Source organism: Bos indicus, chromosome 16, assembly GCF_029378745.1.
Source record: "Bos indicus isolate NIAB-ARS_2022 breed Sahiwal x Tharparkar chromosome 16, NIAB-ARS_B.indTharparkar_mat_pri_1.0, whole genome shotgun sequence".
NCBI classification, from domain to species: Eukaryota; Metazoa; Chordata; class Mammalia; order Artiodactyla; family Bovidae; genus Bos; species Bos indicus.
In genome coordinates, this window is record NC_091775.1 from 54,923,441 (window position 1) to 54,995,080 (window position 71,640).

Genomic DNA, 71,640 nt, shown 5'->3' on the forward strand with positions numbered 1-71,640 from the left:
TTTATATGCACTGTCTCTCCAAACACTTTCCAGCTCCCGTTCCAAACCAATATTTCCCCACGTGGCCTTCACATCAGCTGTGAAAGGGGAGAGGGAAGGTATTTTCTCTCTAGTTTCAAGAGGAGGCAGTCAAGGCCAAGAGTGTCATTTCTCAGCATTCTCCTTACCGAGGACCCTTTTATTATCTTACCACTGCACATCCCCGTTTTGCAGGCCCTTGCTAAAGGCTCTGCATTTATTAGGTAGAAATTCACCTGTTTCCATTAATCAAAGTCACCAGTTTCTGCTCAGTGCAAAAGAACTAGGGCTATCACTGACTTCATTGCCAAGAACTGTGGCATTTGCTCTGGGTGACCTCCTCATACATAAAGCCTCAATTCTCACCAGAGTTTTTGAAATTCTGCAGAGTTGATCTTCAGGCATCCCAGGCTGGGTAGTATTTCCCCAGAGAGATCGAGCAGCCTGTGGAAAGTTCTATAGCCAGTAGTGGGGCCAGGACCAAGTCCAGGAGCTTGACACTCAGGCCAGGGCTCCAGCCAACCAGATCAACTGGCAGGGAAGGTTGATACACACTCAGACACACAGGCACATGCAAAATGGCAGCCCAGTCAAATGCAGGTGCCCTGTAGCAGTGATGTTAGGGGCTCAAACCAGTAAGAAATAGGTTCCCCTCTATGCTGGAGTGAGGAATCAGAGCTGAGCTTGAGGTTCGAGGAGTGGAGGGTGTAGCAGATGCTTCCAGAGTGGTCCTGGATTGTTGCAATGGGGGGGACCTGTTTGTTCTGTCACTGGCCTTTGCTTTGACACTGCAATAACGCATCATTAACACCGCCAGAGACCAGAGTCGGGGCTGAGCTCTTGCAGCTGGGGACGACAAAGACAAGAGACCCCAAGAGAGTGGGGACAGACAGGAAACTCAGGAGGTCTGGCATGGAGGCTGGGGGTGTAAACAGGACCCCAAGTCCCTCAAAGCTTCCCCCAGGGCTCTGTACCCCTTCTCTCCCAGGGTTCCTGCAAACACTCATTCTCTGTTGAGCCCTTGGCTCAGTCCCAGAGGCTCAGGGTTTTGATCCATGGGAAAGCATCAGGCCTCACATACCTTTGGGAAAAGGCCGAGGGCTTAGCTTTGCAGCTTCAGAATTCAAGCCTCCACCAATCTGCTTGGGGCCAGGGGCCAGGGCCCAGGGCAGGGTATTGGGGGCCTGCTGCCCGACAGCTGTTGCTAGGTTATTTTGGTCCAGTGGGAGCTTATCAATTACAGGACATTTGGACCAAAATAGCCAACAGCAGAACCATCTCTTGGTGGCTCTGTGAGGACTTCTCCTTAGAAGAGTTTCTAAAATGGGGCTGGAGAGGGAAGGGAGTTTGATTTGAGGGGTGGGTGAAGTGATGAGGGCTAAACTCACATACTACTTGCTGTCCTCTCTGACCACCTACCTTGGGGACCAAAGCTGGGGTTTTGCTGGGGAGAGGGTAGAAATTAGCAGGGAAGAGCTCATGCTTAAACTCTTTCTCTTGACTCTGTCTTCCTCCCCACAAGCTGAAGTCATACATATTACTGTCTCCCATTTGACAGACGGGGTGCACGGGGTCCAGAGAGGAGGAAGCACAGGTACCCGGGCCACACAACTGGAAACCCGGGCCTCTGAGCCCAGGCCAGGCGGCCTCTCGGTTAGGCCTTGGTTAGACCAGCAGAGGATCTGCGCCCGGTGGCTGCCAGGTCCCCTACACACTCGGGCCAGCGTGGAAACTGCTGACTGGTCCTGGCTTTCCTTCGGGCCACGGCGGGAGCCCTGGCAGCGCCCGCCTTGGTTGACCCCGCCAGCCTCCGTGAGAGGGGTTAAGTGCCAGAGGAAACGAGGTAGGAAGGTCAGCCACCCTGAAGCTCCCTGGAGCCCGCTGGAGCCCCGCCCAATGCCGGCTCGGCAGACTCGGGCACGGCGCCCCCCCCTCCCCCCGAGAGCCTGCCAGAATTGCACCGGGCGCAGAGCCAGAGGGACACAGGTCGCGCTCCCGTTTGCAGCAGGGGTGGCGCGCGGGGAGCGAGCTTTGGCACCTGGCGGGCGGGGGGCAGGGGGGGCACGCCCCCGACACGCCCTCAGAAATCCACTGGGGTTGGGGGCTCGTGGGAATTGAACTTGGTCGTCGAGTGTCCCGCGCCAAGTCTGCGCGACAGGTCTTATCGCCCGGTGACGGAAAGAAGCTGCCCGGGCGGGGCCGCGTTTGGCGATGGCCACTCCGCTACCCTTACCGCTCCCGCCTCTCCTCCGGGATTTTCCAGCGGGTTAATTTCCTGTTCGGGTAAATCCTTCGCGAGTCCGTCGCCCCTCCCTCCGTGGTCCCCAGTTCCCCCACCTCCGCCCCGGCCGCTCGGGCTCCCGGGGTAGGTCCGCGCTGCGCTCCATCGCCCCCGCTCTCCCGGGCGCACGCCCTCCCGGCGCCCGGCCTCTGGGGTCCCGCGAGCCGCCCCGCGCCAGGGCTCAACCCGAGTCGCGTCCGCGTCGCCGCCGTTCGCGCGGGCCCAGGCCATGCGCCCCCGCGCCGCCCCCCGCGCCCCCACCGGCGCCGCCGCCGCGGCGCTGGGGCTCTTTAGCTTCCTGCTGCTGCTCCAGCCCGGACACGCGTGCCCCGCGGGCTGCGCCTGCACCGACCCGCACACCGTGGACTGCCGCGACCGCGGACTGCCCAGCGTGCCTGATCCCTTCCCCCTGGACGTGCGCAAACTGCTGGTGGCTGGTAACCGCATCCAGCACATCCCCGAGGACTTCTTCATCTTCTACGGCGACCTGGTCTACCTGGACTTCAGGAACAACTCGCTGCGCTCGCTGGAGGAGGGTACGTTCAGCGGCTCGGCCAAGCTCGCCTTCCTCGACCTCAGCTACAACAACCTGACCCAGCTGGGCGCCGGCGCCTTCCGCTCGGCCGGGCGGCTGGTCAAGCTAAGCCTGGCCAACAACAACCTGGCTGGTGTGCACGAGGCCGCCTTCGAGACCCTGGAGTCGCTGCAGGTGCTGGAGCTCAACGACAACAACCTGCGCAGCCTCAACGTGGCCGCCCTAACCGCGCTCCCTGCGCTGCGCACCCTGCGCCTCGACGGGAACCCCTGGCTCTGCGACTGCGACTTCGCCCACCTCTTCTCCTGGATCCAGGAGAACGTGTCCAAGCTGCCCAAAGGTGAGTCTGCGCGGGGGAGTGGTGGCGGGGGGGCGGGGGGAGGGGGACAGAGGGACAGCCCAGGGAGAGGCTGCGACAGCCGGATAGCCTCGGGGCAGCCCTCTGGGGCAGAGACCTGGTCGCTCATGGCCACTGCCCTGAATGAGAGCTGCTCCAGGTGTAATCCTCGCACGTTCCCAGCCTGAACTTTTCCTGGGACTCTCCTAGGGAAGGAGAGTGGGGAGGGACACATTTGGAATTCTCCGGAATTTCTGGGCCTTGTTGCTATGCTTTTCCCTTTGTTTACCTCCAACAATGTTTGGAACCTGGGTTTCCCAGATCGTCTCATGGGGCTTGGGCCCCTGGCACTGGTGGAGGTAGAGATTTCTAGGTGGCTCAGTGGTAAAGAATCCGAGTTTGATCTCTGGGTGGGAAAGATCCCCTGGAGAAGAAAATGGCAACCCACTCCAGTATTCTTTTCTGGGAAATCCCATGAACAGAGGAGTCCGTGGGGTCGCAAAAGAGTTGGACGGGACCAAACAACAATATCAATGATGGATGTGCCTTATTTCTGGGCCCCTCCTAAGTGGGAAACTCCCTACTGTGTGAGCAGCGACTCAGCACTGTTCTCAGTACCCTGAACATGGAGAGAGAGTGCACCAGTTCTAAGAGCTCTCTAATAGCTTCTGGAGCTCAGTGGTTTTGATTTCTCAGCTGCCAATTTGCTCTTCTGTCTAAAAGGGGTAAGGAATATTCCTGGTGAGGAATAAGAGCAGCCTGCAAAGAGCCAGTGATGCAGTAAAGATTTGCAGTAGCTTTTCAGTCCAGATGTGAAATTGCTGAACAAAAATCTCCTGGGCTGGGACACCTTTTGCTTGCCTGGTGCACTTTTTCTGTTGGTGACATAGACATACGTGCCCAGCTGGCAGACAGGAACATAAGGGCACAGTAGGTAAGGGGCCCTGTGAAGGCCAGGAGGAAGGAGGCAAAGGCAGAACTGGAAAGAGGGGACCCCAGCATCCATAAGGATGAGCCCTGAGCAGGTGGACTGTCCTTACCTTCAGTGGATTCCAGGCTTCCACTGGTGAGCATATGAGCGTGGTCCCAGCAGTGAGCCCTCAGAGCCAGACTCCGTCTCCCACCTTGCCCCTGGGGCTTGGCAGAATAGGAAGCAGAGCTGTAAGACCCACAGTAAAAAAGGTGACATTGATGTGGATTTATCTTTGAGAAATATATATATATATATATATGTATATATATATATATATATGTATTTCCATTTATTGAGAATTCAAGGATGCTGCTCATCTATGTCCTGAATTCCTGTGCTCACTTATTCATTCTGAACTGTCACTAAACACACATCCCAGGCAATCATTTCTCTCCTGAGCTGGCACTTTCAGCCCAGGCTGGCTCTCCCACTCCAGCAAGTTCTAAAAAGACCTGACGTGCAGGGTGCAGAGTCCCCCAGCTTTACACTTTGCCTTCATTTGCTGTCTGGCTCCCCAGACCCTCCCCACCAGAAGACTGTCCCGGAGACAGGAAGGTCCAGGTGCAGACCTCATTGTGGAATGGGGGTTCACCCTGGGTTTGACAGCTTCTGCCTTTGCTTCTCGGTGGTGTTGGCATCATGAACCCCCATTGTCAGTTGAGGGAGTATAATTGGTTCCCACTGTTATTCACATGAGGACTTGGTGTTATGGGTCAGGAGCTGTGAATTTCAGTCTCAGTTCTGCCATGGATGGCTGTGACCTTGACCAGGACATGTGTCATGTCTGGGTCTCAGTTTTTTTGTTTCTAAAGTACTTTAATTGACCTCTGAGGTCTCTATAGAGCCCTGGATTTGGAAGGCATAGATTGGAGTTCTGGCTTAAAAACTGAGTGACTCTAGGCAGGTCACTTAAGTTCTCTGAGCCTCCCCGCTCTTTCTTCTGTGTGAAATTGGGACACAGGAATGCTGACCAATATGTCCGACTGGTGATTGTCAGTATCAGAGTCATTTAATGTGGGTAAATGAATGAGCAGTAAAAATAGAAAGGGCTTTCCAGGTGGCTCAGAGGTAGAGAATCTGCTTGCCAATGCAGGCTATATGGGAGAGGTGGGTTCGATCCCTGGGTAGGGAAGATCCCCTGGAGTAGGAAATGGCAACCCCCTCTACTATTCTTGCCTGGAAAATTCCATGGACAGAGGAGCCTGGAGGGCTGAAGTCCATGGGGTTGCACAGAGTCATACGCGGCGAGGCAACTAAGCACCCATGAGCACGCAAGAATAGCAAACGTTATTCTTCCTCTTGTCCATAATATAGGAAAGCAAAGAGCCACCAGATGGAGACGTGGGGGTTAAGGATGGACAGGTCCAGACCAAGGAAGAGTGTCCAGGCCCTGGTAGAGGGTTGGTCTCATTCAGGAAGGGAAGATGGAGGCAGCAGGAGGTCAGCTTGGGGGCTCCCGGCGTCTCATGGGGTGAAGTACTGAGAACATCTGTGACCTCACTGCCCATGGCCTGTGGCCAGAGCAGGGTCTTAAGCTCTGTGAACCAGAGCGGGGCAGTGGGTGGGGTGGGGTGGGTGAGTGTGGATCACCTAGTCTAGGCCTTGAGGCTAGAGAGCTGGGTTCTGATGTAGACTCAGATTGTGACCCTAGGCAAGTCCCAGACCTCTCTGTGCCTCCGTTTCCCTGCCCTAACTTCAGACTGAAGAACAGAATCCGATAGCAGGTTTGTGGCCAGGGTTATGTGAGGTCCTCTCTGTCAAAGGCACAGTGATTTTAGCAGAGTAGGTGATGGGCAGGCATTAATCACTCCTTTCCCTTCTCCTCGTGCATTCGGGCCTGTCCTGTTTCACAGAGGCGTCTGGCAAGGGGCTGAGAGCGCAGGCTCCAGCCCAGACCTGCTTGGTTCAGATGCTGTCTCCCCCTCTCACTGGTTGTGTGTGCTTCTGCCTTCCAGTTTCCTCTCCTGTAAAATGTGAATCCTGCTAGTACCCACCTCACAGGGCTGTGGGGAGGATTAGAAGGGTAGCCTCTATAACAGGGTCCCCAGCCTCTGGGATCTAATGCCTGATGATCTGAGGTGGAACTGATGTCATAATAATAGAAAAAGTGCACAATAAATGTAAATGCACTTGAATCATCCCCAAACCATCCTATCCCCTGCCCTCTGTCTGTTGATAAATTGTCTTCCGTGAAACCAGTCCCTGGTGTCAAAAAGATTGGGAACCATGGATCTACAAGGTACTTAGAACAGTGCCTGATACACGGGAACTACCAATAAGCATTAATGCTGTTATTACCCTGTTTTGTCCAGAAGGCCTGGAGAGCTGATGGGAGTGACTTGCCCAAGGTCATACAGAGAGTTAAATACAGTTGAAGGAGGGGTGCATCAGGACCTCTTGGCTCCTGACCTCCTGGAAGTTGGAGGCCATCCACTTCCTGCCAAGGAAACTAGGCGCCTTGGGGCACAGGCTCTAGGGCTTTCTAGGCAGGGCCTAAGTAGGAGAATTCAGAGGAAAGAGCAGAGACCTGCCACCCTCCCAGCAAAGCCCTTGCCATCACCTCCTCTGCCCCTTCCTCCTCCAGAAAAGCAAACCAGGCTGAACCAGTGACCTTGACGAGCTCTGACAGCACAAAAACACGATGCCTGCCAGGTGAGCCTCTGCGCGGATGGGAGCGCTTGGTCACTGGTGGAACACCACGGGGTTGGCCGGTCCCCTCTGTGCAGACTCCTGCAGGGCTCTGCTTTCGGGGGCAGAGGGGTCTGGGGGAGCCAGCCTGCCAGGGCTGGATCTGAAGGAAGGCTCACCAGCCAACTTGGCAACAACAAGCAAGCAAACAAACCCCAAGCAAGAAAACAAACAAAATCCCAGGATGGTAATTCACTCTGAATTTCAGGTAAACAAATGCATAACATTTTAGTATAAGTATGTCCTGTGCAACGTTTGGGATATTCACACACATAGAATTATTTGTTGTTTTTGAAATTCACATCACTGGCCATCCTGTGTTTTATCAAGTGGCTTCCCTGATAGCTCAGCTAGTAAAGAATCCACCAGCAGTGCAGGAGACCCCGGTTCAATTCCTGGGTTGGGAAGATCCGCTGGAGAAGGGATAGGCTACCCACTCCAGTGTTCTGGCCTGGAGAATCCTATGGACTGTATAGTCCGTGGGGTGGCAAAGAGACAGACACGGCTGAGCAACTTTCACTTTCACTACCTTCTGGTGGCAGTTTGTGGTTTACCAGGGCTGTCTTTTTTAATAAAAATACCCATGCCTGGCAAGTTACCTTTACCCACAACTGGCCACTGGGTGTGAGGTGCAAAGAAAAGAAGTGGTTTGCACAAGTTCACGTTGTTAGTGGCTGAGATGAGCATGCACTCAGGGGTGTCTGACTCCACTCCTGATTCTTTGTGATGGCCTAGAGCAGGAGGGCGGGAATAGCCCCTGCTCTGTTCTACCGTCCCTGACTCCCCTGGGGGACAGCTGGCTGCCCTTCCAGCCCCAGAGTCTGCTCCTGCTGTGGTGGTTCTCCCAGGAGCCAGTAGCTTCTGGGCCAGGTAGGACACTGTGCCCTCAAGGGAACAGTGACCATCCTTCTTTGAGTCCACCTGCAGACTCAAAGGAGCTCCAGACCTGGAAGATACAGACATGGGAATTCGCTCAGGTGACAGTGGGGTAGAGAGGGAGAGAAGGGGAGGGTCTGGAAGACAGGGAAGTGGCAGGACAGCACCCTTCTTGGAAGATGGTGATCTTTAAAGCCCTCCAGTCCCTCCCGTTGTCTTCTGTTCACAGCAGCCCAACGAGGTGGTCAGAAATGAAAACACACAGGTGGTGAGGAGTCTCTGTGTGCTGATCCCTGGGGAGTTTGTTTGACGTGCAGATTCCTGGGCCCCCAGACCCACTGAATGTTGGCCTGGTGGATGAGGCCTGGGCATCTGCATTTTAGGTGCTGCCACCTCCTGGAGGGCTTCCCAGGTGGTTCAGTGGTAAAGAATCAGCCTGCAGTGTGGGAGAACTGGGTTTGATCACAGGGTCAGGAAGATCCCCTGGAGAAGGAAATGGCAACCCACTCCAGTATTCTTGCCTGGATAATCCCCATGGACAGAGAAGCTTGGCAGGCTACAGCACATGGGGTTGCAGAAGAATTGGACATGACTTGGTGACTAAACAACAACATTCCCTGAAAGGGGCTTGCAGTGCACACTCTCTAAGCTTGAAAACCGCTGCTGGAGGGGGCAGGCTTTGTGCGGCAGCTGTGGAAATGCTGTGTGACGTTGTAGGACTTTCCTGTCTCTCTGTGCCTCAGATTTTTCTTGTATAAACAAAGGCATGTGAGTGGGAGGATTTTAAGGTTCTTTCCAACTCTAAAATTCTATGGTTTCAAGGGAAGGGAAGATAGTTTGTGTCTTAAAGGTTAGGAAGCTGAGGCCTGGGGAGATCAGGCCCCTCCAGAGACCCCACTGCTAGAATCCGGGGGCCGCAGCCTCTGTGCGGTAGGGAGGGGGTAAGAGCACCTAGGAAGCCTGGGGTTCTGGGCTCACAGTTCATCCCACGTGACCCAGCCTTGCTCCTGGAGCCTTGGGCAGGAAAGGCCACTGGGTATAAGGAATCGTGATTCTTTATCATGAGTGGTAAAGAATCTGTATGCCAATGCAGGAGATACAGGAGATGGAGGTTTGATCCCTGAGTTGGGAAGATCCCCTGGAGTAGGAAAAGCAACCCACTTCAATAATCTTACCTGGGAAGTCCCATGGACAGAGGAGCCTGCTGGGCTACTGTCTATGGGGTCGAAGAGTAGGACACGACCGAGAGACTAAGCACATGTACACACATCTTACTGGGGCTTCCCAAGTGACCCTAGTGGTAAAGAACACGCCTGCCAATGCAGGAGACATGAGAGACGCAGGTTCCATCCCTGGGTTGGGAAGATCCCCTGGAGGAGGGCACGGCAACCCACTCTGGAGAATCCCATGGACAGAGGAGCCTGGTGGGCTACAGCCCACGGGGTGGCAAAGAGTTGGACGTGACTGAAGCGACTTAGCAGACACGCCCAGAGTGCACATTTTCCTTATGCTTACACACCTAAGAGAACCACGTTCCTGGCAGAGGCAGATCGAGGTCTCACTCGCTCTTTCAAGTGGCCTGCCTCCTGCTGTCGACAGGTCTGTGCGTGTCCTGGTGCGACAGGCGCTTGTGTTTCTAACTTGTCTCTTAATTAGAGTTGAGTCCTCAGTGTCACTTTTCAGCATTCCCAGTGTCCTGGCTTGGTGTCAGCTTTTATGGGCATTGCGCTCTGGAGTCTCGGGGAGAGTCGGCTGCAGACGTGACCCAAGACAACCGCTTGTCTCTTTTCTTGCTGGAGTGCCCCACCCGGTCCTGCTACTCTGTCCCAAATGCTGGATCTTTCTGGAAACGACACCTTCATCCTGCTGCTGTTGCTGTTTAGTTACTAAGTCGTGTCTGACTCTTTGTGAGCCCGTGGACTGTAGCCCGCCTGGCTCCTCTGTCCATGGGATTTTCCAGGCAAGAATACTGGAATGGGTTGCCATCCCTTCCCCGGGGAATATTCCCGCCCCAGGGATTGACCTTGTGCCTCCTGCATCACAGGCTGATTCTTTACCTCTGAGCCACCTGGGAAGTCGGGGTGCTCTACCAATTAACTCAAAGGGCGACCTCATTGCTGGGCCAGTGGGTCAGAGGACCTGCCTCTCTGCCTGGCTTGGACAGCCCTGGGGGAGCAGTTGGCAGTTTGCTCTGGAGAGGGCAGTGGCACTGTTACCTGAAGCTGACCAGCTGCCAGCTGTCTCAGATCCCGGAAGATTTAGGCCTTTCAGCCAAGTGGCTGTCCATTGCCCACTGTCCCAGAATCCTGTGGTCCCCGATGTAGCTGAGAATGAGGTGCTTGGCCGGCCTTGTCACTCCCGGGCTGGCGGTGTGATGGTGGCTCAGAAGGACCTCCATGTAGGCTGGTTGTCATGAAGACCTGAATCGGACATATTCGTGGTTACTTGAGTCAAATCGTATCCTGAACATCGTCACTGTAAGATCACAGCAGAGTGTGTCACTCTAGTCCTGGGACTGTCCTGGGCTCCTGCCCTCAGGTCTTCGCCCAAGCTGTGCCAGCCACTTCCCCAATTCTCCCCCCACCCCCCACCTTCCCATCCTCATCTCTACTTCTCTGCCTTTCTGGTTCCTACTTAACCTTCCAGCCTCCAACCCTCTGGGCCTCGAGGCTTCATGGGAGGCTGGCCTGTGCAACCTGATTGGATCCTGTATTACCTCTATGATCACTGCTTGACCTGCCAATTTGCAGGTCTGGCTGGTTTTGAGGGCACAAAGTGTGTCTTTTTCTCCTTGAACCCCCAGCAGTTGGTGCACTAAATGACATGTTTGGAAACCTTCTGACGGCTTGCATTGTACTTGGAACAAACCAGCTCCTTCCTGTGTCCTGAGAGGGTCCATTCACAGCCCAGCCACACCAGCCTTCTTCTGTCCTGGGAATACAGCAGGGGCTGGTGACCAACCAGGACCTCCTAGATTATGGCTTTCTCTCCTGCTGAGGCGGTCCCACCTTCCCATGGCTGTGTCTCCCTCATCATCAGGTCCCCATGAGGTGTCCCCTTCTCAGAGAGGCCTTCTCTGACCACCCCACCCAAGCAGGACCATCCCCACCCTGCTCATTGTTTGTCGTATCTCCTTGTTGTGTCTGTGGCATTGTGCTCACAGAGTCCACATTATCTTGGTCACAAGTCTTGTTGCTCCAGAAGCATGAGCTCCAGAGCCACACGTTCCCTGCAGTGTCCCCAGTAACTGGGCCGTGCCCGGCGTGGAAAGGGCTCTGAGGGGCCGCAGGCATGTGTGAGTGGATGAATGCACACTCCTGGGGCCTCTGTCACAAGGGCCATCAGGGGATAGGCCAACATCACCGCCCTTGGCTTTTACCCCCACCAAGTAACCCCTGCCCGCCTGTGGTCAGCTAGAGACACCCAGATTACCTTTCAGCAGGGGCAGAGGCCTGCAGTAGGGGTTCTCTGGGCTCCATTAGCAGATTCTGCTCAAACCCTCAGGTGGTTGCTGTGAAGGAGGGAGGGGGCCAGCTGCACCTACCCCATCTGTGAGAGCAGTGCTGGCAAGACAGCAGGGCCGCCTTCATCCCAGGAGTCGGTGAGCCTCTGCCCTGGCGAGGTGCAGGGTGAGTGGCTGGGGGAGAGGGTTCAGGACACCGAGACCACAGATCTGTTTACCCTGCTTATCAGAAACCTGCTTCGTCTGGCGTAAGCAAACAGAAAGGTGTCTTATAAAGATGTGGGTGTCGCCAGGAGCCCAAAGTCCTAAACAGTCAGGTCCAGGGAGCTCGCGGGTGAGACCTAGGAGGCTGCAGGAAACACAGCACCTCACTCTTTCACTCTCTGCTTCTCACACCATCTCTCTTTAACTTTTTATTTTATAGTGGTGTGTAGCCAAAGGCAATGGCACCCCACTCCAGTACTCTTGCCTGGAGAATCCCAGGGACGGGGGAGCCTGGTGGGCTGCCGTCTATGGGGTCGCGAAGAGTTGGACATGACTGAAGTGACTTAGCAGCTGCCGATTAAGGCCTTCCCTGGTGGCTCAGAGGTAATGAATCTGCCTGCAATGCAAGAGTTGCAGGAGATGCAGGTTTGATCCCTGGGTTGGGAAGATCCTCTGGGGGAGGGCATGGCAACCCACTCCAGTATTCTTGCCTGGAGAATCCTATGGACAGAAGAGCCTGGTGGGCTGTATACAGTCCATAGGGTCTCAAAGAGTTGGACATGACTGAAATGACTTAGCACACATGCACACATGGCCGGTTAACAATATTGTGATAATTTCAGGTGGACAGCAAAGAGACTCAGCCATACATATATGTGTATCCATTCTCCCCCAAACTCCCCTCCCATCCAGACTGGCACGTAACATTGAGCAGAGGTCCCTGTGTGCACATCGTCTTTTATTCTCCTCTTCATATATTAATAGGCTTTCTCAATTTTTTCCATCCATGTGACAAAATAATATGCTGCTCCATTCATGGGACCAGCTGAGGCCAGGCGAGACTGTGCTGTCCTGGTTCCAATTTCCAGATCTGAGAGGAGGCTCTGGGGGGCGGAGCTTAAGGATGGGAGCTGGGCAGACCACCCACTAGGCATCGAGCTTGGCATCCATAACTCTGGCCGGGCTTCCTGTGAGCTCATCCTGGGCCCTGGTGTCCCCTCTGTCAAATACAGGTAATAGCATCTGCCCTTTGACCTTGAGTGACATCATATGAAGATGCTCAGAGTACAGCTTCCTCCAGCACCGGACATAGAAACTGTTGTTTTCTTCCTTATCCAATTCATAGAAATGTGGACAAACAGGCTTATAAATCCCTCTGGATTTAAGCATTGCCTGTTAAATCCCAGATGTCCAAAATCCATGCAGACGGACATTAGTCGTGTGTTCACAGCACGTCCTCCCAGGGGCTCTCAGCCTGTCCCCTCTGCTTCAGAAGGTGCCCAACAAAGACTCCCCAGTGCCTCATCTCCTTCATCCTCCAGGCTGGCCATGGGGATAAATGCCAGAGGCAGGAGTCAGGACCTCAAAGGAGCTGCGGGCCACTCAGGATTAAGGGGCAGCTTCCCAGACATGAACCCAAACCAGAGATCTAGGAATTGGGTTCCTGTCCCTAATTCTTTGTTGGCCAGCAGTTGACCTGAGTCACATCCTCTTTCTCAGTTGCTCTTGATAGTGAACAGTGACCCCAGATGCCCCTGGGGGCTGTAGGTGGGAGTCCTCAGAGGAGGTGGGGCAGATGGAGAACCATAGGCACATTAGAAAGAACTTGGAGCTCTGGGCTGACTAGACTCCCCAGAATATAGTGGTGTCTGAGTTCCTCTGTCAGCTGCAGACCCGGGGGCTGGATGACCTGGAAGGCCTCTTCTAGCTCTCATTCTGGCTGGCTTTGCACCCTCTCCAGCCAGCCTCCTCCAGGTCATGGAATAAAAAGGTCCGACAGCTCCTTGTCCCCAGCGTCCAGCAAAGGTCTCCTGGGCGGGCTCCCTTGACACTGGCCCCACCACCCTGGCAGCTCTCTTTCAAATCAGCAGGTACAAGAGTATGTTCTTTTATTTTCCTGCCCCTGCCACATTATTAGAAAGAATGGCATTGCTTTTTCACAAAACAGCAAGGAGATGATATCTCTTTTTAATATAAGCTTCCCTGGTGGCTCAGATGGTAAAGAGTCTACCTGCAGTGAGTGAGGCCTGGGTTCGATCCCTGGGTTGGGAAGATCTCCTGGAGAAGGGTGTGGCAACCCACTCCAGTATTCTTGCCTGGAGAATCCCCATGGACAGAGGAGCCTGGTGGGCTACAGTCTGTGGGGTTGCAAAGAGCTGGACACAACTGAGCGACTAAGCACAGAGAATCATGAATGATTATCTGCATCAGAAACGAAGATGTCACATGGTCCTGTTCAGGGCCTGAGGACTTAGAGCTGAAGGTCAGGACACCTGCTGCCACGTCCTTGACCTGGGCAGGTCACCTGACTTGTCTGGTATGTGGTTCCTTCATCTGTAACCCTGAGGTATGTCAGGAACATCAGGGAAATCCTGATGTAAAAGGGCTTTAAGAAAAAATGGGGGTGTGCAGACATGGATATGATTGTCTTTTATTTTTTTTACTTTGCTTTTTTCCCATGTGTTATATTATATATTGGAGAAGGAAATGGCAATCCACTCCAGCACTCTTGCCTGGAAAATCCCATGGACGGAGGAGCCTGATAGTCTTAAAATTACTCATGGAAAGCTATTTAGATTTTTTTTTTTTTTTGAGTCTTAAAACCAGATTAGGTGCTATTTATTTATTTCGTCTGTGCCGCATGTGGAATCTTACTTCCCCAACCAGGGATTGAGCCTGCTCTCCCGGCATTGGAAGAACAGTATCTTAACCGCTGCACTGCCATGAAAGACCCCTGAAATGACTATCTCTAAGGATGAAGTTTTATACTCACAGATGTCTAGAAACAGGAGAAATGGAAGCCATGCAGGGCCACACGGGGAAGCAGCAGGGATGGTCAGGAGGCAGATGAAGTAAAAAGAAAAACAGATGAGGGTCTTTATTGTGGTTTTTGCAGGAAGGAATGGGTGAGGCGGGGTAAGCAGAGGAGGCAGGTTTAAGGTTGGCTAGTTTGAGTAATTTCAGGAAGCTCTCATTAAAAGGGTGATCCCTAGCTATCTAGTACCTGGCCCTGCAGTGTTTTAGGGCAGGAAGATAAGAGTCTGGGATTGCAAGAATCTGATCAAAAGAGGTGGGTGGGATATCAACTGTGGTTGGTAGTTTTGCATATCAAGGGTGTCTCATTGCCAAGGATTTAGGAACTGGACAGCACTGGGGGGGCAGTCCTTCCCCAGGTGGCAAGGCCCCAAGATGCCAAAGCTAAATAAAATATAGAATGTAAGAATCATGATGAATATAAGGGTCATTGCCGATATAATTGAGTGGTATTTTATTTAATCCAACATATCCAAAATGTTATATTTTCAACTTGTAATCAAAAGAACACTCAATTATTCATGAGCTATTTTCCCATTCTTTATTTCATACAAAGTCTTTACAATCTGGGTGTGTTTTATACTTACAGCACATCTTAGTCCAGACTGGCTGCGATCAATTTCTCAACATGTGGCTGGTGGCCACTGTAGTGGACAGTATAGCTCTAAGTCTACTAGTGTCTTCCAAAGGAATCAGCGCCAGACTTACTCATTTTACAGGTGAGAACGCCAAGGCACAGATGGGTTAACCTAACTTGGCCAAGGTCACCAGCCAAGAAGTGACAGAGGGAGAGATGAGCCGGGGTCTTTGTCACTAAACATTGCATGACTTCTCAAATCTCATGTCAGAACCAGGTCCCTTAGGCACAAACCCACTCTTTTGTCCACAGCTCCTGCTTTAGGCTTAGAACCAAACTTAGTGAGCCTTGCTAACTCAGAACCTTGACTTGGCTGAATCAAAGGTGACTTGAATGTATTAGTGGAAGTCAGAGTAGACCTGTTGAAAGCAAGTTCACCTCCTACTTTAGGCTCTTCTGAGACTTTATCTGGAACAGTGACCCCTCCCTGCTTGCCAGACAGATATCAAGTTGTGTCTTTGCTTTGCTCAGAACTCTCCAGTAACTCCCATGTTGCTGAGATTAGAAGCCAAGTTCTTCCAAGGGCTTCCGCACCCTCTCTGCAATCTGACCTCCTTTCTTTCTGGCCTCATTTCCTACTACTCCCCTTTCATTCACTCGGTCCAGGCACCCAGACCCTGTGTTGTTTCCCAGACGTCACAGGCATATTCCTGTCTCAAAGCCTTTCTGTTCCCTCCACCTGGACCGCCCTTGTCCTGATGTCCACATGACGTTCCCCCGGCTCCTTTTAGCTGCTTGCTCAAATGCTCATGGAGCCTTTCCTCCCAGCCCCAGTGAGCTCTGAGACCTGCCACCTCCAGCTGTCTTTCTCTCCCTACTCTCCTTTTTCTTTATTACATCTGTCACCTCCTGCTGCATAATACATCCTACTGATTGACTTGTGGTCTGTCCATTTCCCCTCACTAAATTGTAGTCATAAATTATTTTTTCCACTGTTTTCACTCCAGGGCTGGCATGTATTAGGTACTCAATATGTATTTTATTTTTTTGACCGTGTTGTGCGACATGTGGGATCTTAGTTCCCTGACCAGGGATCAAACTCGTGCCCTCTGCATTGGGAGTGTGGAGTCATAACCACTGGATCACTTGGAAAGTTCCCTTCAGTATGTATTTGTTGAATGAATGAATGGCTCATTGATGGGTGCTAACACCAGGCAAAGGGGAGAAGAGCAGAGAGGAGGCAGTCTCTAGGATCACCCTCTTATTTAGAGGAACTAGTTTGGTAAACTGATTTGCATCAACGTGTTAGTGATTTGTGAGTTAACCAGGAATAGACACAGTAAAGGCAGAAGGAAGGGACCTCTGCTTACCACGGAGACATAGTCTGCATAGAATTTCAGACATGGGGATGCTCAGATGGAGGAGGCCTCATGGGAAGGTCAGAACCCCAGGCCTCATCAAATTACAGCTTCTGAGCAGTTACCTGGGCTTCCTGTCTCTTAAAAGATGCCAGATATTCTTTGTATTTGGACAGCAAGACCATGTTGACATAGGAAAATGGATATTTAACTAAGGAGAGATGTGGAAGGACATAATCCCTGTTGTCAGATGTTTGAGGATCTGTCCTGCAATGTAGGAGACTTGTTTTGGCCTCAGAAGATGGACCTGTGGCTTCGAACTACAAGGAGACTGATTTTGATGCACTGTAAGGAGGAAGAGCTAGCGGTTAGGGCTCTGCAAATGGGCTGCCTGGGTACAGAGTGAAATTGCCATCCTTAGAGGCATTCAAGCGGGGACCAAATGACCGCTTGTCAGTGGTGCTAAAGGGAGCATTAAGGAATGGGTGAGAGTTCTGCCCACGGTGCTTCAGTCCTCTGAATCTGGCTTTCTGAGGTTGTTTTCCTTTTCTCCTGGTTCTCTGGCTAGAGAAGCATGTCTTGAAGGAAGCTCCAGCATGCTGGAAGTCCAGTGACTATGTCTGTCTTGATGCCTGGAGCAATTGCTCCACCTTTCTTTATTTCCCTTCCTCGCCCATGCTTCTTTCTTTCTTTCTTTCTTTTTAATTTAATTTAATTTTTTAACTTTACAATATTGTATTGGTTTTGCCCTCTACTACAAAGCCACAGTCATCAAGACAGTATGGTACTGGCACAAAGACAGAAATACAGATCAATGGAACAAAATAGAAAGCCCATGCTTCTTTCTGAACCTAAATAGACAAAGTTTTTAAGTCGTGCAGCTGGAGAGAAAGTCAGAGCTCCTAGCCCCTTGCTTATTGCAGGTCTGGCTCTGCTTACGCCAGTCACTGTAGGAAACCAGATCAGTTGCCAACTATCAGAACTGGTTTCTAAAATGTATCATGTATGTACAGTTCAGCTGGCTTAGTGGTAAAGAATCCACCTGCCAATGCAGGAAACATGAGTTCAATCCCTGGGTCAGGAAGATCTCCTGGAGAAGGAAATAGCAACCCACTGCAATATTCTTGCCTGGAAAATCCCATGGACAGAGGAGCCTGGCAGGGCTACAGTCCATGGGGTTACAGAATTGGACATGAATTAGTGACTAAATAGCAGCAACAACAACAACACCATGTCAGTTCATGTTCAGCTCCCTTTGAACCAGGATACTGGTCTTTGGGGGCTCTCTCCTAAGCCCACATAATCCAAGCTTCCAGACACAGCAGGAATGCCCCCTGTATATGCCACCAGCTTAGTCCCTTCACTCACCTGTGAATATTTGTCATCCTTCTGCTCTATGCTCCAGAGAGCCCGGCTCCAGGGGCTCTGTCACTAACCATCACGTGGCTTCCCAAATCTCGTATCAGAAACCAAGGGCTCTTAGTTACAAACTTATCCTCTTGGGTCCAGAGTCTCTAAATTAGTCAGTGAGCTTCCCTGATCCAGAACCTAGTTTTGGAGGGTGTAAACCAATGATGACTTGAACAGCTTAGTGGAAACCAAAGCAAGCTAGACACCTGTGAGGACAAATTCAGCTCCCAGTCTCGAGGACGTGATAGTGCACCTGACAAGGGCCCTGACCTCTTGGAGTGAACATTCCAGAATACTCAGAAAAGCTTAGATAATAGGATTATCTTGTCTACTTTTCTTTCAGATAGGAAACTGTGGCTCAGTGACACTGAGTGACTTGCCCAAAGTCACACAGCAAACTAGTGAAAAGCCAGGACAAGTGCCAAAGCCCCTGTCTCCTGGGCTGGGTGATTCCCTCACCTTGTAGGGCAGGCACTGGAGGGGGTTCTGCATTTAGATCCACTGTGACTGGAACCCTGACCCTTTATTTACTAGCTGTGTGAGCCTGGGCAGATTGCTTAACCTTTCTGTGCTTCAGCTTTCTCATGTGTAAAATATGTGCCTAGTCACTCAGTCGTGTCTGACTCTTTGCAACCCCATGGACTGTAGTCCGCCAGGCTCCACTGTCCATGGGGATTCTCCAGGCAAGAATACTGGAGTGGGTTGCTATGCTATCCTCCAGGGGACCTTCCCAACCCAGGGATTGAACCCAGGACTCATGCATTGCAGGAGGATTCTTTACTGTCTGAGTCACCAGGAAAGCTCAAGAACTCTGAAGTGGGTAGCCTATCCCTTTTCTATGGGATCTTCCCGACCCAGGAATCGAACCGGAGTCTCCTGCATTGCAGGCGGTTTCTTTACCATCTGAGCTAGTATTCACAAGTCTGTCATATGGGTCAAAGCGTATGGGTCAAATAACCCCTGTCACAAGCTTAGCACAGTGCCTGGCAAACAGAAAGCTGTTCATAAATGCTGACTGTTACTATTATTAGCTGTAGATGAAGGCCTGTGTTACCGCCATAACAATGTGCAGTTCCAGAGGCTCACCCTGAGCCACAGACATGGCTATCACTGCAGGTGCTGGATCCCGGGGTTCCCTGTGGCCCCTGCTGTCAGAGGAAAGTGAAAGAGAAGTTGCTCAGTCGTGTCCGACTCTTTGTAACCCCATGGACTGTAGCCACCAGGCTCCTCCATCCATGGAATTTTCCAGGCAAGAGTAATGGAGTGGGTTGTCATTTCCTTCTCCAGGGGATCTTCCTGACACAGGGATCGAACCCCGGTCTCCCACATTGCAGGCAGATGCTTTACCGTCTGAGCCACCTGAAAAGCCTTCCTCTGCTGTCAGAGGAAACATAAATCTAACAACAACAACAAAAAAAAACAGTCTGGTTCACGACTTCCTAGAAAATTGGTAAATTGTTTCAGAGCCGTTTGGGCGTAGAAAGAATGTTATGGCCTGAAAGGGAAGTGCCAGCACTCATGGGGAGATGTTCTGGAGTGGGCGTCCCAAGCTGCATAGATGGGGATGGCCACCATGTCACTCCAGAGAGATACAGGCAAGTGAAGTCCAACCAGTGATGGGTATGTGAGCAAGGCCAGTCACGACTGAGTCTGCCGCGGTGTCATGGAAAGAAGATGGGCTTTGGTGATGGCCAGGCCTGCCCTTAAGTCCAGACCCACACAGATGAGTTGTATGACTTCAGGCAAATCATACAGCTTCTTGGAGCCCTGGCCATTGCATCTAGAACCTACCCCATATTTGTACCCATGTTCGTAGCAGCATTATTCAAATGACTGAAAGGTGGGAGTGACACAGGTGTCCACTGATGGATGAATGGATAAACAGGATGTGGTCCATCCATACAGTGGACCACAAAGAAGGAAATTCATGGGACTTCCCTGGTGGTCCAGTGGTTAAGACTTCACGGGGTGCAGGTTCAATCCCTGGTCAGGGAGCTAAGATCCTGCATACCTTACTGGCCTAAAAGCCAGAACAAAAACACAACAGAAGCAATATTGTAATAAACTCAATGAAAAATGGTCCACATTAAAACAATTCTTTAAAAAAGCAGAAGGAAATTTTGCCACATGCTACAACATGGATGAACCTTGAGGACATGATGCTCATTGGAAGGGGCCAGTCATAAAAGGACAAATACTGTATCATCCACTTACTTGAGGCACCTTAGAATAGTCAGTTTCATAGACACAGAATGGTGGTTGCCAAGGGCTGAGAGGAGGGAGGGATGGAGGGCTCGTGCTTAATAGGAAGAGGGATTTAGTTTTGCAAGATGAAAAGCACTCTGGAGGTGAATGGTGGGGAGGGTTGTACACATCGTGAATGTACTTTATGCCAGTGAACTGTACACTTAAACATGGTTAAGATGGTACATTTCATATTATGTATATTTTACCACAAAATTTAAATTAAAAAATGGGACTGGAAAAACATTACCCCAAAGCAGGGCATCGCAGCCTTGATCATACTGGCACAGCATCCATGTGTGCTCAGTCATGTCCAGCTTTTTGCGATCCCATGGACCGTAGCTGGCCAGGCTCCTCTGTCCTTGGGATTTCCCAGGCAAAGATACTGAAGTGTGTTGCCATTTCCTCCTCCAGGGGATCTTTCTGATCCAGGGATTGAGCCTGTGTCTTCTGTGTCTCCTGCATTGCAAGTGGATTCTTTACCATCAGGATTCTTTAGCCATCAGGAAAGCCCCTCCTGTTGGCATTATGGGAAAGAACCCACCTGTCAATGCAGAAGACGTAACAGACGTGGTTCAATCCCTGGGTCTGGAAGGTCCCCTGGAGGAAGGCATGGCAACCCACTCCATTATTTTTGCCTGGAGAATCTCATGGACAGAGGAGCCTGGCCAGCTGCAGTCCTTGGGGCTGCAAAGAGTTGGACACGACTGAAGCAACTTAGTACACATGCATGCAATGCTGGCATTACTGAGGTCGTCATGGGCACTGAGTGTTTAGCAGTGCCCTACCGTCTACCCACCTGATGTCAATAGCACCCCACCCAGTTTCGAGGACCAAAGACATCTCCAGCCATTGTAAGATGCCTGCTAAGGGGCAAAATCAGCCCCAGATGAGAACCACTTTTCTAAAGGGCTGTTGAGAAGAGGATTAAAGGACATGGTGGTGCAGCACTTATCATAATTCCTGGTAAATGGTAAGAGTTCCAATAAATATTACTTCCCCATAGAGGTAATCTGAAGTACCCACTTGATGCACACACTTCTCATCACCCTCAGAACACTCAATGCATCACTTCTTCCAACTGGCCAGTGAGCCCAACGGCAGATACTAACCGGGGACACTGGGTGCTCAGAGGGGCGGGTCCAGGAAGGGAGCTGCAGCTAGTGTCTCTGAGGAGCGTGGAGCATCGTCACCATGGGTAGTAGGAGGTACCAGCCTCCTGGGGCCAGTCTTAGATTTCCTCATGCTGGTCTTGCCAGAAAGATCTAACTATTTCATCAGTTATCATAAGTAGACACAGGTTGGTGACCTCAGAACTCAGCCCAGGGTCCAACTTGTAGCAAAGTCTGTTATTGATCGTGGAGGTGGCAGCAGCAGTGGTGGTGGTAGAAGCAGTGGCGGTGGGCATCAAGGTGGAGATGGTGGTCATAGGGGAGGTGGACGTGGGAGAGGTGGATATGAGGGTGGACATGGGCGAGATGGCCTTCAGGGTGGAGACGGTGGGTGTAGCAATGGTGGTGATGGGTCAAGATGACGGCAGTGGTCGTGGTAGTGGAAATGCTTGCATGCTTCCCAGAGAATAAAATTGCAAGCTGTCAGTGATCATCTCTATCATTTCTTACCAGGGGGAAGACAGGCCAGGAAAACTGCGTTGGGAGGCTGTCTGTTTTCCATGCTTATGTGTGTGACTGAGGTTGGTGTCCGGAGGTTCGGGGTGGGAGTCAGGCTGGAGTGGAGGGCCACAGACACAAGTCACAGCCCTGGTGCAGGATCCACCCTTTCTATAGGACGTGCTCTGAGGAGCCAGGACCAAGCAGGAGCCCTTGACCTGATGCTGCCGATGCATCTTCCTCAGGGAGAAATCAGTTGATTACTTAATCAGATGGAGTGTCTCCTGGATGAGATGGTGAAGACAACTGGGAACTTCCCCCATGTGGTGATATTTAATGAAAGTGGTGATGGGGAGCAAAGTCAGCACTATAAAAAATGAGAGCTGGTGTTCCCCAGTGCCCACTCCTCAGAAGAAGGAGTAGGCCTTGCCTGCCATCTGCGATGCCCCCTCCTGTAGTCTTCCTTTGTAGCACAAAGTAGCTGCAGCAGGGGCCACGAGCATGCAACTCCAGGTGCTGGTGGTGAACTAAGAACCTGATGCCCCAAAAGAGCACCAAATGAGGAGTCAGAAGACCTGGGTTCCATCCAGACTCTGTGTGACCTCAGGCAAGTTGCCTAACTTCTCTGGGTCTCTCAGCTGTAAAGTAAAGGGGAGAGGTTGGGGAGGGGTACTAGAGGTCGAAGGGGCCTTTGGGTTTAACCTTCTATGATGCTGTGAAATCAGGAGGCCGAAAGTCTAGCCATGTGTGTGAAAGAACCTCAGCTGCTTCTGCTTCCTGGCCTTTTGGGTTGGGGTGCCAGGAGGCTGGTAGGGAGGGTGTTTGACTGGCCCAGGCTCAGCCCTCTTTCTCCAATGAGCAGGAGAGGAGAGTGACAGCAGTGGTGACTGCTGGCCAAGAGCAGTGGTACCAACACCTGGCAGTCCTGGAGAATGCCCTTCCTCCTGGGTATGGGACAGGGGACTTCCTTCCTTGGGAGTTGTTGCTCCAGAGTGGGTTGGGTGGAGGAGTTCAGCCTGACTGTCTCCCCACTGCTCCTTGTCACAGGTCCTTCTCATCCTGGGTAGGACCTGTGAATGTCTTAGCATATAGGTCTTGGGCAGGCACTTTACAGAAAAACAACTCCCAGTAGCCGGTGAGCACACCATACATTGCTTATTTAGCTCTGTTGGTCGTCAGAGAAATGCAAATTCAGTTACCAGTGTGCACTTTTATGGCCTGTCAGGTTGGCAAAGATGAAAAGGTGACAAAATCCATTGTTGGCATTAATTCAGGGACTCTCACACGATCTGCAGTTTGTGGAGGGATGTGTCTTGTGGAAATAGTTAAGGATGTATATACATGGTGCTGGGAAAGATTGAAGGTGGGAGGAGAAGGGGACGACAGAGGATGAGACGGCTGGATGGCATCACCGACTCGATGGACATGAGTTTGAGTAAGCTCTGAGAGTTGGTGATGGACAGGGAGGGCTGGTGTGCTCCAGTCCATAGGGTCACAAAGAATCGGACATGACTGAGCGACTGAACTGAACTGATACATGGTGCTCATTGGAAAAGGAAATGGCAACCCATTCCAAGTGTTCTTGCCTGGGAAATCCCATGGACAGAAGAGCTTGGCAGGCTACAGTCCATGGGGTCACAAAGAGTCAGACACGATTGAGCGACTAAACAACAGTAACAACATTGTGTTCATAGCAGCTTTGCTTCAGGAAGGAGAATAACTGGAAGCATTCTGGGATTGGGCAAATAAGTCAAGTTGTTCAGTTGCTAAGTCGAATCTTCCTCTTTGTGACCCTATGGACTGCCGCACACCAGGCTTCCCTGTCCTGCACTATCTCCCAGAGTTTGCTCAGTCCATTGAATCAGTGGTGCTATCCAACCATCTCATCCTCTGTCCTCACCTTCTCCTCCTTCCTTCAATCTTTCCCAATATCAGGGTCTTTTCCAATCAGTTGATTCTTCACGTCAGGTGGCCAAAGTATTGAAGCTTCAGCTTCAGCATCAGTCCTTCCATGAATATTCAGGATGGATTTCCTTTAGTATTTATTGGTTTTATCTCCTTGCTGTCCAAGGGACTCTCAGGAGTTTTCTCCAGCACCACAGTTCAAAAGGATCAATTTTTTAGCATTCAGCCCTCTTTCTGGTCCAACTCTCACATCCATATCTGACTACTGAAAAAGCCATAGCTTTGACTCTATGGACCTTTGTCAGCAAGGTGATGTCTCTGCTTTTTAATATGCTGTCTAGGTTGGTCATAGCTTTTATTCCAAGGATGTAACCATTTCAAGTGATGTTTGATGATTATGTTGGTGGAGTGAAGGATGTCCCCAGAATGTTTATCTATCAGAGTGGTGGAATGTGGATCTACTCTGGGGATTTATGTGCATGCACACAGAGAAGAACGTGAGCTCATCTTCTCTTGCGAGAACTGCATAATTGCAACTTGCTGCTGAACAACCATTGACAGGAGAATGTTGGACCCCACCAAAAAAAGCATCCAAGCACAAAGGAGAGTACATCATGAGAAATGCTGGGCTGGATGAAGCAAAGATTGGAACAAGATTGCCAGGAGAAATATCAATAACCTCAGATATGCAGATAACACCACCCTTTTTGCAGAAAGCGAAGAGGAACTAAAGAGCTTTTTGATAAAACTGAAAGAAGAGAGTGAAAAAGCTGGCTTAAAACTCAATATTCAAAAAATGAAGATCATGGCATCTTGGCCCATTACTGTATGGCAAATAGATGGGGAAACAATTGAAACAGTAACAGATTTTACTTTCTTGGGCTCTAAAATCACTGCATATGGTGACTGCAGCCATGGAATTAAAAGGTGCTTGCTCCATGGAAGAAAAGCTGTGACAAACCTAGACAGCATATTAAAAAACAGAGATATTACTTTGTCGACAAACGTCTGTCTAGCTAAAGCTATGGTTTTTTGTAATCATGTATGGATGTGAGAGTTGGACTGTGAAGAAAGCTGAGCACCAAAGAATTGGTGCTTTTGAACTGTGGTGTTGGAGAAGACTCTTGAGAGTCCCTTGGACTGCAAGGTGATTCAACCAGTCCATCCTGAAGGAAATCAGTCCTGAATATTCATTGGAAGGAGTGATGCTGAAGCTGAAGCTCCAGTACTTTGGGCACCTAATGCAAAGAGCCAACTAATTGGAAAAGACCCTGATGCTGGGAAAGATTGAAGGCAGGAGGAGAAGGGGATGACAGGATGAGATGGTTGGGTGGCATCACCAACTCGATGAACATGAGTTTGAGCAAGCTCTGGGAGTTGGTGATGGACAGGGAAGCCTGGTGTGCTGCATTCCATGGGGTCGCAAAGAGTCAGACATGATTGAATGATTGAATTGAACTGAACACAGAGAAGAAAAAAATTCTAGACAGGTGTAAGCCAATGTATTAAACATGTATTTAAGGGTTCTTTTATCCACCTTCTTTTTAGTTCTGTTGTTTCGGTGGATACACAGGCTTTGCATAATAAGTGGAATTAGGAAGACAAAAATATATTTTTAATGACAAAAAGCACGTAGGAGAGCCTGGCATTAGCCAGGTCCCAAGACAGGCCAAATCAGGGGAGGGGCCCCTTGCGAGCCTCTGGCTGGCTGCAGGCCTGTTTGTTGGCAAAGGGGCAAGAGATTAATCTCAATCTGCCTTCCGCTGTGTCACCATCTATTTCAGGAGTGTGGCAGCTCTTCACCCTCTCCGGCTCAGGTGTCAGCTGCTGGGGAGAAGTCATCAGTCAGAGGAGAGGGCCTGGAGGGGTGGCAGCAGGCAGGGAGCCAAACCACCGTGCATGAGGACTGGCCATCTCTTTGGAGCGTGCCTGGCAGAGCAGGAGGAGGTGGTTCTGAAGTGAAGGAGCAGTGGGCTGCATTCTGCATGAGCCTGGATGAGCCAGCACCCACCTTGTTTCAGTGGAAGGTGGATCTGGGTTGGAGGAAGCAGACAGAAGGTAGGAACTCAGATTCCCATCAATTGTGCCTGTTCCCTGAGTTGTCTCCCTAGGCCAGGAGATGAGCTGCACAGAGTCATCCCTGCTCCCCCAAGAGCCTGGAGCCACAGCATGTGGTTTGGTGGGACAGCTGGGCAGAGTGAGATGATTTGTGACAGTGTAACAGGTGTCCGGCTCATCCTTGAACTCAGTTTTCCTATAATCTGTGGGTTAATTGGGCCTCTGGAGTGTAAACAACAAAAGCCAGCCCTGGCTAATGTAAGCAAGGAAAGTGCAAGGAAGTCAGGTAATTCACAGAACTGAAGAGCAGCCTTGGGAAGCAGACTCGGGAGAGAATTGGGCAGCCCTGGGAGTCTGGAAAGCAGAGATCAGTTGATGAGTTCTGCAGGGCGGGGCTGCTGGATTGAGTGGGCCCCGGCCTTGCTTTTGGTCAGTCCACACAAGATTCAGTGTGCTGGGTCAGAGAGACTTGGGTGAGGGGTCATGCATTTTAAGAAAGTCACATCAAGGGACTGTCCTGGTAATCTGGTTGATAAGCCTCCACACGACCACTGCAGGGGTTGCATGTTCAATCCCCGTTCAGGGTATTAAGATCCTACATGCTGTGCAGTATGGCCAAAAAAATAAATGAAGAAAGAAAGTTGGACAAGACATATCCAGCGGGTAAGAGGTGATTGCCCAAAATGAAATCTGAAAGCAGACTCCATATGAGTAGAGATGGAGTGTAAAAAGCTGAAGGATGACTGTTAAATGCTAGACATCTCGATTGGGTGAATTGCATCCCCTAGAGGGATATGTTTAAGCCCTAATACCTGGAGCCTGTGAAGGTGACCTTATTTGGAAAAAATCTTTGCAGATATAGTTGAGTTAAGGATCTTGAGATGAGATCATCTTGGATTTAGGATGGGCCCTAAATCCAATGACAAGCATCCTTGTAAGAGAAAGAGAGAGATGTGAAAGAGACTGTTGTTGTTATTCAGTCCCTAAGTCATGTCCGACTCTTTGCAACCCCGTGGGCTACAGCAAGCCAGGCTTCTCTGTCCTTCATAAATTATGTTCGCACTTATGTCCATTGAGTCAGTGATGCCATCCAACCATCACATCCTCTGTTGCCCACTTCTCCTGCCCTCAATCTTTCCCAGTATCAGCATCTTATCCAGTAAGTCAGTTCTTTGAATCAGGTGGCCAAAGTATTGGAGCTTCAGATTCAGCATCAGTCCTTCCAATGAATATTCAGGGTTAATTTCTTTTGGGATTGACTGGTTTGGTCAGTCAAATACAGAGCAGAGAGGCAGAAAGAGTTACAGAGCAGAAAGTCTTGTGACAACAGCAGTGGAGACTGGAGTGATGCTGCCACAAGCCACGGAATGCCAAGAGTCACCAGAAGCTGGAAAAGGCCAGAAAGAATTTTCCCTTAGAACCCTCAGTGGAAGCCTGGCCCTACTGGCACTTTAATTTTGGACTTCTGGCCTCAACTATGAGAGGATGAATTTGTTTTAAGCCACCCAGTTTGTGATAATTTTTATGGCAGCCCTAGGAAGTTAGGACAACACCTAAACCCTTAAATGACCTCTCCCCACTGAGGACTCTGGCCTTGGGCCTCCACTGGAGGTAGTGAGGGTTCTAGATTGAGTTTATAAGTTTCCTGTGCAGCTTTGGCTAAAGTCTGTGACCTACTGGGTCTCAGTATCTCCACAAAAACTTGTTCAAGCATTTTTAAGGCTATAGGGGAGGGTAATGACTCCAAATCCAGGCTCCATCATTTCTCTTCTGGGGAATCAGAAGCAGGTATCGTAAATAGTATTCTGTTTATTTGTCTGCAAACCAGAGTCACTACAGTACTAGCCATGGAGCTTGTTTTATAGATGCTGCTGCTGCTGCTGCTAAGTCACTTCAGTCGTGTCCGACTCTGTGCGATCCCATAGACGGCAGCCCACCAGGCTCCCCCATCCCTGGGATTCTCCAGGCAAGAACACTGGAGTGGGTTGCCATTTCCTTCTCCAATGCATGAAAGTGAAAAGTGAACGTGAAGTCGCTCAGTCATGTCTGACTCTTAGCGACCCCATGGACTGCAGCCTACCAGGCTCCTCTGTCCATGGGATTTTCCAGGCAAGAGTACTGGAGTGGGGTGTCATTGCCTTCTCCCATTTGCGTGGCTATGCTATGCTAAGTCACTTCAGTCGTGTCTGACTCTGTGCGACCCCATAGACAGCAGCCCACCAGGCTCCCCCATCCCTGGGATTCTCCAGGCAAGAACACTGGAGTGGGCTGCCATTTCCTTCTCCAATGCATGAAAGTGAAAAGTGAAAGTGAAGTCGCTCAGTTGTGTCCAACTCTTGGCGACCCCATGGATTGCAGCCTAACAGGCTCCTCCGTCCATGGGATTCTCCAAGCAAGGGTACTGGAGTGGGGTGCCATTGCCTTCTCCAGTTTTATAGATTACAGAAGCAGAGACAATGCAATAGAGGCTTCCCAGGTGGCTCAGTGGTAAAGAATCTGCCTGCCAATGCAGGAGAGGAAGGAGACACAGGTTCTATCCCTGGGTTGGGAAGGTCCCCTGGAGAAGGAAATGACAACCTACTCCAGTATTCTTGCCTGGAGAATCCCATGGACAGAGGAGCCTGGAGGGCTGCGGTCCATGGGGCCACAGAGAGTCGAACATGACTGAGTGACTGAGCACTCACACATACCCCTACAGACAATGCAGTGCTTGACAGACTATTCTATAAGGCTGCAGGGGTGAACTGATTGGCCCTCACTCTCTGTGGGTGCTCTGTTCTGTTCCACCTGTTTCCAAAGAGCAGTGAATGTTTCCACCTCACAAGAGGGAAAAGCATGGGAGAAACTTCCTCTTTTCAGGCAGCTGCGAAGTATCTGATGATGAATTTAGGGAAAAGGACTTTTGTACTGCAAAGGGGGGCCCTGTGCTTGTCCAGCACCATTGGCCATTAGGTGGGACAGTTGGTCCCTTTGGAGAGATGGTTTAGGAACTCCTATGGCCACACAGGTGAGCCATGCTCTCCAACCCTGTCTTTATTCATGTTGTTGTTTTTCAGTTGCTAAGTCATGCTCGATTCTTGGCAACCCCATGGATTGCAGCACACCAGACTTCCCTGTCTTGGCAACCCCATGGATTGCAACATGTCAGACTTCCCTGACCTTCACTGTCTCCCAGAGTTTGCTCAAACTCATGTCCATCGAGTCGGTGATGGACCATCCATCACCATCATCCAACCATCTCAACCTGTCACCCCCTTCTCCTCCTGCCTTCAATCTTTCCCAGCATCAGGGTCTTTTCCAATGAGCTGGCTCTCCGCATCACGTAACCAAGGTATTGGAACTTCAGCATTAGAATCAGTCCTTCTGATGAATATTCAGGTTGATTTCCTTTAGGATTGACTGGTTTGATCTCCGTGCAGTCCAAGGGACCCTCAAGAGTCTTCTCTCTAGCACTGCAATTCAAAAGCATCAATTCTTCAGTGCTCGGCCTTACTTATGGTCCAGCTCTCACATCCATACCTGACTACTGGAAAAACCATAGCTTTAACTATATGGACCTTTGTCAGCAAAATGATGTCTCTACTTTAATGGTGTACAGATGTACACATTTTATCTTTTATAAAATGATGATTGTGTGTGTGTGTGTGTGTGCTCGGTGTCCTAACTGAACAGAATTATCAGCTGCAGTCCTCTGTCAATCTCATCTATTTCTTACTTTAAAGTTTTTTACTACTATGTAAAATTCAAAAGCCTGAGGACCATAGCTCTGGACTCTAGGCTTCTAAGCAATCTTAGTCATGGGCTGATGGTTTTACCCTCAACTTCTGCCCATGCCTTGCACTTCCTGGCTGCCTCTGGGATGCAGGACATGTAGAAACCCACTGCCCAGGGGGTTACAAGCTCACATGCCTGCACAGGGGCCATCAGGTGACATGAATGAGTGAGCAGGCTCACGCCATGTGTCCTGTCTCATTAGGGCAGCCTGACAATTGTCTCTGTGTGACAGCATTGCCTTATCTCCTGATTTGAATGTTTTCTTGAGATGCTTAAAATAAAAGACCACTGTTGTTGAGTTGGAGTTTCCCACATGGCTCAGTGGTAAAGGATCTACCTGCCAATGCAGGAGACACAGGTTTGATCCCTGGGTTGAAAAGATCACCTGGAGAAGAGAATGGCAACCCATCCCAATACACTTGCCTGGGAAATCCCATGGACAGAGGAACCTGGAGGGCTACAGTCCATAGTGTCGTAAAAGAGTCCAACATGATTTTGCAACTAAACAACAATTGTTGAGTTGATTTAAAAAAAAAAAAGCTTAAAAAGCTATTGCAGCCTGATCCTGGCTCAGGGCTGCCTTCCTTTAATCTCTTAATCCAGATTCTCAATTCCTTGCAGTGATGCTCCAGTGACTCCACATGCAGCCACTTGACATCAACCGGTAACAGTCACTTGGGAAGATGTTGTATTTAGGGGGAGCTGTTCTAGCCCAAATGTCCCAGGTGGTGCTAGTGGTAAAGAACCTGCCTGCCAATGCAGGAAACCTGAGAGACACAGGTGTGATCCTCCAGGACTGGGCTTCCTCGTGGCTCAGATGGTAAAGAATCTGCCTGCAATGTGAGAGACCTGGGTTCAATCCCTGGGTTGGGACGATCTCCTGGAGGAGGGCATGGCAACCCACTTCAGTATTCTTGCCTGGAGAATCCCCATGGACAGAGGAGCCTGGAGGGCTACAGTCCATGGGGTTGCAAAGAGTCGGATGCGACTGGGCGGCTAAGCACACACACAGTGGCCCAGGAGGATGTATCTCATGTTGTTTCTCACCCACATGTCCAGATTCTACTCAGGCCTCTTACCTGCAGTACATTTCTCATTCCTCTCCAATGATCCTCCAACTCAAAGATAACTCGTTTATTCCATTAATATGGATGAATACTTATCCTATCTTCCAGACATTCAGCTCTTTATTCTCTGAATTTGTAAAGCCCATACTCAATTCTCAATCATGCATCATCTTCTCCATTGCTTGCTGTTTTTAAGTTTAGGCTCCTCTGTCAGACTATAGCTTTCCAGGTGGCCTAGCGGTAAAGAATCCACCTGTCAATCAATGCAGGAGACAAAGGAGGAGTGGGCTTGATCCCTGGGTTGGGAAGAAGCTCTGGAGGAGGAAATGGCAACTTACTCCAGTATTCTTGCCTGGGGAATCCCATGGACAGAGGAGCCTGGTGGGCTACAGTCCACGGGGTCACAAAGAGTAGGACACGACTGGATGACTGAACACACAGGCATGCCAGATTATAAGCTTCTTGAGGCTGAATGTGTCCCTTTCTTCAGCATTACAGGCAACACAGGTGACAGGAAAGGCTTTATGCTAGATACAAGGTGACAGGAAAAACACAGGCTTTGGAGTAAAACAGAGCTGAGAGGTAAGTTAATTCAGGCTTTCCTTATTCAATAGTACATGAAGTGCCAAGATTTCTGAGGCCTGCTTCCTCGCCTATGAATTGATGATAATGCCACTCACCTCCCCAAGGGAGGTCAGTTATAAGTGTCATGTGTTAAGGGGTGTGCACTGCATCAGAACATAGAAGGTGCTCAATAAGTGCTATCTCCCCCCTGCACACGCATTCTTCGCAGTCTGGGAAATGAGTGAGGGCTCACTGGATTGGGAGATGTGTATGTCTTTGTTTTTAGAAATCTTCCCAGGGTGCCTCTGGGTCTCCCCTGGGCTTTCTTAGTTCTGCTTTCTACCCAGTTTTGACTCAGTTGGGACCAGCCATTTGCAATATGGCACTCCTTCCTTTTTCTTCCTTCCTGCCTTTTTCTCCTTTCTTATTTTTTTTTGTATCTAGCATAAAGCCTTACCAGTTTTGTTTAATGCATGAATTAAAAAGCCATTTAACAACTAAATGTGTGCCTAGTAGCTAACAGTAGCCCTGCCTTAGAAAGTTATCTATTTAGCTGAGCATTTCAGTTGAAAGCAGCAGTTCTCAACCAGAAAATTCTGTTTCCTTCCCTGCCCTCCTCATGGGGACATGTAGCACTGTCTGGAGACATTATTGATTGTCACACTGGGTAAGGATGCTGGCATCTACTGGGCAGAAGGCAGGGACAATGATAACATCCTGCAGTGTGTAGGACAGCCCCCTACACCAAAGAGTTATCTAGGCCTGAATGTCAGTAGTACCGAGGTTGAGAAACCCTGGACGAGTAACTCCTGCTGGAGAGAAGAGGTGACCCCAGAGAAAGATGACTCCAGCTCCTGAGTTCTGCAGCCAGCCTTGAATGTGTCCTTAGACGGCCCCCCTCCTCTGGGCCCTGCTGACTCTCATTTCTCTGCCCTTTGTGAAATAAAAAAACCCATTAAGTCAGTATGTCTTATCGTAATGGCTTCATCAAGCGTGTGTCCACAGCCTCCCACTCCTGGTGGGCTTGTGTATGGTGTTTTTCAAACAAGCTTGTTTTCTCTAGCCACAGAGAAATCAGAGATGACATTTTCTAAAAGTGTCTCTTTGTAAAAATGCCAAGTCTAATCTCAAGGCACAAAGAACTTACAGAAATCAGAATCGACTTGAGGAGTTGTGATCGGCAAAGGTGGATTTAAATGGCAGGCTTTGTGGACTTGTGTTGTTTTTTTGGGGTGGTTGTTGGCCAGTTAATACAGCTCATTGAAAAAAGGACTTCTGGACCTTTTCTCTGGGTCATAATGACCTATTATGGCTTTGAAAATTGCAAATATTACCTTGGTTTTAGAAGCTGCCTGGGCTTCATGCAGTCCGTTGGTGTCCATCTTGTTTACTTGAAGGGTGGGGTGGATGCTAAGAAGAGGCAAATCAATTGATTTTCTCAATTTTCTGTTGAAGAAAACAGTGTCTGCAAGGGACCCTCACTAAAACTCTCTTTTAAAGTTCTCTGGTTTTGTTTAACTGCATTTAAAAGGCTTGCTGTTGCTGCTGTTAAGTCGCTTCAGTCGTGTCCGACTCTGCGTGACCCCATAGACGGCAGCCCACCAGGCTCCCCCGTCCCTGGGATTCTCCAGGCCAGAACACTGGAGTGGGTTGCCATTTCCTTCTCCAATGCATGAAAGTGAAAGTGAAAGTGAAGTCACTCAGTCGTGTCTGACTCTTAGCGATCTCATGGACTGCAGCCTACCAGGCTCCTCCATCCATGGGATTTTCCAGGCAAGAGTACTGGAGTGGGGTGCCATTGCCTTCTCCTTTAAAAGGCTTAGAGGTAAGCAAAAGCTTGGCTTAATAAAATAAATAGGCAGAAACATTGTCAAGTGTAAATTGGAGAAACCTGCAGAGCTCTGGTCCAGGTAATTCCTTGGATATCTAAGGTAGGCACTGATTCAGGGAGAGGAGGGAACATGAATCTGGTCTCTAGGCAATGGTTCCCATTGGAAGGAGAACATCAATGGGTTGGCTACAGACTACATAAAAGGTGGGTGAGGGCAGAAGGAAGGTGACGCTCAGCCAGTCTGCCTCCATCTTCCATTTCTGAGATAGAAGGAGATACACAATAAAGACCAGCTAATTAGTGAGGTGTGAGGAAGTCCCCCATGGAGATGGATTGAAGGCAGCTTTCTGAAACCAGGAAGCACTGAAAAAGAGGACAATTGAAGTTTTCCTGAGAACGGAGAGGAAGTCAAAGGTAAACAGAAATTGCAGGCAGGTGAGCTTAATGTGAAAACAGTGTCTTGACATCTCTGTGAAACTGTGTTGCTGAAGGCAAGGTATATGGATTCTCTGTGGTTCAGTTTTCTCATCCATAAAATGGGCATAGTAATAATTGTGAGAATTCAGAGTTAATATGCATATAGTACTTAAAATAGTGTTTGCATGTAGTAAGGCAGTATGAATGTTAGTTACTACTAGTTTATTTTTCTCTCCTCTTCCAGATCAGAGACACAGCTGACCTTTTTATTCATTTAATATCATGCATTTTACTATTATACATTTTCTTATATTTGAAGTTTGTGAAATACGGCAGTAATTTGACTTTGTATTAATATATAGTTCGTATTAAATATACATCAGGATGTGTAGATTATGCTTGGTAATGAACAATTTTTAATTGTTTAATTTAATTTTTAAATTGTTTAATTTAATTTTTAATTGAACAATGAACAACTGTTTAATACTAACACAAGTCTATATCTTTTATTTGTGTACAGTGAGGATTGTCATTAGTCTACTAGGGCTGCCATAACAAAATAACACAGATTGGGGGGCTTAAACAATAGAAATTTATTTTATCACAGTTCCAGAGACTAGGAGTCCAGACCAAGGTGTGGGTAGAGTTGGTTTCTGCTGAGGTCTTTCTTCCTGACTTGCAGATGGACTTTTCACGCACAGAGAGAGAGAGAGCACTCTCTACTGTCCCTTCTTATAAGGACACCAGTCCTGATCAGAGCCCCACCCTTATGACCCCATTTAGCCTTAATTACCTTCGTAAAGACCTTAAAGGACCTGGTGTCCCAATATAGTCATGTTAGGGCTTCAACACATAAATTTGGGGTGTGGGGAGGTTTAGTCCAGTCCATAACAGGATTGCTGGTGGAGGTGGGCCTCAGTTCATAGTATTTATTTGGAGACCCGGGTTCTCGGGGGCTCAGCCCATGTCCATCTCTCCTACCCCAGCTCTTGCTAAATTCCCCTTGGCTCACTCTGCAGCCCCAGGTGAACTTTTCCCCATGTCTTGAGTTCTTTACCAGCTTCCTTCTTCTCTGTCTGGACTCTTCTTCCATGGCTGGTTCCTTCTCATCCTTTAGACCTTAACTGACCACGCCTTCTAAAGATGGTCCTTTGTCCCAGACAAGTCTCAGCTTTAGGCTCCTACAAGTAAGTGGAAGGGGTAAAATTCACCAACCTGCAGTTCTCTAGCTGTCCTCCCACTTTGCTTGATGGCAGATGGGTACCCCAGGAGGAACAGTTTACTGATAGGGGAGCAGTCCTCCAGAGGTATCTAAAATGTCATAAACCCATTACGCTAGGAACGTGTCCCTCACCCCCAGGTGACCGACAACTTCTGTCGCCACCATTCCTCTTGGTGGCAATCATGGGAAGGCAGCATCGGCTTCCTGTGCCCCCTGGCCCGTGTCTTCTTGTCTGTCTTTTCCAGCCCCACATCCCTTTTCTGTTCCTTTTGGAGGCATAGTGGCTATAGGCCAGGTATACTGGAGGCAGATTATTTGAGTTAAAGCTAGGCCGCTTACCAGCTGTCCTGCTTTGGACAAGTTACTTTACCTCTCTGAACCTGTTTCCTCATCTTTAAAATGGGGATGATAGCAGGACCTGTCTCATGGAGTTGTGAGTATTAAATGATTTGTTATATGTGAGGTTCTTAGAACAGTGCCTGGCCTATGGTAAGCTTTGTGTGTGTGTGTGTGTGTGTGTGTGTGTGTGTGTGTGTTAGTCACTCAGTCATGTCTGGCTGTGTCCCCATGGACTGTAACTCACCAGGTTCCTCTGTCCATGGAATCCTCTAGGCAAGAATACTAGAATGGGTTGCCATTTGCTTCTCCAGGGGACTTTCCCAACCCAGGGATAGAACCTGGGTCTCCTGCATTGCAGGCAGATTCTCTACTGTCTAAGCCACCAGGGAAGCCCCTGGTAAGCTCTAGATTGCATTTATTGTTGCTGCTATGCAGTCCATCCTAAAGGAAATCAGTCCTGAATATTCATTGGAAGGACTGATGTTGAAGCTGAAACTCTAATACTTTGGCCACCTGATGTGAAGAACTGACTCATTTGAAAAGACCTGATGCTGGGAAAGATTGAAGGTGGGAGGAGAAAGGGTTGAGAGAGGATGAGATGGCTGGATGGCAACACTGACTCAATGAACATGAGTTTGAGTAAACTCCAGGAGTTGGTGATGGACAGGGAGGCCTGGCATGTTGCAGTCCATGGGGTCTCAAAGAGTCAGACACGACTGAGTGACTGAACTGATGAAGCACTTTCTTAGCACATATCCAGGTGTAATATTTTGGGGGGCCTGTGGGTTTGAAACTTCTTTTTAAATTAGCAAGCAAGATTAAAACTTATTTTTAATCTCACTTTTCAAGTGAGATCTTAAAGGGACCCAATATAAGAGACAGAGATTGCAAGGACTTCTCTGGTTGTAGTGGGGTAGGTGTCCCAGGAACTCTCTCTCAAAACCCCTCACACTCTTCCTCATCAACGAGAAGATAATGTTTCTCAAGTGTGCCTTGGGGACCAGCAACATCAGAATCTCATGGTTATTAAAAATGCAGAGCCTAGGGTCCCACTCCAAACCTGCTGAATTGGATTTTCCAAGAGGTGGAGCCTGAGAATCTGAATTTCAGTATAGTCTTCAGGTGCTTCTGAAGCACACAGGAACTTCATCCCAGCTTCTAACTATATACTGAAGGTCACATTTGGATGTAGGCTTATTTTCCCCACTACTCTTCTAGGGTAGTGAGTGCAGTCTCTGTGATGCCTCACTGATTGTTCAGTTTCGCCTGGGTAGCAGTGAAAAGGAGGCTGGCATTCTTCTTGGAAAGCTACCCTACAAACTAAGTGTGCCATTATTGGTTGGCATTGGCCCTATACATCCCACGGCCTCTGCCCCACCCTCAAGGTTGGATATTATCAGATCTGGATTAGGGTCTACTGAGCTTCTAAACCCTAAAAAGACGATATTCCCTTCCATCAACCATTCTTAGTGATTCAAAATCAAGAGTGCCATGCCTTAAAGCGGTGGTTCCCACCCTTTTGGCAATAGGGCCTGATTTCATGGAAGACTAATTTTTCCATGGGCTGATGGGCGGGGGTGGGCAAAGGGATGGATGGATGGTTTGGGGGTGATTCAAGTGCATTATATTCATCGTGCCCTTCACTTCTAATCCTATATTGCTGCTGATCTGATAGGAGGTACCTGTCCGTGACCTGGATGTTGGGGACCCGTGTCTTGAAGCGGGTCAAGGGAGACCAGCACATTCTGGATTCTACCATGTGATTACCGTGAGGCCTTTTGAAACAGTCTAAATTGCATTCAAGTCTGCTTTGTCCCCCTTTTGTGTTTGGGTGATGCGCCTGGTTTGCACTTGGTCAGCACTCACCTTGCTGACTTTTGGGCCATCCTGAGACACAGTCTAAACCTCTCTCTCATTCTTCCTGCCTTTTTCACAGGCCTGGATGAAATCCAGTGCTCCCTGCCCATGGAGAACAGGAGGATATTCCTGCACGAGCTGTCGGAGGCCAGCTTCAGCGAGTGCAAGTTCAGCCTCTCACTCACAGACCTGTTTGTCATCATCTTCTCCGGGGTGGCCGTCTCCATTGCTGCCATCATCTCCAGCTTCTTCCTGGCCACCGTGGTGCAGTGCTTCCAGAGGTGTGCCCCCAACAAGGACACCGAGGACGAAGATGAGGATGAGGACGACTGAGCCACCCCCAACCCTTCCTCACTCTCCTGAACCCCAGCAGGTGGCTCCCCTCCGAGAAGAGAGGGAAATGCTGAAAGGGAGGAGAACTGACCATCAGTGACCAGAGGAGCGCATGCTTCAAGCCTGGCCCCTGGGTGCATCTGGTAAGACCTCCGATCTTGGAGTTTAGAATCCACAGAGTGGAGGAGCCAAGGAAGGATTCCCAGAGAAGAGCCTGCCTCGTGGCTTGAGATGTGTGCACTGGGCGAAGACAGCTGAGTCAGGCTTTGGAGCTGACAGCTGAGAACAGCGTAGGGGATGTGAAGACTGGAAGGCCTGACCTGCAAAGATGACTTTGTCCTATCCATTTCTCCTACTTGGACTGGGAGACCAGGCAGCCTCTCCTTCATCCCCAGAGGCAGCAGCCCAGATGGTGGGGACTGGAATTCAAGTCCTGGGAGCAGGACTTCTGTTCCTGAAATAGGCTTTGGCCACCTTGAGATGTTTTGCAGAGAACAACCCATGTCTGGTTAAAGTGGCATTGAGGAAAAAGCTAAGACCTGGACAAAGGGTGTTTGTCATTCTATTTTGGTGAGTGGGTCAGGAAAACTTTGTTGACAGAACTCAAACCCTGATGGTTATCCTGAGATTGCTGTTGTTGTTCAGACACTTGGTCGTGTCCAACTCTTTGTGACCCTGTGGACTGTAGCCCACCAGCCTCCACTGTCTATGGGATTTCCTAGGGAAGAATACTGGAGTGGGTTGTCATATCCTCCTCTGATCCTAAAAGGTAGCAATTCATAAAGGAAGGACAGTTGATTCATACCTTTGCGATCTGCTCAGAGTCTTCCCTCTAAAGTACAGCCAGGTTGTTCCCACTTGCCCTGACACCTCCCCCAACCGTGAGTCCCACCTCCACTGAACATCACCTGTTCATTCTGTGCCAGCACCATTCCAGACTTGTCATCTCCAGAACTTGCAATAAACTTTCCTGGAGGCCAGGATTCCAAAAAGCAGGTTACCTTGGACCAACAAAATGTTAAAAAAAAAAAAACCAACCCTGGGACTTGGCTTCTGAAAAACCTACATCAGTGGCCTTAGGGTGTGTGTGACATTTCTTTGGAGCATAGGCTGTGACAGGCAGTGTTTTCCAGGATGTGGAATGCAGTGCTTTGATTCAGAGATGGTATGAAACGATGTCACACACCCAGCAGGTTGATGCAAGGTGATGGGTGTTAGCATCATTGGATCTTGCTGGGGACTGACACTTAGACAGGGGACTGGTGAGAAGCTCCTGGGATATTTCTGGGAATCATCTCTCCATTGTTTCCCATAATATATTCCTTATGTTTCTTTCTCTGTTGCTCCCCTTGAGTTTATTTTTTCACTTTTAGATTTTACTGACATTTATTTTTTTAAATTGGAGTGTAATTGCTTTACAATGTTGTGTAGTTTTCTGCTGTACAACAACATGAATCAGCTATGTGTATACGTATCACCAACTCGATGGACATGAGTTTGAGCGAGCTCTGGGAGTTGGTGATGCACAGGGACAGCTGGTGTGCTGTAGTCTATGGGGTCGCAAAGAGTCGGACACGACTGAACGGCCGAACTGACTGACTGATACATACAGCCTCTCCCTCTTGAGCTTTCCTCCCACCCGCACCCCCATCCTCCCCCTCTAGGTCATCACAGAGCACTGAGCTGGGCTCCCTGCGCTGTCCAGCTGCTCCCCACTAGCTGTCTGTTTCACACATGGTAGTGTATATATGTCGATGCTACTCTCTCAACGTGGCCCACCCTCTCCTTCCCCCAGTGTCCACAAGTCCATGCTCCACTTCTGCATCTCTATTCCTGCCCTGCAAATAGGCTCATCAGTACCTACGATGGAATATTACTCAGCCATAAAAAGGAATACCATTGGGTCATCTGTAGTGATGTAGATGAATGCAGATTCTGTCATACAGAGTGGAGTAAGTCAGAAAGAGAAAAACAAATACCACGTATTAACGCATGTATATGGAAGCTCCCTTGCATCTTTGCCTCCACAGAGAATTACTGAGTGCTTGCTAAGTGTTCCGGCCCAGGCACTGCGGGTGTGCCTTTCATGATGAAGACAGAGCCCTTGCTGGCTTGGGCCTCATGCTCTTATGGGTGAAACAGAAAACAAACAAGTAAACAAAACAGTAATTGCAGGTAGTGATAAGTGCTGTGAAGGAAATAAATGAGGTCTTATGACAGAGTGACTACTTGGAGACAGTCGAGAGTGGATGATTGGGTGAATTAGCCAGGACTCTCCAGGGAAACAGCACCAATAGGAAATCTATCTGTCTGTCTGTCCATCTGTCTGGATTATAAGGAATTGGCTCAGGCAGTTATAGAAACCAAGAAGGCCCATGGTCTGCAGCCAGTCAGCTGGAGACATGAAAAATGCTTGTGATGTGATTCTAGTCTGAATCCAAAGGCCTGAGAACCAGGAGAGCCAAAGGTTAAGTTCTAGTTTAAGGCAGGAAAATACTCAGATCAAGTGGTCAGGCAGAGGGCGAGGGAGAAGGAGACAGGCAGCGAGAGAGAGGGAGAGAAAGAGAGACAGAAATTCCTCTTTCCTCCACCTTTTTGTTCTATTCAGGCCCTTGATGGATTGGATGCTACCCACCCACTTTGGAGGGGGTGATCTGTTTACTCAGTCTGCAGATTAAAGTACTAATTGCATCCAGAAATACCCTCACAGACACATCAGGAAATAATGTTTAACCAAATATTTGGGTCCCTTATGACCTAGACAAATTGATGCATAAAATCAGCCATCACCCGGGGACCTCAGATTGGGTTGCTTTGAGCACTAAATCCTGCCTCCTCTTCCCACCTCCTTGCCTCTCTCCCTTCATCCCCTCTTTCCTTCTCTTTCACTCTCCGTCCCTACTCTTCTTTCTCTCCTTCATGCTTCAGGAGACTCCTGGTCACCCTTTCAGCCACCAGCATTGTTGGCTCCAGTGGAGGAGACCCCTGGCTCTGAGGGGCTGTCTTCTCAGAGTCTCTGCACAGGTGAAGCAGTGTGCCAGCATCTTAGAGTTAATAGCAACATCTGTGGGCTCCACCCTCAGTGCAGGTAATGCTTCCATTGGGAAAACAATATAGACAAACACACTGGTCATCCTGAACCATTAGATGCTGCTTGAATTCTTGTTGAAAGGCTCCAGCCATCACTTGTACCTTACTGTGGATGAAGGTATCTGGAGACGGTTTTTGATCAAGGGAGAGAACTCCACTGATGTTTGGCCATTGTAGGAAAGATAGAAAAGTTCATGGAGGAGGGGGCTGAGGGCTCAGAGGATGGGAGTTAGAGACACAAAACAGTTTATCACCAGCACCACCCCAGCCTGGCCACAGACTCAGATGAGACTTATGTGGTTTTAGACTTGCTGTCATCACAATCTCCAATCCCCACTCCTGGGAGTATCCTACCAGGGACATAACTGAAGGCCCTGGATCCAACTGTTATTTTTGTTGTTGTTTAGTTGTTTTTTCCAACTCTTTGCAACCCCAGGAGGGGTAGCCCACCAGGCTTCTTGGCTCATGGGACTTTTTCCCCAGGCAAGAATACTGGAGTGGGTTGCCATTTCCTTCTCCAGGGGGTCTTCCTGACCCAGGGATTGAACCTGCACCTCCTGCATTGGCAGGTGGATTCTTTACCACTGTGCAATCTTGGTAGCCCAATCCAACTGGACCTCTACCAAAGTCATAGTGTTTTTCTCCCAGAATCCTAGGGAGGTGGTGCTCCCAAGCTGTGGAAACAGAATTACACCCTCGTTGTAATAGGTACTGGTAGATGAGTTCCCTCTTAATGAGTCTACTTTATTCCTTCATTCCACCTCCAGTGGTTCATTGTGGTCAGCAGACTCAGTTGTTTGCTCAAATACGAAAGCCCTGCAGAGTACAGAAGCCGGGGGTCATATACTGAATGAACAGGTGAGTGGGGGAGAGCTCCCTGGCTTTCTGGGTATCCATCAACCATCATTTCTGCCAACTGCAACCCAGAGTTTTGGAAAGAATATGATTCTAGAGAAGAAGAAGAATTTTAAAGTATGCCTGTTGAAGCAGTCATTTCCTGGATATAAAGTTCCCTTTAAGCACTGGGGACACCATGGGGGACCTAGGAACGTCTGTGGTCAAACCCAGGGAAATACACTGACCAGGAGCTTAGCGCAACTAGGGAAACACCTTTTGAGAAGTGACATTGCACAAACGGTAGGCGATGATTTAGTGCTCCCTGACTCGCTGTTATGTCTCAAGATATTATTAGCAATAGTGATAATTCTGCATACCAGTTGAGGGCCTCCTCTGCACCAGGAATGTCCCTCTCCCAAGTCTCCACAAGTGTCATTTGGGTCTCAAATGCTACCTCCTCAGAGTCACTTTCAACACACTGTCAACTACAAAGTGGCCCTTGCCATCTACCTCTACAAGGATTAAATCACGTGCTACCACAGCTGCTGATTTTCAATACCTCCTGAAAGGAGCTCAGGATGGAGAGCAGAAATGAGGCACTCTGCTCTGGGAAAAACTGGCAGAAGAGTTTTTTGGATAGATATTTTCAGGAGCTGATTCTATGAGCTCAGTTATTGTATCTCCTCATGTCTAGAAAAGCACTAAAATTCTTCATGGTGATGACTGCTCCTCACGACTGGAAGAAAACTTCTGCAAAAAAAATATGTGCTTCATTGCATGAACTCCCTCTTCACCAAAATCACATATATACTGACCTTTTTGGAGCAGTTTCTCAGGGCTATGTGGATGCTGTCTCCTGGGCTATAGTCCTCGTTTTGCTCCCAAGTAAAACTTGACTCACAATACTCATGTTGTGCATTTTTTTAAGTTGACAATATTACCCTGTATTATATTTTGCACAGCACATACTATGGTCTGAAATTATCCCACGTATTTATGTACATGTTTATTGTCTACCTTTCTGGACTAAAGCATGAGCTCCCCAAGGGCAGGAACTCAAGCTCTTTTGTGTCTCCAGCATTTGAACAGAACCAATATGCATATGGGGTGAAAGTGCAAACAATTGAATTCCAGGCACCATGAACTATAAACTTTACAAACTTGAGTGCTACCAAAACACCTTGCAACTCCAGGAGTGAGCTGCTTATGGTTGTTCAGTTGCTAAGTCATGTCTGACTCTTTGCAATCCCATGGACTGCAGCACACCAGGCTCCTCTGTCCTCCACTGCTTCCACAGTTTGCTCAAATTCATGTCCACTGAGTTGGTGATACAATCTAGCCATCTCATCCTCTGCCACCCGCTTCTCCTCCTCCCTTCAATCTTTCCCAGCCTCAGGGTCTTTTTCAATGAGTTGGCTTTTCACATCAGGTGGCCAAAGTATTGGAGCTTCAGCTATAGCATCAGTCCTTCCAATGAATATTCAGGATTGATTTCCTTTCAGATTGACTGTTTTGACCTCCTTACAGTCTAGGGACTCAAAAGTCTTCTCTAGCACCAGAATCCAAAAGCATCAATTCTTTGGCACTCAGCCGTCTTTATGGTCCAACTCTCACATCTGTACAAGACTAATTGAAAAAAGATGTACCTTATAAAAGTTGAGAGTTATGTTTTATTCAGTGGGGGTTTTTAGGACTTCAAGCTTGGTAGGCAGCATCTCAAGTAACCCTGAGAACTGCTCCAAGGAAGTGAGGGGGTGATCCAGATTATATAGGAGTTTTGTAACAAAGAGCAAGTAGTCTGAATGTTAAATGATTGTTTTAATTAAAGAAAGCCAGGTATCTCAAGTTAAGGAGTTTAGCGCTGTTCTATCTATGGGAAGATACAAGAGTCTGGGCTCACTGAAATCATTCCTTTGATATGAGTTCTCTTGGGGCTCACCAGCTCACCATTGGCTGTGGCTGCAATCAGTGATGACTGTGATGTCCTTTGTTTACTGATATGGCAGGAAATATTCCATTTCTCAATTTCATAGATGAGGAAACCGAGGCTCAGAGAAGGTGGTAAATTATAGGACACAACAGAGCCAGGACAGATTTGTGGCTATTGGACTCCAAAGCTATGCTCTTGGTTAAAAGTTTATGTGTATTGAGAGCATTCTCTGGGCCAGATGCTGGACTAAGACCTTTGTGCAAGTCACCCCTGTAAGGCAGTATATTCATCAGGGTTCTCCAAAGAAACAGAACCAATAGAATGCATACACACACACACACACACACACACACACACACACACTATGAACAGATTTATTTTAAGGAATTGGCTTGTGTGATTGTGGAGGCTAAGAAGTTCACATCTGCAGAAGGCTGGAGATCCAGGGAAGAGCTAGTGTATCAGTTCAAGTTTGGTGTCATCTGCTGCACATCCCCTCTTACTTGGGGGTGGTTAGTCTTTTGTTCTATTAAGGCCTTCAACTTATATGACGAGGCCCACCCACATTATGGTGGGCTCTGCTTTCCTCAAAGTCCACTGATTGAAATGTTAATTTCATCTAAAAACACTCTCATAGAAACATCCAGAATAATGTTTGACCTCACATCTGGGAACCAGGGCCCAGCCAACTTGACACATCAAATAAATCATCATAGTTGGGTACCATTGTCATTTCTCCTTTGTGGATTCATTGCCTCCATGTGGTCATTGAGAGATCGGATTTGGTCCTGTGAATAAATTACCCAGTTGGACATAGTTGATAAGTGATGGAGTAGGATTTGGCAAAGGATGCTGTGACCACTGCATACCCTCTCTCTACCCAACTGCATTCTTGTCTCAGGTCAGCAGGAGCTGGCCTGGCAGGGACAGCACAGAGTGGCACATTTCTAGAGGCTGTATGCTGTACTTCAGGAAAAGCAGCCTGCATTTTCTGGGTGCACCCAGGATGAGTTTATTTTGAGCTTCAAATTCAACATCACAGACCCATTTGTGAGAGTCAAAACCACCAAAATATCTTGTCTTGCCACCTTGCTCTCCTTAAGATCTAATGACCAGAGGATTCCAGCAACATCACAAATGATTTCATCTTATTGTAAAGATAGTGGATACCACAAGTATAGGACTTCCCTGCTGACTCAGCAGTAAAGAATCCACCTGCCAATGCAGGAGAGGCAGTTTCAATCCCTGCATTGCGAAGATTCCCTGGAGAAGGAAATGCCAACCACTCCAGTATTCTTGCCTGGTAAATCCCATGGACAGAGGAGCCAGGACATACATACATCCACCCAGAACCAGTGCCCTCATCTAGCATATTCTCAAGACACCAGAATTCCCTGGACAAATGACTCCAAGCTTGAGGGCAGGGGTGGGGGGAAGGGGGGCGGTGGATCCTTCCAAGCATTCCTCCTACAGGGTGGACTGAAGGCCAGGCAGTGGATGTTGGCAGGGCATGTGAACAGAGGCTGGCTGTTCAGGCTGGGGCATCCAGTATAGGTATACAAGACCTAGGAGGTCAAGATGGAGCAGGGGCTGGGAAGAAAAAGGGAGAGGTCTTAGATGGCTCAGCTCTCCCCACATTCCCATATTCGGATGGAGTAGGATTTGGGAGCAGGTGCTCTGATCAACAGAGAAGGCAATGGCAACCCACTCTAGCACTCTTGCCTGGGGAATCCCAGGGACAGAGGAGCCTAGTGGGCTGCCGTCTATGGGGTCGCACAGAGTCAGACACGACTGAAGCGACTTAGCAGCAGCAGCAGCAGCTCTGACCAAATTTCCAAGAATTCAAGAATCATCATTTAAACACCTTCCAAGTCATTAAGAAGGTATTTTTGTCAAGATAGCTGGGTGGAATGTTGCCTTAGCAGTTTATCTTTCTTTATGACTTATGAATGTGTAGGTATGGGTGTGTGGAGCATATTTGTATTCTTGTCCAGGCTTCACAGATGTTACAGGTAAGCCTGGGTACCACAGCAGAGACAGAAGGGCAGACACTCACCCTGGCCATGGCCCTAGGACTGGACACTGCTTCTTCCCAAGGGCTTCCCAGGTGGCATTAGTGGTAAAGAATCTGCCTGCCGATGCAGGAGACGCAAGAGATGTGGGTTCTATCCCTGAGTCGGGAAGATCCCCTGGAGTAGGAAATGGCAACCCACACCAGTATTCTTGCCTGGAAAATTCCATGGACAGTGGAGCCTGGCAGGCTAGAGTCCATGGGGTCACAAAGAGTTGGACACAACTGAGCGACTGAGCACACATGCTGTTTCTTCCTTATTCGGCTGGTCCACAGGAGCCTTTATACAGAAAGGCTAAAAAGGGCACACACACTGATTGCTATCACCAGTGATGGAGAGGTTTGCGTTGAATATTCATGTTTTCCCTTCCCTTCTCCATTGCTTCCCCTCTTCCTCTTCATCCTGAACCTCCCCCTCTGCTTCCCCTCCTCCTCTTCTTTCTCTTCTCCACACCAGTGTTATAGGCCTAAACTTTAGGTATGTCAGTGGCTGGAGGTAGATGGTTTTTCCACCTTTATTACATTTAACTGGACCCCAGAACACATCAAGACTCTGTTACCTTAACATCCCACCACCACCAACTGGCCAACCTCAGACCCTGAGCCTTGGGCCTCTGCCATTAAATTTTTTTAAGTGATCTCTAGTGGCCTTGAAGATTAGTGATTTATTATTTGCAAATGGTCTGTTCTCACTGAAACTGCCCCAAAGCAGACATCTGTGCATTTTATCTTTTGGCAACCAACAAGGTAGCCTTATTCTTTAAGACTCCAAGCTAATAAACACACATCCAAACTTTACATTGTTTTCCATATCAAATAATTTTTAGAAATAAAAATAAACAGGGTTCTCTGCTGTTTGCAAACGTGATCTGTTTTCTGAAAACATACCTTTCCAGGGAGTAAATGAGTCATTATATTTTGGCCTTGGGAAAAATACAATGTGCTTTTCTGGTGAAACCTCACTCCCATGCACAGGGCTGTTAGTTATGAGCTCAGCTGTTCTCTGGAGCCTTTGGTGCCTGAGTTGGGAGTGTTTTTCCCAGTACAGACCCACCATCCCTATCCAAGCCTTTGATTATGTATTCATAATTGGAATGAAGCAATCAGATATCAGTCAGCCTCAAAAGGAGCCCTTAGGGGTGGAGGGTCAGCCTTCAGTGGAGCGAAGGCCTGTGCCCATAGCTCATGCCTTGGGCTGTGCCAGGGACCCTCTGGGAGCCTCAAGTCCTAGAGAAACACTGACTTGTTGGCAGAATTGATGAGAAAGAACACAATGAAACAATGGGAGGGATGCCCCACCCCGACCAAAGGTTGGTCCCTTCCCTCCTTCTCCAGAATCCTTGGGCATCCGTAGAAAAGGGTGCCATTTCAAGAGATCAAGACCAGAGATCAAGACCAGAGCTTGAATCCCAGCATCAGATAACAGGCCCCAAGAGGCAGCAGTCTGACAGTCTGAGCAGTCTGAGCCAGCGGGTAATCATAGGAGCTCAGTTCTCATTTCTACATGTTGTAATCAGTGCCCAGCCCCACTGCCAGTGGCCTATCAAACCCAGCTGCATCTGGGGCTCGAGTCTGCATAAATGTCAGAGGCCAGTTTTGCATGCATATCTCTGGGGTCCACTCATCAGGAATACAAATGAGGCCACATCAATACTCAGACTATGTTGTTCTGGTAGATCCTGCCTGCCTGATGGCAGCAATGATACCCCACCCCTGCTCTATAGACACTACATATTTATGGGAATGGGGAGTCTCTCTCAGGCTTGAAATCCAGCATGAACTTGCTTCCAGCAAGCATCCGTCATTTCTGCTGAGGGTTCATGCTTGCCCTGGGTAGCATGGCCTCCACCAGCCATACCGTGGCTCCTTGGGGACCCCTCTGTCAACTTAAAAAATAGTCACAATCTAAAAGTTTGAGAGTTATGTTTTATTTGGTAGGAATTTTAGGACTTCTTGTCTGGGAGGCAACATCTCAAGTAGCTCTGAGAGAACTACTCCAAAGAGGCAAGGGGAGGAGTCAGATTATATAGAAATTTCGCAACAAAGGGGAGGTAGTCTGAACATCAAAGGGAAAGTCATTCAGTCATGCCCGATTCTTTGTGATCCCATGGACTACACAGTCTATGAAATTCTCCAGGCCAGGATACTGGAGTGGGTAGCCTATTCCTTCTCCAGAGGATCTTCCCAACCCAGGAATTGAACTGGGGTCTTCTGCATTGCAAGCAGATTCTTTACCAACTGAGCTATCAGGGAAACCTGTTGAAGGTCAAAAGGTGATTATTAATTAAAGAAAACCAAATATCTCAAGTTAAGGAATTTAGGGCGTTTCTATGCATGGGAAAATGCAAGAGTCTGGGCCCACTGAAATCATTCCCTTCATATCCATCTCAGCTAAGGGGACAGTATCCTGGTTTTTCACATTCTTAGCTCCTTGGGGCTCAGAGTAGGGAATGGCTGTAATCTGATGTCTGCTAGGGTGCAGGTATTCTCCTTTCTGAGTGCCCCTAGGGCTCACTGGTTCACACTGAAGGGCTGTGATAGCTGATGGGGACTATGACATCCTTTGTTTACTGATATCACAGGAAATACTTCACTTTTCACCTCCCCACACCATCTCTGCCCTGTCCAGGTGTATGATCTCAGACTGCCATTCCCTCATTTACATCCGTGGGGTGTTTCCCACAGATGTGGGGACAACCCCCCTCCATAGGATTAGGTTAGATTAGACCCTAGGCCAGGCTTAGAACCAGACCCCCTAAGAACTTCCCAATTTCCCCACCTCTCTGGCTTCCTCCCTCAGGTTTTCACTCCAGTTTATCAACAAGAACAAATAGATTCCCTGGGCAGGGCTGCCCCTACCTGCAGCCATGGCCATTAGCTAGCTTCTGAGCCAGAGGTAGCTAGGGTGGGACGTGGATACAGACATCCTTCCTAATTTATGGGGGAGGCTGCAGGTTCTGCTGAGACTAGGGGGAGCCCTGGACTCTCCATACCCTGAGAGCCACTTGGGAAGGCAAGAAATGCAGAGATATCCCTACCAGGGGACTCTGAGTTGGCACTATGGAATTCTCTGTCCCCAGAGATGCTCCATACAAAGTCAGAGCCAGTGGGTCACCTTCACTAAGCACCGATCTTTGACCAGTTTGGCAGACGGGAGACCTCAATTGTAGCACGAACAGGGGAAAACGCACACTCTCCCATCTGAAGAGGTTCACACCATGTAGTCTACCTTAAGGGAGTCCAAGAGAGGGAGTAGGCAGGAGCAGGCTGGGGTTCATGCCAGCTTATTGCACTTGACCTACAACCACTGATATGGTCCTAACAGAGTATTTGGAAGAAGTATTGTTGGAGCACTGAAATAGCAGAGTAATAAAACTTACTGGTTTATGAGTATCAGGGTGTTCACACTTCGCCTGAGTACTGGGAGGGTAACCAGCAGGCCCTCAAATTGTATGATGCTGCAGTGAGTGGTCCCGGAGTTTGCTGACTGCTCCCCTACCCAGCACCGTCCTCATCACTCACTCCTTTCAGCCCCTGGGCACCCCTTCAATCAAGGGCTCTCCCCTCAGCCCAAAATGCTCTTCCTCTAGACCTCTGCTTCTCCTTGGCATTTAAGCCTCATCTCAAAGGTCACTGTCTCACAAAGGTCTTTCTGCCTATCCCAGCTGAAGAAAACCTCATCTGTCACCCTCTAATGCCTTGTCACCCTTGAGAAAAGCAATATTTCCTGCCATATCAGTAAATAAAGGATGTCAAAATCATCATCAGTTGAACCAGTGAGCCCTGAGGGCACTCAGGGAGGAAAAGAATACTTGGTATCTTGCAGCCATTCCCTGCAGCCTAAGGTGAGCCCTGAGGAAACTTGTGATGTGAAAATGCAGGATACTGGTGCCAGATAACTGTGGGGTGTATCAAAGGAACAGTTAGTCGGTGAGTTTAGACTCTTGCATCTTCCTATACATAGTTCAGTTCAGTTGCTCAGTCATGTCCGACTCTCTGCGACCCCATGGACTGCAGCAGGCCAGGCTTCCCTGTTCATCACCAACTCCCAGAGCTTACTCAAACTCATGTCCATCGAGTCAGTGATGCTAACCAATTATCTCATTCTCTGTCATCCCCTTCTCCTCCTGCCTTCAGTCTTTCCCAGCACCAGGGCCTTTTCCAATGAGTCAGTTCTTCGCACCCATCCTTCTTATCCATCTTCTTCACAGATATTTATCAGATTTCTGCCAAGCCCTGGGCCTACAAGGCAAGCAAGGACCTTGCTCTTGCCATTAACAATTCAGAGAGGAGGAAAGGGTACACAAGCAAACAAACAAAACCGAGAAGCCCACACATGACTGCTGTGAAGAGAATGAAACAGGGTGTAGCCTTAAAAAATATTCACAACCTCCAAGTTGAGAATGATGTTTTATTTGATGGGGATTTTTAGGACTTCCAGCCTGGGAAGCTGCATCTCAAGTAACCCTGAGAGAATTGCTCCAAAGAGGCAGGGGGAGCAGCCAGGCTGTATAGAAGCTTTGCAACAACTGTAGTCTGAATATCAAAAGATTATGGTCCTAACAGAGTATTTGGAAGAAATATTGTTGGAGCATTGAAATAGCAGAGCTTCCAAGCCCCTCAAGCTACCATCTGACTCATTGTCAACCCCCACTCCTCTCTAGTTCTAGGTAAAAAGTAAATGAAAACCAGATATCTCAAGTTAAGGAATTTAGTACTTTTTCATATAGGACATGGACTGCTTCCCAGGCTGGAAGTCCTAACAATCCCCATAAATAAAACACAATCCTCAACTCGGAGGTTGTGAATTTTTTTAAGGCTACACCCTGTTTGATTCTCTTCACAGCAATCATGTGTGGGCTCCTTGGGTTTTGTTTGCTTGCTTGTGTACCCTTTCCTCCTCCCTGAATTGTTAATGGCAAGAGCAAGGTCCTTGCTTGCCTTGTAGGCCCAGGGCTTGGCAGAACTCTGATAAATATCTGTGAAGTAGATGGATAAGGTGGGTGGGTGGATGGATAGATAAATGGGTGGGTGAATGGATGGGTGAGTAAATGAGGAGATGGATGGAGGAGTGGGTGGATTGATGAATGGATGGATGGATAGATGAATGGATGGAAAAATTTCCACCCTTTCAAAGACTTGAAAGCCACACATAATGTGTGAAGAATATAATCAAGGAAGGATTCGTAAGATATACTGACTACATTAACAGAAAGTGTTTCTTCACCTTGCAGAGGGCACAGTTCTGAGCCTTGGGCTGCAGTAATGTTAGGAGCCACCTGTGGTGTTTCCTTCTTTAGCAGTTGCCCATCTTTGTTGCAGCTTGGAGCCTTCCCCTCTGCTCTTTGTGGGCTGCTGATTACGGATGCAAACCCCCAGACCTTGCACCCTGCCTTTCATCTGAGAGCCAGGAGAACAAGCCCTCCTTGAATCACCATGTCCTGTGGGTGGGGGCAGCGACTGACTCTTTTTCACTTTGGGTCCTCCTCCCTCGTGTTCTCCTCTCCTTGGCATAGCTAGCCTTGGCATTGGCAGCTTGGTATTGAAAGATTTCCTTTCATGACCATCTGACCCTAATTACTTCCATTAATTACTTGGACAGATTCCCCTGCAAAAAAGCCTTAAACCCAGGGGTGGAGGGGGAAGGGGATGCTCTTCACCTGTCCTTGTCCACCACCTGCCTCTGGAGGGAGCTGGCTATGTGGCATTCAGGTTATTTAATTTTCTGGAGATTTGCTCTCAATGGAGGTCAGTCTGTCACTCTGATCAGAGTTCCCTCTAAGAGCTTTTTCTCTCACTAATCCTGCATCTTCTAAAGTGCTTGATTGCTTGTTGGAGGGAAACAAGTGTGAAGGGAGGGGAGAGCTGATGCAATGTGCAATTAACTGGCTCAGTGATTTCTGGTCCCCATTCTTACTTCCATGTCCAGGGAAAGGCCAGGTTGGGACAGAAGTCCAAGTGGGGCATTAAAAGCCTGCCGCTTCCAAGCCCCTCAAGCCACTATCTGACTCATTGTCAACCCCCACTCCTCCCTAGTTCTAGGGAGAGTGTAACAAGCTCCCAGGTTGCCTGGCTTTGTACTTTCCCCTTATTTGCCTCCATTTGTTCTGCTCAAATCCTCCTTGTCTTAGATGCTTCTTACTTAAGGTTCACTCACTCATTTATTTATTCAACATTTGTTAAATGTATCCCCTGGGCCAAGCACTGGACATATAATAACACAGGACAAACAGGTTCTCATCACCAGCAGTTTTCCATCAGAGAAAAGAAGTCAAACAAGTGATGGACAATAATGTGATGACTTATGCTGGGGAATGCTGGTGCCTGGGAGCCCCAGAGCAGGGCCAGTTCAGGGTGAGCAGTCAGGAAAAGGTCCTGTCAGCTACAAATTGGCACTTGCCATGGGCTTCCCTGGTGGCTCAGTTGGTAAAGAATCCGCCCGCAATGCAGGAGACCTGGGTTCGATCCCTGGGTTGGGAAGATCCCCTGGAGAAGGGAATGGCTACCCACTCCAGTGTTCTGGCCTGGAGAATTCCATGGACTGGGTCTGCAAAGAGTCAGACATGACTAACTTTCACTTTTTATCTGCCTTCACAAAGATCAAATCTTGTGCTGCTGCAGCTTCTGACTCACAACCTCTCTGAAAGGAGTTCAGAGTGGAGAACAGAAATTCGGTGCTGGTTGGGTCTGACTGGGTCTTCAGATAGTTAGATATTTTCAGGAGCTGACTTTATGAGCCCAATTCTTGTATCTCCTCATATCTAGAAAAGCACTAAAATCCTTCATGGTGATGACTCCTCCTTGTGACTAGCAAAAACCTTCTGCAAAAAATATGTATGTGCTCAAGTTAATGTATTCTCCTTTCATCAAAATCACATGTATACTGACCTCCCTCACCCCTCTTTGGGAGCAGTTTCTGAGAGCTATCTGAGGTGCTGTCTCCTGGGCTGCAGTCCTCATTTTGCCCCAAATAAAACTGATCTTGCGACTTTCACATTGTACTTTTTTTTTTTAAGTCAACAGGCCCCTGGTGAGAACTAAAGACTCTGTCCAAACCCCTGCAACTGGGAGAGGACCAAACCCTAGCAGGGTTTCTAGGAGCTTAAGGCCTTGTCCTTAGGAAGATCCCAATCCCCATCAAATGCCTGCCTGGACACCTCCAGGCTGCCAAGAGAATTCACTGCTGTTCTAGCATTGACCCAAACTTCTGTTTCTTAGTGATCTATTAAAAAGTACTTAGCATTGTGAATCCTTCCTCTGTCCCCTTGAGATATAGACATATCTCCTACATCTCAGGGGTGTCTTCTTTGGACCTGAAGACCATCCCCTTGAGAAGTCATGATCAGGAAGATAGGCCTCCTATCCCTTCTCTTCTCTCCCAGTCTCTGTGGGAGAATGAAACCCTGACCTCCACATGCTGTCCTAACTGCATGGGCACTGACCAACCCACTGACCCATTGTGACTCTTTGCTTCTCTGACTGTACTGAGCCCCTGCACCACCCACCCCACCCCAGCTGCTCCTTCAATCCACCTGTAACATGCCCCACCACCTCTGCACAATGGAAATGGAGCTCTGCCCTTTGCTCACTGTCGGTAGTGACTGAATAAAATCTGTTTTCACCATTTTCACTCACTTCCACTTCCAGTGTGTTTATCACTGACACTGTCGGTAGTGACTGAATAAAATCTGTTTTCACCATTTTCACTCACTTCCACTTCCAATGTGTTTATCACTGACACTGTTGGAGGGACATTTTATCTGAAGCTGGAAAGTTGAGCAGTAGTTAGCCAGGCTAAGTGTGCGGGTCTGGGACCAGGAGGTAGGTAGTGGGTGGGGGAGGGATAAAGCACAGAATAAAGGAGAAACCAAAAGAGCATTGAGAGACTGGAGGTGGAAAGCGACAGGAGGTCTTTGGTTCTTGCCAGCACACAGCCACCCAAGCCCTTTGTGGACACACCCTAGCCATCCATCCATGGTGAGAGACTTAGACACTGGCTGAAGTTCCTTCTACATCCATCCAGCTTTCTTCCCTCTGCCCAGCCAGCTCTTCCCAGGTGGTGCTCAGCCTGCTCTGTCAAATCCCCGATGGGCTGGTTCAGGGCTGCCCAGTCCTCTCTGGGGACCAAGAGGATGCTGCTGCCTCCTGGCTTCTTTCCCCTCACCCCATTAAAAAGATCACAAGAGCCTTCTCTGGTGGTCCAGTGGCTAAGACTCCAGCTCCCAAAGCAGGGGCTCTCATTGGATCCCTGGTCAGGGAACTTAATCCCACATGCTGCAACTCAGAGTTCGCATGCCCCAACTGTGGTAAAAGATCATGCATGACATAGAACGATAGAAGATCTCAAGTGCGACTAAGACCCAGTGCAGCCAAATAAATATTCTTAAAAAAAACTCTGAAAAAAATCAAGATATAATTCACATATCATGAAGTCTAGCTTTACAAAGTGCACAGTGATTTTAGTATATTTACAAGGTGGTACAACCATAGCTGGGGTTTCCCTGGTGGTTCAGTGGTGAAGAATCCACCTGCAATGCAAGAGATTCAAGAGACTCAGGTTCCATCCCTGGGTTGGGAAGATCCCCTTGAGAAGGGCATGGCAACCTACTCCAGTATTCCTGCCTGGAGAATCTCCATGGACTGAGGAGCCTGGCGGGCTACAGTCCACAGGGTCGCAAAGAGTCAGACACCACTGAAGCGACTGAGCATGGACGCACAACCATCACTACTGTCTAACTGCAGAACATTTCATCATCGGGAAGAGAAACCCCACACCTGTCAGCAATCACTTCTCATTTCCCCTTCCCCCGGCCCCTGCAACTTTAATCTGCTTTCTGGGTCTGAGGAATTGCCTTGTCTGACACTTCATATATGTGAAATCATACAACATGTGGCCTTTGGTGTCTGGCTTCTTTTGCTTAGCAAAATGCTTTCAAGTTTCATCTGTATTGTTGGTCTCCAACATTTTCTGGCACCTGGGGCCAGTTTAATGGAAGACAATTTTCCATGGACTGGAATTGGGAGGTGGTTTTGGTTTCACCCACTGCTCATCTCCTGCTGTGCACTTTTGTTCCTAACAGGCCATGAACCCATACTGGTCCATGGCCTGGGGATTGGGGAGCCCTGATTCATGTGGTGTCATGGATCAGTTTCAGTATTTCCTGTTCATGGCTAATATTCCATTGTGTGGGCATACCAAATTTTGTTTATCTATTCATCTGTTGATGGACATCTGGGCTGTTTCTGCTTTGTGAGTAATGCTGCTATGAACATTCACGTATGTATGGCTTCTTATGTGCATGTGTGCTAAGTTGCTTTAGTGTTCAACTCTTTGTGACCCTAGTCCACCAGGGTCTTTGGACCATAGTCCACTAGGCTCCTCTGTCCTTGGTATTCTCCAGGCAGGAATACTGGAGTGGGTGCCATGCCCTCCTCCGGGGAACCTTCACAACCCAGGGATCAAACCTGAGTTTCTTATCTCCTGGATTGGCAGGTGGATTCTTTACCATTAGTGCCACCCGGAAAACCCATGGCTTTTTATGGACATATATTTTCGATTCTTTGGGGTAGAGATACGGAAGTAGAATTGCTAGATCACCTGGTAACTCAGCTTAACTTTTCGAGGAACTGCCAGACTGTTTTCCAAAGCAACCACACCATTTTCCACCCTACAGTCAATGGGCAAGTGTTCTAACTGCTCCATACCTTCAGCAACACCTGCTATTGTCTGTCTTTTTTTTTTTTTTGAAATATAGTTGATTTACGGTGTTGTGCCAGTCTCTGCTGTATAGCAAAGTGACTCAGTTATACATTCTTTTTTATTTTCTTTTCCATTATGCTTGATCACAGGATATTGAATATAGTCCCCCGGGCTATACAGTAGGACCTTGTTGTTAATCCATCCTATATTTAATAGTTTACATTTGCTAACCCCAAACTCCCAGTCTTTCCCTCCTCTGCCCTCCCCCTTGGCAACCACAAGTCTGTTCTCTATGTCTGTGAGTCTATTTCTGCTTCAGAGATAGGTTCATCTGGCATTTGTCTTTCTCTGACCTACTTCACTTAGTATGATAACCTCTAGTTACATCCATGTGTCTGTCTTTTTAATTAGAGTCCTTCTCCAGGGTGTGAAGTGGCTCATGACTTCTTGTCTGTCATTTCACTCATCCTCCTTCACTCTGGCTTTGCCTTCAGAGTGGCACCCAACACGCTTCTAGTTCCTCCTGGGGCTGGTAAGGAACCCTCAGGGGTAGGTAAGAATGCTTCAAACTCAAGGACTCAGATGTAAACCTGCCCTTTTCTGTGTCACCTTGGAGGAAACCCTTCACAGGGTCAAAAAGCCCAGAGTGGCCCCCATCCCTCGAGTGAGGCTGGGAGCCTGGGTTCTTTTCCAGAAAATATGCTTGATGAGGTTCAACTAGGGAATCTCCCAGTGAAACTGGCTTTATCTCAGGAGCTCTGAAAAGCTCGTGTATTATAGCTCCTTATGTCTCAGGCAGAGCAGAATTCAGGGAGAGCAAAGTGATAGATAAAAAGTGATTTATTAGAATAAGATGCTTGTGAGGTTTACAAGCAGGCCAGTGAGAAGTGCTAAGCTGTGAGAATTTACTGGACTACAGATTTGCAATCAAAAGAACAGTGGGGGCGGGGGAGAAGTATTTCCTTGTCTTTCTAGAGTAGACGTTATACTTCCACCTTCAACTCCTCCTCCAGGTTGAGAGGGGAGTCTTCTTGTCCCTACATGGCCAATCTAGGTCCACAAATCATTGTTTTTTAAGTTTGCTGAGAGCATGTCATAGGAATCATTAACTTACTGAGCTCACTGGGCAGGATGTGGGTCTCATGCTACCATTGTTTTATTGTTTGGGGGCGTGTCTTGTGCTTCAGCTGCATGGTTTTGCTGCTGATTAAGCCTGCTTAGTTTTGTGGTTAAGCAAACTTGCTTTTTTAAGTAATCATTAACTTACAAGGGTCTCTTATATATTTTTTTCCTACTTATAATCCCCTATAGGGATTAACTGTTTAATGACCTGTACCTATCACCAGCTGGCTTCCCAAGTGTCTCAGTGGTTAAGAATCACTGGGTTGGAAAGATCTCTGGAGAAGGAAGTGGCAACCTACTCCAGTATTCTTGCCTGGAAAATTCCATCGACAGAGGATCGTGGTGGGTTATATTTTCTGGGATAACAAAGGAGTCAGATACAACTGATCGACTGAGCTCTCGCTCTCTCTCTCTCTCTCTCTCTCACACACACACACACACACAGTGAGATTAACTATTTAATCACCTACTTTGTTCCTTTATTCTGTCCCTATCAACTGCAGCATTTCTGTCCTCACTGTCACACCTGACTTTGGGAGCAGAGTCCATACTCTCAAAGGGAGGTCAGCACCCTGAAAGTGGAAAGAAAGAAAAGCGCTCAGAACACCTGCTCTGACCCAACAGGGTGGAGTGGATTGTTTCCAGAAGAGCAGGCCTCAGGGCCAGCAGCAAGGAAACCATCCAGCACCCGCAGGGCCATCCTTCCCCGCCTCTCTGCTCTCACCAGATGGCAGAGCCTCTTGCTAGAATGTGGCTCCAATTGCAGGAGTTGGAGTAAATGCTAGTTCTAATTCACCATCCCTGCTAGAAAGGTGTACACTTTCCTCCCAAAAGAGCAGTTGAGTCCTTTGGCAAAAGGAGATTCTCCATTGTCAACTAGAAAAAAAAAGTACAACCCAGAAGATGAGAATTATATTTTATTCGTTAGATTTACTGAGGACGATAGCCCAGGACATCCTCTCAGGTAGCTCTGAGAAACTGTTCCAAAGAGGTAAGGGAGGAGCCAGGCATGTAAGAGTTTTTGCAGAAAAAAACCAGGCTGGAACATTAAAAGATTACTGTTAGCTAAAGAAAACCAGATGTCTCAAGTTAATACATTTAGCACTTTTCTGTGAAAGATGCAAGAGTCTGGGGTTACTGAGATTATTCCTTTGCTATGCACCTTCCCTATCTAGAGCCAATATCCTGTTTTTCTCCATCCTGAATCCTTTCAGGGTGCACTGTTGGGGTGGCCTCAGAGGCTAGTGGCTTGCTGGCCTCAGCATATTTTGATTACTGAAATGGCAGGTGACCTTCTTCATCCACACCAACATTGCTGTGGCCTCCCTAGATGCAGTTTGGAGTTAGACATGTCCATCCTTACATTCTTTCTGGAGCTTTGCCTAACAGCTGTATCCTTCTCTGGTGCTGACAGTTGTACTGTTGAAGGCACCACCCTGGAGTGACACAGCCCTCCCCTCAGGGGTATGCTGGAACAAGGGCTCATGGGAAAAAGTCATGATGTATGTAGCATTTGCTAATTCCCCAGTGTAAATATCCACCCCTTGACAATTTCAAACTCCCAATGTGATGCCACTGAACTTGGGACTTAGAAAGAGGTGTGCAGTTGGTCTCACCAGCTGGCAGGATTTGGCACTAGTACATCACTGTTCTCCTTCCTAGGGTCCCACATGCTAAGGGCCAGTGACTGATGGGGAGGAGGTAGTCAAGGGTAAAACAGCGCCCCTTCCTTCGACTCATGTGGGAAGGGTTCTGGGAAGGGGGACAGGTTGTGCTCAGGGCTCCCTGTAGATGTGCCCCAGCTAAACTTCTGAAACCAGTCTTGGGTTCCTTCCCCTTCCTCTTCTGCTTCCTTCTGTCCCTTACTGGTTTCTTCAGTCAACTTAAAAATAATCATGACCTAAAAGTTGAGAGTTATGTTTTATTTGGTGGGAGTTTTTCGGACTTCACGCCTGGTCATCTCAAGTGACCCTGAGAGAACTGTTCCCAGGAGGAAAGTGGAGGAGCCAGGTAATACAGAGTTTTTGCAACAAAGGGCAAGTAGGCTGAATGTCAAAAGTTTTTTTTGTAAATTAAAGGAAACCAGATAACCCAAGTTAAGGAATTTAGTACTTTTCCATGTGTTAGGTAGGTAGAATAGGGAAAAGGAGTCCAAAATGGCGGTGGCTAAAATACAAGGAAGGTCCGAGGACCAGAGTGAAGACTTCAGGCAGAACAAACAGAACAAACAGCACTCCTGGCTAAGCCCAATTTGCATAGGGCAGGCCCAGGTGGAGGAAAAAAACATATAAAAGGAGGAGCCAAAGCGCTTTCTCTCAGACTCTCTCGCCCGCGTGCCTGTGCGTGCACTCTCTCTCTCTTTCTCTCTCTCTCTCCCTCCCTCCCCACGCACTCCTCCACTCTCTTCTCTTCGAGTCTTGGATTCTCCTGCTATCTTCTAAATAAAATAGAGCTGTAACACTGATTTGCCTAAGAGCTGTAGCACGGTTTGTCCAAGACCGAAGAGCTGTGATGCACCCAGGGCTTTAATGTCCGTCGCTCCAAATCTTTGTTGTGACGAGACAAAGAACCGAGGAACATACACTCGCATGACACATGTATGGAAAGATGCGAGAGTCTGGGCTCACTGAAATCATTTTTTTAACCTGCACCTCAGCTATCTGGAGCCAGTATCCTGTGTTTTCACATCCCGCGTTTCCTCAGGGCTCAGCGTGGGGAGTGGCTGCAGTCTGATGGCTGCTAGACGTCAAGTATTCTTCCTCACCCTCGGTTCCCTCAGGGCTCAACAGCTCAGATGGGAAGGCTGCAACTGCTGATGACTGTGATATCCTTGTTTACGGATAGAGCAGGAAATATTTCATTTCTCAATTCCAAGGGCTCTCACTCTGTAAATCACAGGCCCACAGACCCTGGTCTCAGGCTCAGTTTCTAGGGGCCCCAACCCATGACAAGTTGCTTTATCAAGCAGTGGCCCTCCCCTGACCAGACTTTGTCCTAAATGGCCGGAAGGTCTCTCCTGCACTGTCACCCTCCACATGCCTGTTTCTGAGAGTGGAGGGATGGAGGGCATGACCATTCCTGACATTTGTGGGTTGGTCACCATAGCCCTGTGCTAGGAAGCAGGAAATCTGGATCCTGCCTTTTCAGTGAAAAGGAAAAAAGAGGAATGAGGTTTTGTTTTTTTCTTTCCTTTTCCTAGAGAATCAAGAAAATAGAGAACAGCCACTAGGCTGGAGAAGAAACATAAATGGGTCTGGAAGAGCTAGTTACTCATTGTTGTTGTTTATTTGCGGATGAGAGAGTCATTTCCTAGGCAGGTTGATAAGGAGTCTAGGGGTCCCCAAGGAGAGAGGGGTCTGGAATTCTCAAGGAGGAAGAAAGAACAAACTTTTTCTTCTTTCTCTACATTCCTTAGGATTATATAACAATTATGTATCCTGCCTGAGGACAGTCTCTGGATTAAGGACAGTCTCTGGATTAAACCTTCTGTTATCTTAAAATGTAAATTATGGGAGTAGACCTGGTCTTTACAAGGATGTATCCTGCCCGAGGACAGTCTTTGAATTAAACCTTCTGGCTAATTCTGTTATCTTAAAATGTAAATTATGGGAGTAGGTCTGGTGAGGTCTTTACAACCTCCAGACATTCTTTGGATTCATTGGAGAGTATATAACTTCATTGTTAACACTAGCAAGCCGGTACTCTTTCTGCCCGCTTCTGATGCTTATGTCAGAAGCTTTCTCTATCTCCTTTATACTTTAATAAAACTTTATTACACAAAAGCTCTGAGCGATCAAACCTCGTCTCTGGCCCCAGATTGAATTCTTCTCCTCTGGGGGCCAAGAATCCCAGTGTCTTCGCATGACTCAACAACAACCTTTCACGGAGTAACATCTGACTCTTTTGTGACCCCATGGACTGTAGCCCACCAGGCTCCTCAGTCCATGGGATTTCCCAGGCAACCCACTTCCTTCTCCAGGGGATCATCTTGACCCAGGGATCAAACTCGAGTCTCCTGTATTGGCAGGTGGATTCTTTACCACTGAGCCACCATAAAGGGGCCTGAGAGAGCTAATTACTCCTAGTTTTAACTGTTCCTAATCCGTAGCTTGTAACTGGGTTTGCTTTTCCCAAAGTTAACCTGACACTCTGTAAACTACATCCTACACCTATTGCCCCCTAACTCTGCATGAGTTATATCCTGCATCTATTATCCTTTAACTCTGTGCTAATTACATCCTGTACTTATATTTACTTTTCCTGCACTCTCTTGCAGCAAATCACCCCTTATAGCTGTTTGCATTTCAGAGAGAAGGCCACAGGCCAACAACCCAGAGACAAAGGGACCCAATTATCAGACTGCCTGACACGAAGTATGACTGTTTTGAAATAATGTGGAAAGAAGAAAAACTCAATACCTTCACTACTTTGAGCCTTATCATTTACCCTAAGACAACATGACCTAGACAATATAAAGTCTCTAAGTTCCCTTAGAGGCAGGGGGCAAGGTTGTTGAGACACTAGCCTAATGTTCTCAGCCATCTGAGGATTAAACCCATCTTTATATTTCCTCCAAACTCAGTCTCCGTACTTTTTATTCAGCATTGGTGAGCAGAGAAAGCCAAGATCTTTTGTGGCAACAGTGCTGGACAAGACCCTTCCCTTCCACTAGATCTTCCCAACTCTCACCAGGAAAAAGATAGATGTTGACCCTATCATGTGAAAAGCTTTGAAATTCTGGATCAGGTCCCATTCCTGGAAACGGGTTCATTAAGCCCAGGTTGGGTGCTTTTTAGTTAACAGACACCTCTGGACATCCTGTTATCAGGTGAGAGGGAAGCTGTGTTCTTGGGTAGAATTTCTTAGCCTCAGTACCACTGAAATTTGGGCTCTGCCATTCTTTGTTATGGAGGCTTTCCTGTACCCTACACAGGATGCCTGTGTTGCCTGATGAAATCTTGGATTCCTCTACCCAGCAAAGCCGAATGAAAAATACGGAGGAAATAGAAAGGTGGTTTTTATTCTCGCCTGGGGAAGAGGAGGACATGCTAGGCTCATGCCTCAAGAACTGAGCCCAGCCATGAGGAGTCTAGGTGCTTACATAAGGCAAGAGCTTGAAGTGATAGGATCTTGATTTCTTCCTCTTGCATTGTTTCAAAGACAGCATCAGTAACCCAGCAATTGAGTCTTGCGGTTAGGTGGCTCTGCGGCCTTTTTTCTGATGTGTAACTACAAGGGGAAGGGTGTTGTAAGGGTAAACACCAGATAGGGGATGTCTTTAGCGTCAAGTCAAAGGAAAAACGTGTGAATTGTAACTCCTGCAGAGTTAGAAGGTAGAAAAGCAAACTTAATTACAGACATGCAGAATTAGGAGCTGTTAAAGTAAAAAGGTCTGTCTAGTCAAGGCTATGGTTTTTCCAGTGGTCATGTATGGATGTGAGAGTTGGACTGTGAAGAAAGCTGAGCACTGAAGAATTGATGCTTTTGAACTGTGGTGTTGGAGAAGACTCTCAAGAGTCCCTTGGACTGCAAGGAGATCCAACCAGTCCATCCTAAAGGAGATCAGTCCTGGGTGTTCATTGGAAGGACTGATGCTGAAGCTGAAACTCCAATATTTGGCCACCTCATGCGAAGAGTTGACTCATTGGAAAAGACCTTGATGTTGGGAGGGACTGGGGGCAGGAGGAGAAGGGGACGACAGAGGATGAGATGGCTGGATGGAATCACCGACTCGATGGACATGAGTTTGGGTAAACTCTGGGAGGTGGTGATAGACAGGGTGGCCTGGTGTGCTGCAATTCATGGGGTCACAAAGAGTCAGACACGACTGAGCGACTGAACTGAAACTGAACTGAAAGTAAAAAAAAAAAAAAAACTAAGAATGTTCAGGCCTGCTCACTGTTCTCTTTATCTTCTTTGTTCTCAGAAAAGGGGGGAAAGTATTCCTCTTTTTGCTGTAACTACAGGAGCACCCTCCCCAGCTGCGATGACCAAAAATACCTCCAGACTCTGCCAAACATGTCCTGGGAACCAAAATCATACCCCCAACTCTATGAATCTTGAAATGTCATGGCTAAATGTCAAACTATGATAAGGAGACCATATGGATTGAATTCCCCACGATACTCTTTGCCCTTAAAAAATCTATTTCCATTGTATTTTCCAATTATATTTTCATAGAAGTGTACTGATACACTGCCTCTTATTTTTCTTAAAGTTATCATCACTGTCCTTATTATCTTAAGGGAAGGCATCAACCTAAGAAAAAGCACAACGTGAGAGTTGCGAGTTAAGTTTTATTGGGGGCAATATGAGGACTGCGGCCCGGGAAATAGTATCTCAGATAGCTCTGAGAAACTGCTCCAAAGATTTAGGGGGAAAAACAGTATATATGTGACTTTGGCAAAGGGGGAGTACAGACAATCAAGCACACATTTTTTGTAGAAAATTTCTATTGGTCTCGTGAAGCTTCTGCTAGTCATGAAAAACAATCATCGCCATGAAGGATATTAGTGCTTTTCTAGATATGGGGAGATATAAGAATTGGGCTCATAAAGTCAGCTCCTGAGAGTATCTAACTATCTAAAGATCTGTCCTGCCAGTTTCTTGGAGCACAGAGTGCCTCATTTCCACTCTCCACCCTGAACTCCTTCAGGGGATGTTGGAGGTCAGTAGCTACAGCGGCACAGGATTTAATCCTTATAGACATAGATGACAAGCATCAATGGCAAGTGCCAATTTGTGGTTGACAAAGGAAAGGAAAATTGCATTCAATTCTTTTTCTGGGGATGCATCAGTGTTGCTTTATCTCCCTACCCTTCATACCTGTGTCCCCTCTCAATCACTGTCTCTAGATGTAGGTGGTCCCCTCTGAGTCTCTCTGTTCTCATGCTGTAAGCAGAAGCTCCTTCAAGACCTGGGGTAGGAGGGGCAGGTGGAAGGAGCAAGGATATATGAGGAGGAAGCAAGTCACTGTCCCTAAGGGAAGAGACTCAGAGCCAAACCTATCCGGCCACAGAACTGCCATCAGGTCCTAACTCAGTGGCAGGTTCCAAAAGCCTTTGAATTGGAGAAGCATGTGGAACCTCAGAACACTTAGGGAATGACTAGCAACCCTCTTTCATCCCAATAGAGTCCTTGTAAGCCAGACAGAGGAGTCTGGGCTCTTTATGTAATGCAGTAGGGAGTCATTGAAAGTTCTTGAGCAAGTACATGTGACACTAGCTAACATGCTGCAAAGCAGAAGGATCCTAACATTTGCTGAATATCTAGGCGATATACAGAAAGCTGCCTGAAAATAATGAGAGGGTAACTGAAGGAGGAAGAGCTCCCTAACCACCCATCAATTAGACAGAAACGAGACCATGAAGCCAGTTCCTGGGAATTCCTTGAATGTCATATCTGTGTAACCAGGCAGGACCCCATGGGGCTTTCCCAGGGACAGGCCCTTCCCCCATATCCTCTGCTATAGTTCCTCTATGAAGTACCTAGATAATACTATTTGATGTTCATTTCCTGGGTTGTTTTGCCAATGCAAAAACCTTTCAGCAAATGGAAGGTGTTAACTACTTCATGACCACAAACACCCAGCCCCATGCCCCCTGGAGCCTGAGGACTGATAACGTTAACCCCTGTGACATCACTCTGTTACCTCACCATCAGACAATCAAGGAATTGTGCACAATCTGATCAAGTACCCTGCAACCCTCCCCTCTCCAATCTGGCTTTTAAAAGTGCTTTGCTGAAACCCTTCAGGGAGTTCCCGGTTTGGGGGCATGAGCCACCTGTCTGCATGCATGCCTGGCCCTGCAATAAACCTTTCCCTGCTCCACACTCTGATGCTGCAGTGTGTTTGGCCTCAGTGTGCATCTGGCACAGGAACTTGCACTAATGTTTGTATTGTAAAGTCTTTCCCCATCCAGGGCAGAGTCTAGGGGAGCAGGTGCTCTTAGCAATGGGGGTGCTAAGGGAACAGGCAGCTTGCTACAGGTGGCAGTGCTGATAGGTGCTCTTGGTCAGTGTCTGTCTGGACCGTGGCAGGCTAGACAATCCCCACTGTGAGCAGCACTGGCTTTGTATCCCCGGCCCAGCTGTTCCAACCAATGTCTTCCAAGCACTCTGATATGTGGGGCCCAGGGACTTTCTCTGTAAGGAGAGAATTTTCTCAGACTTACCAAAAGAGACAGGCGTAAATGGCACTGTGGTTGTGACTTTCATGAGGACATTTCTGTCTTCCTAGGCATAGTCTAGATTTTCCTGGATCTGTGACAAGGATGCTGCTTCAAACCATCTTGGGGTGGGAAAGCTGAGCAAAGAATGTAACTTTGTGCAACTGTAAGTCCTGTCCCTTCCCTTTCACTTTTCTTTCTTCATAACCTACCTTTCTGAGTTTGAATAAATATGGTCAAGTACAATCTAGATTCTCCCATGAGGGGTTTACACAAGTCCATAGGCCTTGGCAGGTAGATGTTTTTTTTTAAATCAGTAACTCAAAAGGTCATTGAAGCTGCTATTTCCAACCCCAGATGCAGCATCCAGTTTGAAGGTATAATATGGAACTGTTCCTTCCCCATCACCAAAGGGTGGACTCTCATTCCTGAGCCTCTGTCCTGGCTCTTAAATTGGGCTTATTTCAAGTTAGGACAGTACCCTGGTGGCTCAGACCATAAAGAATCTGCCTGCAATGCGAGAGATCCAGGTTTGATCCCCGGGTTGGAAAGATTGCCTGGAGAAGGGAATGGCAACCCATTCCAGTATTCTTGCCTGGAGAAGTCCATGGACAGAGGAGCCTGGCAGGCTACAATCCATGGGATCACAAAGAGTTGGACATGACTGAGTGATTAATATACTTTCACTTTCAAGCAACACCAACCTCCACCCAGGATATAAGAGCAGCTCAAGAATGGATATGGGGTTTCCTTTAGGGGTGATGGAATTTTGGGGGATTAGATGATTGCCCACACTGTGAAGGTACTAAATGCCACTGAATTCACTTAAAGTTAAATCTTTATTGAATTCGTTACAGCATTGTTTCTGTTCTGTGTTTTGGTCTTTTGGCCGAGAGGAATGTGGTATCTTAATTCCCTGACCAGGAATTGAACCTGTACCCTCTGCATTGGAAGGTAAGGTCCAAACCACTGGACCATCAGGGACAGCCCAATGCCACTGAATTAACTTTTAGTGATTAATTTTATGTTAAGTGAATTTTGCTTAAACTGAAAAAAAATGCAGATCTAGTTAATAAGTTATAGGGGTCATTATGCAGCCTCCTACCCAACATTTTCTTACCCATGATCACCATTTTTGAGCCCAAACTGAGCTTCTTGGTCTTATTCCCCTGGCTCCAAACTCAAGACTCCTTATTTGTGAACTTAAGTCACACTCTGGCTGCTCAAAATCTGACATTTACATTCATTGCTCCCCAGAAATGTGATCTCAGTCTCCAGTGTTATTTCAGCTTCAATCTGCTCCCCACATCCTCCAGAAATGTGATCTCAGTCTCCAGTGTTATTTCAGCTTCAATCTGCTCCCCACATCCTCCTATTTCCTGTCTGAATAGGGGTCCCTAGGGTCCACTACAAGCCAGCTGAATGGCCTGGGGTCCACAAATGATGGGAGGTCCTTTAATACAATAACCTCTTTAGAACTCTTAGCCAAGAAGGTAGCAAAAACAAGCAAGAGGTTGAAGGTGTCACCCCTATGACTCCAGGTTGCTTTGCCCTTCTCTTTGAAGTGCATCTTATTTACTTGTTTACTTGCGTACATAGGACAGCAGTAGGCAGAATCCTGAGAGTGTAGATTTCCACCTAGATTCTAGTCCTCAGGGTTCCCACCCCTTGGTGTGTGCAAACCCTATATCACCCCTACCTCTTGAGTGTGTGGGTGGGACTGAGAAATGAGATTGCATATATGAGATTGGGTTACATTATAAGGCCAAAGGGTAAAGGGATTTTGCAGCTGTTGACCATGTGTTCATCAAAAGGGAGATTATCCTGGGTGGGCTAGGAGGATGTTGAGGAGAGAGGCTCTCTCCTGCTTGCCTGGAAGGAGCAAGTTGTCATGAGCACTTGGTCTGTAGAGAAATGAATCTTGCCACGTGAGCTTGGAATAGGACTTCGAACCTCAGATGAGATCCCAACCCCAGTGGACACCTCAACTATAGCCTCATGGGACCTTGAGCGGGGGATCCAGCTAACCCATGCCCAGTCTCCCCACCCACAGAGACTGGGAGATAGTAACTAGGTACTGTTTTAAGCTGCTACATTTATGAAAATTTGCTATTCTTCAGAGCACCTTAAAATATAGTGACCTGGGAAGAGAAATTCATCCTAGTCAAAAACCAATAAATATCAGGAGATTGTATCTTGGGCTTCCCTTAGGGGCCCAGTGGTTAAGAACCTGCTTAGCAGTGCAGGGGACATGCGTTTGATCCCTGGTCCAGGAATGTCCCACATGCTTTTGAGCAACTAAGCCAACAAACCACAACTACTGAGCTCACGTGCCCTAAAGCCCATGCTCCAACAAGAGAAATCATTGCAGTGAGAAGCTCTTGCACCTCAACTCGAGAGTAACCCCTGCTCTCCACGACTACAGAAAGCCTGCACACGGCAATGAAGACCCAGTGCAGCCAAAAATAAATAAATAAAAAGAGAGACTGTATCTTATTTGAATGTGCCTTGGTGGTGGAGGGGCAGAGGGAGTAGATGATGGAAGATTTTTTTTTTAAACAACTCTATAGAGATATATCTTTCCTTTTCTCCTTTGCCTTTCACTTCTCTTCTTTTCTCAGCTATTTGTAAGCCTCCTCAGACAACCATTTTGCCTTTTTGCATTTCTTTTTCTTGGGGATGGTCTTGATTACTGCCTCCTGTACAATGTCATGAAGCCCTGTCCATAGTCCTTCAGGCACTCTATCAGATCTAATTCCTTGAATCTATTTGTCACTTCCACTGGATTTGATTTAGGTCATACCTGAATAGTCTAGTGGTTTTCTCTACTTTCCTCAGTTTAAGTCTGAATTTGGCAACAAGGAGTTCATGATCTGAGCCACAGTCAGCTCCCAGTCTTGTTTTTGCTGGCTCTATGGAACTTCTCCATCTTCAGCTGGAAAGAATGTAATCAATCTGATTTCAGTTTTGACCATCTGGTGATGTTCATATGTAGAGTTTTCTCTTGTGTTGTTGGAAGACGGTGTTTGCTATGACCAGCGCATCCTCTTGGCAAAACTCTGTTAGCTTTTGCCCTGCTTCGTTTTGTACTCCAGGGCCAAATTTGCCTGTTACTCTAGGTATCTCTTGACTTCCTACTTTTGCATTCCAGTCCCCTATAATAAAAAGGACATCTTTTTTGGGTATTAGTTCTAGAATGTCTTGTAGGTCTTCATAGAACTGTTCAACTTCAGCTTCTTCAGTGTTACTGGTTGGGGCATAGACTTGGATTACTGTGATATTGAATGGTTTGCCTTGGAAACGAACAGAGATCATTCTGTCATTTTTGAGATTGCACCCAAGTACTGCATTTTGGATGCTTTTGTTGACTATGCCACCTTTATGGCAGAACGTGAAGAGAACTGAAGAGCCTCTTGACAAAAGTGAAAGAGGAGAGTAAAAAGGCTGGCTTAAAACTCAGCATTCAAAAAACTAAAATCATGGCATCTGGTCCCATCACTTCATGGCAAATAGATGGGGAAACAATGGAAACAGTGACAGACTTTATTTTCTTGGGCTCCAAAATCACTGCAGGTGGTGACTGCAGCCATGAAATTAAAAGGCATTTGCTCCTTGGAAGAAAAGCTATGACCAAACTAGCCAGCATATTAAAAAGCAGAGACATTACTTTGCCAACAAATGCCCATCTAGTTAAGGCTATGGTTTTTCCAGTGGTCATGTATGGATGTGAGAGTTGGATTGTGAAGAAAGCTGAGCACTGAAGAATTGATGCTTTTGAACTGTGGTGTTGGAGAAGACTCTCAAGAGTCCCTTGGACTGCAAGGAGATTCAACCAGTCCATCCTAAAGGAAATCAATCCTGAATGTTCATTGGAAGGACTGATGCTGAAGCTGAAATTCCAATACTTTGGCCACCTGAGGTGAAGAACTGACTCCTTCAAAAAGACCCAGCTGCTGGGAAGGATTGAAGGCAGGAGGAGAAGGGGGTGACAGAGGATGAGATGGTTGGATGGCATCAGCGACTTGATGGACATGAGTTTGAGCAAACTCCGGAAGTTGGTGATGGACAGGGAAGCTTAGCGTGCTGCAGTCCATGAGGTCGCAAAGTGTCGGACATGACTCAGCAACTGAAATGAAGTGAGATATAATTGACATACAATAAATTGTATATAATATTTAAAAGATATTATTTCATAAGTTTTTATCTATTTATCTTTCTACCTTTCTATCCCCCAGTCATCTATGTGTCTGTCATTATCTGTGTGTTTATGTATCATCTATCTATCAATGTATCCCCATGAAATCATGAACATGACCTTTGACCTAAAGGTTTCCTCATCCCCTTTGCCATCCCTCTCCCCTCCCTTCCCTCTCCCTAGGCAATCATTGATCTGCTTGTCACTAGAGATTAATTTTCATTTTCTAAAGGTTTTATCAATGGAACTATAGAGTAGGAGTTCTCTTTGGCTTGGCTTCTTTCACTCTGCACAACTATTTTGAGATTCGTCCATGCTGTTGCAGGTATCAGCACATCATTCTTTTCATTTATTGCTGAGTTGTCCTGAATGTCCTTTGATCTTAAGCAGGTCGCTCAGTGCCTCAGGACCTCAGCGTCTTCAGCATGCAAACAAACACCAGGTCCCCTGGGAGCTACTATATGACTAACTCCATTCTTTCCTTCTGGGATTCAGGACACGGCACATCTTTTTCCAGTAACCTCTCCTCTGTGTTCTAGCTGCCTGGGGTTTCTTCCTGTGTGGCTACTGCCTCTGAGTCTGAGAAATATGTCTCTCTTAGTTCTTAAATTGTGGTGAAAGAACTTCTGAGACCCCGAGATTCTGGGTAGCCTCTGCGATGTTGAGTGATCTCCGAGAAGGCAGGCCCTGCTGGAGGACTGGCTGGCACTCTGATCACCCTGAGAACATGGGTTCTGAAAAGAGAATTCAGCATCAGTGCTGCAGAATACAGAGGATCAATAGAAATCCAAGGGTCAGTTTGTCACCAGCCCCTCCCCCCACCCCAGGTGATGTTAGTGGTGAAGATATGCCTGCCAATGCAGGAGATGCAAGAGACAGTTTCCATCCCTGGGTTGGGAAAATCTCTTGGAGTAGGAAAATGGCAATCCACTATAGTATTCGTGCCTGGAAAATTCCACAGACAGAGGAGCCTGGTGGGCTATAGTCCATGGGGCCACAAAGAGTCAGGTATGACTGAGCAACTGAGCACACACACAGACACAGGCACACACACAGACAACACACACACACTGTTCTCCCTTCTGCTGGGATCCTGGATGAAGAATATAAAGAGTGCAGTGGGTGGGTAGGACTTGGGGGCAGAGAAGCAGCAGGATATAGCCCTTGCGCTAGAAAAGAAATGAAATATGGCTGGAAAAAAAAAAAAAAAAGCAAGAAAAGAAAAAGAGGGAAACAAACCAAAACAGGGAACACTTTTGTATCTCCTTGGCAGATCTCAAATCTTTTTTTCAGATTTCTGAAGTTTTCACAGATCTATATGGAAATAGTAGAAGGTAGACAGCTTGTTGCTGCTGCTAAGTCACTTCAGTCGTGTCCAACTTTGTGCGACCCCATAGATGGCAGCCCACCAGGCTCCCCCGTCCCTGGGACTCTCCAGGCAAGAACACTGGAGTGGGTTGCCATTTCCTTCTCCAATGCATGAAAGTGAAAAGTGAAAGTGAAATTGCTCAGTCATGTCCGACTCTTCGCGACCCCATGGACTGCAGCCTACCAGGCTCCTCTGCCCATCGTATTTTCCAGGCAAGAGTACTGGAGTGGGGTGCCATTGCCTTCTCTGGTAGACAGCTTACCTCTCTGAAAAGAGTTCACCAAGTGTTGGATGAAAATTGTTTATAAAAAGATGTAGCTGGAATTTCCAAAGCAGAGAGGGCATCCATTGGTAATGGCAGCTCCCAGACCTAGGTCTGGGCAAAGAAGCCCTTATCTTGATATGAAACTCTATTTTTTGAGGACCACATACCTCTCCTGACTGGAAATCTTATCTGTTGTGGAAGTAGGGGAATTGGCTGGGTTATGCTTTTAAGGTCCATTTTTTCCCAGGTACCCCAGACTACTTGGACATCTCTATCTGTGGTACAGTTGGAGCCATATCTGGTTTTCTTGCTTAAGAAACCTTTGCTTCAACACTTGCCCTTTTCTATCTCTGGTTTCTGAGACTGGCTTCCTTTAGCCAGGACAAGCCTGCCATCATTCTGATGGATTGGACTTTCTGACTGCAAGCTGGCACTCCCTCTTGGCATGGGTTCCTTTGGTCATTTTTTTCAGGACAAATGCATTGAGTGCCTTCTCTGTGGCACATTGACAGGGTAGCATTGAAGAGGCATCTCCAAGACAACCACATCTTGCCTTCTGCCTACTTTAGGAAAATGACCCTATGAATGCATTCTATGGAAGGCTTATATTTCAGACTAATTAGAATCAGAGAATTTTAGAATATGAATATAGTTTAATTTCTACAAATATATTCCCCTGCCAATTTGCTGATGTGAATATTGAGGAACAAAGAGGAGGTGAAATGACCACAGTAAAGATATAGAACTGGTTAACGGCAAACCAAAATTAGAACCCTCTTGTATCACTTAGGATTGGGTTTGGCTATATATTATAGATAAGCAAACAACAACAGCCAGATAACAGTGGCTTGAACAAGAGATCAGCTACTCCACAATTCCAGGAACCCAGGCTCCTTCTTATTATGGTTCTGTGATCCATAGCACTTGGCTTCCACTTCATGGTTCAAGATGTCTGCTTGAGGTCCAGCCATCACTCCAGCATCCTAGCCAACAAGAAGGGGGGAACAGAGGGGATGGTCACTCCACTTCCTCTTAAAGAGGTTTTCCAGAAGTTCCACACAACACTTCTGCTTATTTCTTAGTGGTTTGAAGATGGTCACCAGGCTATACTACTTTAAAGGAAAAAAAAATCATTTGGTCATTCCAGATAAAATGCTTTATTTTTAGTAAAGGAAAAAGGACAATGGATATTGAGAGGTACCTGGACGTCTATATAAGTTTATATATATATACATATGACATCTATATAGGTTTACGTATCTGTATATCTGGAAAATCCCCCCACCTCTCCCACCAGCCTCAGTCTCAGATGTGACTTGGGACTGGGACTGACCAGGGAATGCAAGTGTTCAGAAAGCTTCTGTATTTTCTAATTCACCTACATGCTAAAATGTATTTGTAACCCTAACATCCATGTTTTTGCTGTCATTCACAGACATGCCTTGCACAGAGTGGAGCAAACTTCGAGTTGTCAGACGTTTGTGTTCCCAGCTGTGGTCAAACAAGATGACACCCTGTGCTTCTATGGTGCATACAAAGTTTGCATGGTCTCTTAGTGCCACTTTTTTTTTTTTTTGCATTTTTGTACATTGTGTTTGTGATTGTGTTGTTTAAAGTGGCCATTTAAAAATGGTGATTTTGTTGTTCAAATAGTGTGGTTCTGAAATCTGTCTGGTGCTCATAAGCACGAAAAGACTGTGAAGTGCCTGACAGGGAAATTACAAGTGTCTGACTAGCTTTGCTCAAGCATGAGAAATAGTTCTGGAGGCCATGAATCCCATGTTAATGAATCAACAATACGTAACCAATACAGTGTCTTTAGGCAAAAGCATACATAAAACAAGGTTATATAGGGATTGATTAACAAAAATGTGACCCGAGGCTCAAGAATCCTAACCCTGCCTTTCCCCTGGAATGACCAGTGGTTCAGTATTGGACAGTTAATGGTTTGGGTGACTGTATGGAACATTAATTTCAAAAAATAACTACACATACCTCATTTAATCCTCACAACATTCCAATGAAAGAGGGATCATTAAGCTCATTTGACGTGTGAAGATCAGCTCAGGGAGGTTAAAGGGCTTCTGCAAAGCTGCACAGCCAGCAGTGGGCTTGAATTCACCTCTGTTCAACCCTAT

The 71,640-nt window shown here is 47.8% G+C and overlaps 1 protein-coding gene across 1 annotated transcript; it reads left to right on the forward strand.

Annotated features, from left to right (window-relative positions):
* Positions 1-1,832: 1,832 nt before the first annotated feature.
* LRRC38 (leucine rich repeat containing 38) lies at positions 1,833-42,527 on the forward strand. The gene is made up of 2 exons (XM_019975962.2): positions 1,833-3,174; positions 36,502-42,527. Exons 1-2 carry the CDS (start codon positions 2,529-2,531, stop codon positions 36,753-36,755), a joined length of 900 nt encoding a protein of 299 aa, XP_019831521.2. The 5' UTR covers positions 1,833-2,528; the 3' UTR covers positions 36,756-42,527.
* Positions 42,528-71,640: the final 29,113 nt, after the last annotated feature.

Coding starts and splice junctions, on each gene's coding strand:
- LRRC38 (XM_019975962.2), top strand. CDS start 2,529: ATGCGCCCCCGCGCCGCCCCCCGCGCCCCCACCGGCGCCGCCGCCGCG. Junction 3,175..36,501: donor CGTGTCCAAGCTGCCCAAAG/GTGAGTCTGCGC, acceptor CCTTTTTCACAG/GCCTGGATGAAATCCAGTGC.